This window comes from Azolla caroliniana, unplaced genomic scaffold (assembly GCF_043228905.1).
Source record: "Azolla caroliniana isolate FFs.n. ecotype wild unplaced genomic scaffold, voAzoCaro1.0.p SCAF_1, whole genome shotgun sequence".
In the NCBI taxonomy this organism is placed as follows: Eukaryota; Viridiplantae; Streptophyta; class Polypodiopsida; order Salviniales; family Salviniaceae; genus Azolla; species Azolla caroliniana.
Genome location: NW_028230436.1, coordinates 30909059 through 30967682, shown reverse-complemented (window position 1 = coordinate 30967682; position 58624 = coordinate 30909059). Strand labels below are relative to the sequence as shown.

General features: G+C 36.4%; 6 protein-coding genes across 9 annotated transcripts; 3 read left to right on the top strand and 3 right to left on the bottom strand.

Annotated features, from left to right (window-relative positions):
* Positions 1-3747: 3747 nt before the first annotated feature.
* Positions 3748-9934, bottom strand: LOC147869689 (Protein kinase superfamily protein). Its single transcript, XM_087331974.1, has 11 exons — positions 9855-9934; positions 8617-8776; positions 8365-8507; positions 8148-8261; positions 7835-8023; positions 7256-7411; positions 6889-7154; positions 5121-5218; positions 4862-5040; positions 4188-4298; positions 3748-4105 (listed from the first exon to the last, which is right to left on the bottom strand). Exons 1-11 carry the CDS (start codon positions 9906-9908, stop codon positions 3929-3931), a joined length of 1647 nt encoding a protein of 548 aa, XP_087188100.1. The 5' UTR covers positions 9909-9934; the 3' UTR covers positions 3748-3928.
* Positions 9935-15853: 5919 nt separating this feature from the next.
* On the top strand, positions 15854-21283 carry LOC147869688 (mechanosensitive ion channel protein 2, chloroplastic-like). 2 transcript variants are annotated; one of them, XM_087331970.1, is made up of 13 exons: positions 15854-15992; positions 16639-16681; positions 16859-17018; positions 17437-17560; positions 17644-17741; positions 17813-17926; positions 18016-18076; positions 18256-18405; positions 18798-18908; positions 19090-19257; positions 19338-19451; positions 19562-19618; positions 19843-21283. In XM_087331970.1, exons 1-13 carry the CDS (start codon positions 15942-15944, stop codon positions 20944-20946), a joined length of 2355 nt encoding a protein of 784 aa, XP_087188096.1. In that variant the 5' UTR covers positions 15854-15941; the 3' UTR covers positions 20947-21283. The 2 variants fall into 2 exon arrangements, with proteins under 2 accessions (XP_087188096.1, XP_087188091.1); XM_087331965.1 differs by having other exon boundaries at positions 16639-16719; positions 16861-17018.
* A 1208-nt stretch (positions 21284-22491) lies between these two features.
* On the top strand, positions 22492-24561 carry LOC147869687 (protein CURVATURE THYLAKOID 1C, chloroplastic-like). The gene is made up of 6 exons (XM_087331960.1): positions 22492-22851; positions 23446-23525; positions 23635-23721; positions 24024-24086; positions 24178-24215; positions 24331-24561. Exons 1-6 carry the CDS (start codon positions 22689-22691, stop codon positions 24389-24391), a joined length of 492 nt encoding a protein of 163 aa, XP_087188086.1. The 5' UTR covers positions 22492-22688; the 3' UTR covers positions 24392-24561.
* A 9167-nt stretch (positions 24562-33728) lies between these two features.
* LOC147869686 (sm-like protein LSM1A) lies at positions 33729-39904 on the bottom strand. Of its 2 annotated transcripts, none has more exons than XM_087331954.1 (5): positions 39384-39904; positions 36582-36650; positions 36375-36490; positions 34838-34941; positions 33729-34257 (listed from the first exon to the last, which is right to left on the bottom strand). In XM_087331954.1, the coding sequence occupies exons 1-5, from the start codon at positions 39433-39435 to the stop codon at positions 34212-34214; spliced, it is 387 nt and encodes a 128-aa protein (XP_087188080.1). In that variant the 5' UTR covers positions 39436-39904; the 3' UTR covers positions 33729-34211. The 2 variants fall into 2 exon arrangements, with proteins under 2 accessions (XP_087188080.1, XP_087188082.1); XM_087331956.1 differs by having other exon boundaries at positions 34838-34900.
* Positions 39905-45652: 5748 nt separating this feature from the next.
* LOC147869685 (uncharacterized) lies at positions 45653-47583 on the bottom strand. 2 transcript variants are annotated; one of them, XM_087331944.1, is made up of 2 exons: positions 47248-47583; positions 45653-45831 (listed from the first exon to the last, which is right to left on the bottom strand). In XM_087331944.1, the coding sequence occupies exons 1-2, from the start codon at positions 47445-47447 to the stop codon at positions 45681-45683; spliced, it is 351 nt and encodes a 116-aa protein (XP_087188070.1). In that variant the 5' UTR covers positions 47448-47583; the 3' UTR covers positions 45653-45680. The 2 variants fall into 2 exon arrangements, with proteins under 2 accessions (XP_087188070.1, XP_087188062.1); XM_087331936.1 differs by lacking the exon at positions 45653-45831 and adding an exon at positions 46046-46714 and having other exon boundaries at positions 47248-47551.
* Positions 47584-48956: 1373 nt separating this feature from the next.
* LOC147869684 (uncharacterized) lies at positions 48957-57134 on the top strand. Its single transcript, XM_087331979.1, has 8 exons — positions 48957-49332; positions 50364-50575; positions 53546-53827; positions 54134-54256; positions 55502-55655; positions 55746-56005; positions 56556-56592; positions 56680-57134. The coding sequence occupies exons 1-8, from the start codon at positions 48981-48983 to the stop codon at positions 56811-56813; spliced, it is 1554 nt and encodes a 517-aa protein (XP_087188105.1). The 5' UTR covers positions 48957-48980; the 3' UTR covers positions 56814-57134.
* Positions 57135-58624: the final 1490 nt, after the last annotated feature.

Below are 58624 nucleotides of genomic sequence, written 5' to 3'. Positions count from 1 at the left end.
GCTTGTTTATACCACCTAAAACCTCCTTTATGGTGAGAGATTGGTTCTTTTGCTTTGCCTCCACCTAAACATTTGCCTTTTTCTATGTAGTTGTGTTTGGGACTTTACATAGGAAGGGAGGGAAATGGGCTTTAACGATCTTGTTTGATTAGATTGTTTCAATTACGTTAATTTATCCCTATCTTTTCTACTACCTATTACAACTAGGTACAGTTAAAGCTAAGTGCTTTGTTTTGATCATTGCTTATGCATTTTGTCTATGTATGTGTTATCTTGAGCCTTCCATGGTTAGAAAGGGAAGGAGTCTTCTTTCTACGAGCTAGTATGTCCTCTGGCTAATAATACCTTTAAGAAAAATTTCGTTTGGACATGTGACATTGTTTAGTCAATTAATTGGAAGTAGCGATCAAGATTACCAATGGCTCTTGTTTACTTTTATTGGCCTTATGAAATGGGGTGTTGTACAAAACAAGGATTGCAAGTTTTTTTAGTTCACAATGAAAAAGAAACGCATGCATTGTGCAAATGTTTATCAAATTAGGGGGAGCAAACTACTACCCAAGTCATTGATAAAATGCCCAATCTACAATATAGTGGCTGATTTTTTACCCAGATTGTTCTACTTGTGTCCTAGTTGTTTCTCTTCATGTTGTTTCAACATATCTATTGGGTGGTTTTGGCAAGCAATGCCCAATCAACCACATCACAAATAGCACATAGCATTGCTTTGATATATGCCTATTTACAACTTAAACACAAATTTGTTGCTTTGAACATGTCGCACTCTGAACTATGTAATCCATATTAATAAGAAGTAAACAACTTGCTTGATCTGTCATGTTAAATTAAATAACCATAAATAATAGTTTAAACAATGCATTTGGCATCAATATACATTGATAGACATGTGGGTATCTAGTCACCAATTACACTACATCATCATTGTCAAATCAAACTACTTGCTAATATGAGAGAACATGGAAAAGTGAAAAAGAAGAAAATCGAAAAGCACTTTTTAAAAGAGAACTTGACTAACAAAAAACACATGAGAGAGAGAGAGAGAGGATATAATCTCACTCTGGTTGGAATCCAAGGGAGCAAGTCATTGTATTGATATTTTGGACTTGTCACGAAAAGGTAAAACCGTGAAACCAACAAAAGACCATTTGGAAAAGAACATGTGCCTAAATTTAAGGTGATTCTTCTAGGTTATCAACCCTCTTCTATGTAGTTGAAAAACTCTCCTCATAATTCGAGAATCCCTTCATAAGCTTGGACTTGTAATGTTATCAATTCAAATATATTAAGTTATTGTTTATATATTTATTATCATTATAGTATGCCAAACAATTTCCATTGGTCAATAAAGAGGTGGAAGCGGAAGACTTGGAGAGAACATATTAGAGAGATCTTATATTCTAGCTAAAGTTGTTCAACTTTATCACATGGAAAATTTAAAATTATGCCTAAGATTATTGGTTTGATTCATTGGCATCAAATAGACTCAAACAACAAAAATATAGGTCTTTTTACTCTCTATCCTCGTTCGATCTTAGTCTAGATCTCGATCTTGTTTGTGTTTCTAATTGTTTCTACATGGAGATCGGGTGCAAAGAAATGTTGCAAGGTTCTGATTTTTCTATGTCATTTATATTTAAGTGAAAAGGTACATCACTTCCATATAGTTTTGTTGGTTTTGTTCCATTTTTCATTGGAGCTTTTCAATTCAACAAAATATTCTAATATGTAGTTCATTGCTTCCAAAGTGTTTCCTAGTTTTTAACATGTGGGGTTATAAGTAAACCTTCTATACTAGATATTTTTGCTTAGGGACATGACGATGGAGAATGTCACATGCTTGACTCATTGCTTGGAAATATAGAAATGAGTAGGTTTTTACCATAGGAGTTTCAAGTTTACACAATAACTTCATTAGTTAAGATCTCCTCCTTATCTAGTATTGGCAATGTGTTTGTTTCTTGAATCCATCGATAACATGGTTTAAATTCTTCTTGGCTTTGCTTTAAGCATGAACATGAAACTTGGAATGAATTTATATGTACACATGTCTACTGACTATTGATAGCAAAAGTGAGTCCAACTAGATACATGTATGCGTGAACACACACGCATAAATAAACAAGATAAAATTGACAATAGATACTTAACTATAGGATTGGTATAACTTCCAATATATGAATGTCTACCCTCATAGCATGTTTTTTGTGTGGCTATAAGTGATTTATGAAACATCCAAAAGTAATGAAATATCTCATCCAAGTTGGGCCCATAAAAGTAATGAACTATATGGTCACAAAAGTGTTTGTAAATGTCTACAATGATAGCTCCATCGTTGAAGTAGTTTACACTACAGGTTCAACTTTGTTGAATGCTTGTATTGTGCCTTTTTGACACAATTAAACCAGTATACGACTAGCTCACGAGTGCATGAATTGGATGGTGGTTAGAACCATTTCAATGGTCATTAGGTAAATCAAACAAAAGGAATGTGTGTTAATACTGTTAATAAGATTTACCTAAAACATACTCCGTTATTAGTTATGCCACAATTGAATATATAATTGCTTTTGCACTTACTATCAACTAACCAAATAAAAGTAATTGCATTCAATATATATACAAGTTTTAGGAAAAAGCACCCCTAACATGTTGGGCAATGCCATAATATCTCCAAGTTTTAAAATTTTACATAGTCACCCTCCATAGTAATAACGCTGAGATTGCAAAGGGGTATTGTGAAGAATTTTGAAAACATAGGGATATTTATTTCAAACAACCAATAAATTAATTGTATTTTGGAAATTTCCTCTAGAATTAAAAAAAATTCTAAATCATTTCATCGGAGTTTGAAACTCTAATAAGCATTCATGCATAATCACAATCCATACGAAAATATTATCACAGTTTCAACCATTATACCACTAATTATCCATTCCAATTTATTCGCATGCCACTATACCACTAACCATAGAATATTTGTGTTCAAGAATGTGTCCATTTTTGAGAATGCTTCGATAATTTTTTAATGAGAAATCCTCGAAGAATAATTGGGATCTTTCTTTTGTAACTCATAAATCTGATATATTACAATAATTAAAATATGTAGATACGCTTTAAAAAAAGTAAGTCTAAAGGTACCAACTTAAAACCAAGGAGGTAGGTATAACATATGTAAAGAAAGTAATGTGTGTACAGCCTCAAGGTGATTCCTTAATACTATATACCAAAGTATCTTTTTTATGCAAAAGAAAACAAGGATTGGATGTTAAAACAACACATGCATGATTAGTGACAAATGTATGAGGAGAGATCTGATTGGTGTCTATGTAATTATGATTTCACAACATCAATTTTGTTCAAATTCTGATGATGGGTGATATCAATTGATGAATGGATGTATGTGTATATTTAGTTATTGATGGATTAATTGAGCAGTCAGCAGAGAATGGTTAGTAATTGAATATTGGGAGTCCCACAAAACAGATTGAGAAAGAGAGAGATTGGGGATCAAAATTTCATATGGGAGATCATTATCAAAAAACCACAATACAACTTTTAACGCCACAAAAGAAACAGCAAAACCGCTTTCTTTGTCTCTATGATATGTATGAATTGTTTTTAACCTCACCATTTATACAGATTTTAGAAGGAATAAATTTATTGGTTGTTCCCATCCTATATATCTATGAACTCATTAGTTTTAATTGTAGATTCTACACACTCATCTCGTGTGAGAATCAACTCATTCTCCATACTTCATGATAGATAAAATTACAATTTAGGAATGAGTTCAAAAATAGTACTTAACTATATGGTACATCCTTGATAAATTACACTGGAGTGATTTAGTTCCATAACCTTTCTTGATTATATGGTACATTCTCGTCTTGGTAGGATCGATCTGTAACTAAACTTTGTAGCGACGATAGTTATCTGTGCGAGTAGATATCATTATCCTCTCATCATCCAGAACATTCAAGTCAGGAGCGAGCAAGCGAGTGTAACGATCAAAATATAAGAGTTGTTTGACAAGGATACCAAACTCCCTAGGGAAACGCAGACCGTAGGCTTCACTCACACGAATCTATACATGCACAAAGACAAATAAAATAATAATTGATCGACTGTATAAATATCTCAATTTAAGAAAGAACGATAGAGCATACCACATCAAGGAAAAGAGCATTGACTTGTTGCTCATCAACAGCTAATGTTGCTGCCACTGTTGCACTCCGAGCTCCGCCTGTCGCAGTGACCATGATCTCCGAATCCAAGTTCTAAAGGTAACAAATAATAGGTGAAGAGGCATTGTGCTATAAACAGATTCATTGTTATCAAAGAAAAAAGAATAGGAAGAAAAGTTCATCACAAATCAATTTTCAAGGTTTTGTTTTGGCAATTGGATTTTTTAAACTTACCATAATGTACAAGAATTTTAAGAGATTACAAGTAATGTTCACCAAAAATAAGTTTAATGTCATAGAAACTTTTAAGGCTTCATAAGATATAAATCCATCCAATATTGTAAAGTATAAACTCAGCTTATCAACACAATATCCACCAGACATAGCATGCCAATACTTCTAAAACGTTGGGTTAGTGCTTAAACATTAATGGATGCTGATAAGATGCAAATAATAAATTTATTAACAGCATTTTTAAAAGATAAACTACTGTACTTCTACTTTTTGACCAAGGTTATGAATTAAACAATAACTTATACTTTTGATATTCCCCTAATATGAGGGGTATATTTGAGATTTTTCCTAACCTAAGCATTACTTTTGCTTATCTTGATTCTAACATTGAAATGTCAATTTCTATGTTTAAATATGATCACCTGAACAGCTGTAAAGACCTTAGCAAGGTCATCTGCAAATTTGGGAATGTCAACCTTGGTATCGGTGGCACCCATCTGTACTAATGCTATGGCCATTGCATTGTATTGTCCACTTCCAATAGATGTTAAAAATGTTTCCATAGCTGCCCATGTGGCTGGTGAAATACGGCCCACAATACCTATAGCATTATTTCACAAACACAATCATTACATAATGCTACCAAAGTCAGTTTTGGTGAAGATGGCAACTGAACCTTACCAAAATCAATGAATCCTACACGCCCATCTTGAAGCACCAAGAGGTTGCCAGAGTGAACATCAGCATGAAAGGATTCACAAGCTAGAAGGCTACCAAACCTAAAACATGAGAGAAAATTAGCACACTATAGAACTGATCTCAACTTGAAAACATTTTGTGTCATTGTTAGCATTTTTGGATGATCAAGGTAGGAAATAAATGTGAGCACACGGGTGGGAAATATGAGTAAATATGAACCCAAATAGGATAGAATATGAAACATTGTGGAAGACACCTTAACACTACAAATAGATAAAGCTCATGTTTATTAGAGAAGTGACATTTCTCATATCGGGAGCTTGTGTTTAAAAGAGAAGTGACATTTCTCATTTTATGTCTCTTCATCCTCTCACTCTCCTTTATAGTTTACTCAGTCATGGTTATCCTTCATTGTTTAACATCAGTCTTACTATGTCTAATAAGCCCAAATCATAATCAGTTCTTTCGTCCCATTCTTGCTCATGGGCAGTGATCATAATGTAACATGACAAGTGGAGTTTCACCAAGAATCAATCTCAGTCCCCTTTCTTATAGGTGAGCACAATATGAGAGATAAAGTTAATCGAAGAATCGATTATTTAGCCCCTTTCATGAGTAGTGGTCATAAAAAACTCTGAGAGGTGGAGCTGCATGGCTTGATCGTGAAAAGTTTCGTCAAGGCCTATGAATATCTAATGCCAATATTCAATATCACGCAGCATAATTCCTGGACAGACATGATCCAATGTCTCAAACTTGTGATTAGAGTCGTGGACGATTGCTTGGAGAACTCAATTCAATAAAAGCTTCATAGATCCATCTTTCTTTTCTTTTCATCTACCCATCCATTCTGGGTATCCCCATATATTAAACTAACGATTGCCTACTTCCATTTTGATCAAAAGAGAAGCTTGTTCACCATAAAACAAACCATTCTCCTCTTGCGTTAAGTATTACCTTCCATTTTGATCAAAAGAGAAGTTTGTTCACCATAAAATAAACCATTCTCCTCTTGCGTTAAGTATTACGCACACATTATATACAGAAGGTTCCATCTCTCTTATCTTTCTCCCACTCCCCCACCACTCCATTCCTATATTATCCTTGATAGCCCATATCTTCGCATTACCAAGTGGAGAAGAATAGAGTGATAGGAACTAACACCATCAAACTGGATACCGAGACAACACAGCACGAGTGGGAGCTGATTTCTATACTCATCCTTGTGTACTTGCCTATTTTTACCCTACATATAACGTCATTATCTCTATCATTGCACATACGTAGACAGAAAGATATATTTGGCACTCTAAAGAACAATTCCACTAAGCTTTGAAGCTATTGGGAAGGAGAAAGAGGGGCTGGTGCCCTTGGAATGATGATAAGACATGTAAGAGACTATAACCCGAAAGGCATTAAACAGTGACAAAAGATTAAGTAAAAGAGAAATAAATGGGGAGAAATTGTACCACACTCTCAAAAGTGAGAACGAAAAAACTTCAAACTGAATTTTTCTTTATTTCCCAAAATGCCCATGACTTTTCATTATTTCTATAAACGCCCTCGATCAACCCCAATAGAAAGAAAAGACTGGATGAATCAACCATATGAAGGGCACCAGAAAAATAATAAAAATTTGGAGTATTCTGGAACGACGAAAAACACAGGTATTTCATACTTTGGAGTTTTCCCTGATTAATTAATAATAAATAGATATATATAAAAGAGAAGAATATGGGGAGAAATGTACCACACATTCAGTGCCGTTATCAAAGTCGCTTCAGGACTAGGTACTAAGGATCTAATTGAATCCAAATCAGTAAGTGGCACACCATAAAACCTTTCCATGGTTAGGACCTTTTTTGTGCTGCAATGTCTGTAAACCTCAGGTACAGTAGCCTGATTCGTAAGCCCTGCATTTTGAAGATATTGTCTAAAAGCTTCAATGTTGATAGCTTCTTTTTGGAAGTCAACTTCTTCCAACATTGAAGATCGTATGTCACCAACAATTGCAACCTAGAATAATGCACCAAACTATAACAGTCATTAGGAAAATGGAGCATATACTAATTTCTAAACTAAAATGAGATCACTGCAGGGATATGCAGTACTATTACCAAGGAGGTTCGGCTAATTTGAGGATTCAGAAACTCCAATACCCTTGCAGCTACGTAAAGAAAGTTTAAATCAGCAGTTAATACATCACCAACACCGGGTTTTAAAACCTTGATAACCACTTCTTTCATGGTCCCTCTCAGCCTGGCCCCATGTACCTGTTACAAAAAGTAGGCTGAAAAATGATAGCTTATTGGAAAACTTATTTTGCAAGTATGTATAATCAATACATGCTACCAAAAAAAGGAGAACTGATAGAAATTACACAACCATAAAAATATTGTTCTAGATTTTGATGCAATATAATGGATAATACCCTCTCTCTAATCCCATTTGTTACTCACACATTCTGCCCAAGTTAATCCCATGATGCTAGTTCCCTTATCAATTTTACTTTTTTCATTATATGTTCCTAATGTAAGCTTCAATCGTGATCCTCACATATATTCTTATGCATGTGCAAACCTCACATATATACATGAAAAGATTTTGCTCAAGATATCACACAACCAATTGAACGCCATTTTAAACGAGTTCTCCAGTGGTTACACAAATATTAACCCTTCGAGATTTCTTTTCACCTGGGCAATAGAAGCTGAAGCAAGAGGTACAGGATCCACATATTCATAAACCTCCTCCAAAGGACGGCCCAAATCCTTTGTAATAATCTCTTTTATTTGATCAAATGGTACAGGTGGTGTCTTGTCCAAGCAGCTCTGGAACTCTTTCACATACTCTTCAGGAAACAATGATGGTGCCGATGCAATAAACTAATATCATTAAAAGAGTTATAATTTAACCTTACTTTTGAATATGAAAATTTACTTTTAATGCATGATTCAAACTTGATGATGGATAGGAATCTCCAAGGAAAGAATCAAGTATTACTCTTACCTGACCTAGTTTAATGTATGTAGCACCCAATCTCTCAAATAATTTACGCAGTTCACGAGGACCCAATACACCAATTTGTGCACCTGAACCTATAGTTCCAGCTGATTGCAGACTCTATGTATCATATAACATAAACAAAACTGAAAACGCCGTATAAACATAACTGAAAGCAACTTTCATTGACTGGCAAATATATTGCCTTCTAGTATGCACATACTCGCAATTGTTCAACTGCCCATTCTCCACCAACAGTAATGAATGCTTCAACTCCTTGGGCGAACCTAACAGCACCTCGTGGCCCAGTGTCAATTGTTGTGCGAAAGACATCCTCAACCAACTCAGAGAATTTTTTAAGCCTTTCTAGAGAAAGCAAAAATGTATATGAGCAAATAAAACATTCCTAATTGGGTGCCAATCGTTAAAATACAACAAATAATCATGTTGCATGTGAAAAACTCAAATGATTAACCTTCTCTATATTTGGCACTGAATTCCTCAGAGGATGAAGGTGGATTGGTGGCAGTTGATGTTGACCGCCCCCTCACATTAAGATATCTGAAAGTGGGTTTGACAGAAGGCATCCATCCAAGCTTGAAATTACATCGTCCCTTACCAAAACCATTGATATTCTGAAGAAGAACAATGCAAAAGTAATAAAGATCAGTATGCACTGCCTGCAATACATATCATTTCAAAACCTACAAATATAAAGGAGACCCATACAAGGTGGACACATGCATCCATGTTTGATGCATAGATAGATCAATATATATATATATATATATATATATATATATATATATATATATATATATATATATATATATGGATATAGATATAGAATTTAAAGAGAGATGGATCTAACATTCATACATATTCTTATATACATGGGCATGTATATGCAAATATTCATCAAAGTCACGGGTCCTATTGAGACCATGCCTATCCAGATATCCACTCATCAGTCTATTTCTGGTCTAATTTCAGATTTGAAACCAAATTTGGGTGTTTAAAGGAACCCTAAAATCGTATACAGAGCTCACAATGTACAAGTATGACACATACATCCACATACAAAAAATGCAATGTAGGATGACATAGATAAATAAAAATGTCAATCGAGGCAAAGACAGAATTCATCAAACATGAGTGTGATATATAAATGCATACATCCACACACATCCACACGTAGATGTATAAATTGAAAATGCAACCTCGGGCGACTTAGATAAGTACATTCATCCACATGTATGTACACAAAACTTATCCAAACGTGAGTAGTATACAGAATACTTATCCAAACATGAGCAGCATACACAAATACCAAAAATAATGCATTTGTACATCCACAGATAGATATATTACATGCATATGTACGCATATATGTATGATCGTTTGATTTATTGACATCTTATGTGTATATCCGCACATCAATATACATACATATGTATGTATGCACGCATGTATGATTATGCATACATATGTACACATACAAACATCCAGATACAAATATGTATGTTATGTGTGTACTATACATAGATGCATGCATTTGTACGTATGTATGATTGATATATACACATACACACATAGATATATGTGTATGCACACATATAAATATCCAATTTTTCAACATGTGCATGAATATATCCATGCCTAGACATGATTGAACAAATTCAAACGCTCAGAAGAAGTTAGGGGTGTGCTTACGCGGGGAAACCGGAGTCTGTGGAGGACGATTGAAGAACCAGAAGCTGCTGCCATGACCGCGAGAGAGAAGCAGGGGATTGGGCGGGGGGGGGGGACAACAGAAGGAAAATTGAAGGAGGAGATGAGACCACCACCGATTCTTTCAGTGGAATTAAAAGGGGGAGGCGGGGGGGTACACGTCAGTCACACACTTTGTGGAGGAATGGGTCTCTTCTCTTTTGGACCAAATGCATTTCCTTTGGTCTGCAGCATCTCGTCTCGTTGGGTCTGCACTCGCTTTTTGTGGGAGATATTGGGGACACTTGTGGTAGTACTCTACAAGGCCACCGGGACTTAACATCATCCTTGGTTTACCGTTTGGTCGCCCAATCAGAGACCGAATATCTCCCCGGATTCATCTGAATCCGTCGAGATTTTAGACCATCCCTTGTCCGAATAGCTCCTCGTCTTAATCAGCACATATGTATGTTATGCTTGTGTCTCAATTACCTCTTCTTCTGCTTTAATTGTCACTTTGGCATCTCGTTGGCATGCAGTAGATATAAGACTCTGGCTTACAAGGACTTTGGACATTGTCTTGCAAAGTGGGTTACAAACTCTTCCTTTACTCATGTGAAATTGTTAGACATTTTTAATGGAAGGTTTGAAACAAGCTCGGTCTTGGTCATCAATAATGAACATGAATACATGATACACAATATCTGTGAATTGGACTCTTAAGCCTAAGTTATTTATTTGAAGCTATATATGTGGTAGTACGCATCCCCATTATTCTAAAATTTGGCATTGATCTACTAAAACTGGGCATACTAAAATTTTGGCATTTAAATTTCTAGATGATGAAGGGTCTACGTTGGGATGAGACTTAGATTAAATTGGGCTCAAGTGGATTCATTTTTGCCTCATCTCTTAGTAAGTGGCAACACTTTGTTCGCAATCCTACTTACATTATTCGACAAGAGTATAGAGGAATAAGATGAGGAAATATGATAGTTGATGAGTTATGGAAGTTGTAGTTACCCTTGCAGGATAATATACATTCTAATTCTCATAAGTGGGTGGGATTATTTTCAAATTTTACTTGGGGTTCGTGCCCTTGGAGATAATGATACTTTCTTACTTAGTTATGATGTTCTATAGGATGGACGATTAGGGATGATCCCCCTAGAAGATGAATGTTTGGCTGAGGCTACAATAAAACCTATTAGAATTTTAGCTAAGATAGTTAACATTTGGATCCTTGATCCTGATCCTAATGCTATTCATCCATGGTGGCATCTATGGGTAGTGGGGAAAAAATCATTATGTGAATTGGAATGGGATTCGGGGGAATGGAAGCATGTCAAACTAATTCTGTTTTTTCAATATTCGGTTTGATTGGGAAGGGAGATGTTATGACGTAGGGTACCTCATTGGCCGACAACAGCTAAAAAAATGGTTGAGTTATAATGTTGATCATACTCGCATGACCACATTTTGGAAATGGCTATGGGCTATGCAAATTCCAAAGAAGATTATTCTATTTAGATGGTTGATTGTTCATTATGCGGTTTCTATTAGGGTTTGGATGTATTGTAAGGATATGGATGAGATGTATGATTTTTGTGGATTAGAGATGAAGTCTCTTCTTCACCTATTTTGGTCATGTATGGTTGCTAAACTGGCTTGGAAAAGGTTATTATGTCTCTTGCATGAGGTATATGGCTCTAGAGTATATAATTTGGGGGGGGGGGTGGGGGGTAGTGATGTGGGTTGATATTAAGGGCAAGGTACAATATTATGAAAAAGAAAATGTTAACTTTGCATTATATACAAAAGGTTGATATATTGAGGAAGTGTCGCCATGTATGCCTATTAATTTAGTAGATAATGGGGTGGTTTGGGAGACGATTAGTTCAATAATGTTACGAGTTTTGTGACCAGTAGATGTCAAAGGATATTTCAGCAAATTCAATGGAATGTTGTGGATGTAGTCAAGGAGATCTGGTTGACCTTGGTGCACACACTAAAAGGAGAATATGATGCTATCAAGGGTAATTTAGATGTAGTCTTTTGAAAGAAAGAGGTTGTTAAGAACCAATGGGAAAGGATGAATGTATTCTACATGGTTAATGGTTGTATATGTTGGCGGTATCAGCTACCTCTCTAGGTATTTCCTCCACCGATATGAGGCATGTGGCTATGTATAATTGTTCTTGGTACTGGTTTGGGAGTTATGTATGTCAATGGTAGTCTATGAGCAATTGAAAAGGTAAAAATCTATGCTGAATATCACGTAAATCACTTTAGACATAATATAAACCATTGTTGGAAAAAGAGAGGGTGTACTTGGTATTATCCTTACCAAGGTTTGGTATATTTTTGTATTGCATGTTCTTCGAACAAATAACTTCGGCTCACAAGCATATGAGCTATTTATTTGAAGTTGTACATGTAGTTCAAGTAGGTATCCCTCTTCTTCTAAATTTTGGTACTAACCTACTAAATTTGTCGTACTTGCTATTATCATTACCAAGGTGTGGTGATTTTTGTATTGCATGTTTCCTTCTCTAGACTGGGGAAACTAGAGTTTTGATGGGCTGAAGTTGTACTTGTAGTTCTCCCTTGGGAATTGGCATTCTTGAATTGATGGTTATGTGAAGTTGGTGCTCAAGGTTTGCTTAAGGTTTGAGCGTTATCATTTTTATTGTTAAGCTTTAAATGTTGACATGAGTGTAGGGTATTACCTAGTTTTTTTATAGCTTAGTTAAGTAGCATTCTAACAATGTAAACTTACTAATCAAACTTCTCCACACATTCGCATCCTCGGAAAATACTCTCTTCGTCTCCTAGGTCATCTTTCCTATTCTAGGAGCATTAAGTAATTTTTCCTTTTAGCTTTAAAAATGCAAGTTGTGGTGTGAAAATTTGTAAATCCGGAGGATATTTATGTGGATTGTATAGTCAATCCTAACATACTAACTCATTTACATTGAATCAAATAAAGTATTACATTAAAATTGTGAGTAGCTAGCCCATTGAGCATTAACCATTCATGCCCAATAAAGGGTAATTCCCTACATATTACAATATGACCATGCTTCTTGTATACATTTAGATTATGACGACTACTATGGATCGGAATTATTAAGCCTCGTAAGGTTGTTAAAACTAAAGAATATGAAATTATTTCCCTTAACAACTCTTCTATATTGCTTTGCCCTTGCCTATTACTTTGACTCGAGTTTGTGAGAATCCTTAGTGAGTCGATCACAAATATGTGCTTCTCAATAATGTGCACTCATCATCGTAGAGATATTAAGTCGACTTTTATATGAGTGTGAATAACTATGAACCGTTTTAACACCATTGAGAAATGCAAATGTGCCTCATTGAGTGTTATGTATAACGTGTCCCTTGAGCTTGACAATGTGTACATGAGCACCATGACTCACACCTCTAAGTTCAAACTCTTCAAAGCCCTTTCAACTACTGATTGTAGGTGGAGGTCATTCACTACAACATTTGTACAAAGACTAAGTGCATCTCTTTATCACAGATTTCCTAGCTGAAGGTTTGGTAAACACTTTTGGATATTTGGACAAATTCCATGCGCCCTATCCGACAATGCCTATTTTCTCCAATGGACACGATTTTGGGCACTTTGGACCATTTGGACAACCCGCAATAATAAGGTCTTTGATCAAAACCAACTACATGAAGTTAACTTCTTTAAGCAATCCCTCATGCAATCTCTATTTGATTGTCTACAACTTAGAGGCATCACACTCCAAATTTACAACATTTGCTTTTGAGTGCTTTTAAGCTCTTTAGTGTCTAAGTGACACTTGTATATTTTTCTTTATTCTTTGTGGGTTTTCACCTCACTTTGAGGTTTCCCACTAGTAATAAAAGTGTTACTAAAAAAAAAAATTGTAGGTGGAGGTCAAATTTGATTCTTTCATTTGAATCTCATGTTATCTCTACATCTATTACCACACATTGATTGATGTAGCATTTTTGTATGTGTCATACAACTTTTTTTGACTTCATTTATGTAGGTTGAGGTCAAATTCGATTCTTTCTTTTGAATCTCATGCAATATCCATCAATTAGTACACTTTGGCTGATGTAGTATTCCTTTTGCAGTAATCCATTACTGAGAAGTAGATGTTATATGACAAGTGGAATCATATATTTAACACAACAAGTTGATCACGATTCTCGCAATCTTCATTGGTCATGTTGGTGGGTCTCTGCAGTGCATCAATTACATTTTATCAACACATATGAATCAAGTTCTTCCATAGAGCATTGTTATGAAACTCTAGACAAATAGATATAGCACTAAGTGATGAGGGATATAGAGGGGAATGAAATGGGGTTCACTTGATATCGTACTTCCATCTACTATATCTATACATCTTGTAAGTTGTAATTAATAAAATTACTATTTACAAAACAAATAGAGTGAGAGAGAGGGTACGAAATCACTTTTGGTGAGAAACATTTATATTGCTTTGAAAAAGATAAAGCATGTGCTGAATCAAAATTGATACATTGGGATCCAAAAGCATATTCTTTATAAAAATCCATGGCAATTATTTAGTATATGTACGAATGAATGAAATTGTAGGAAAGAGGATTACTAGATTTATAAAACTTTATTTTTAGAATAATATACTAATTTCTAAATAACAACACCTAAAGAATAGTCAATTGTACGGGGGGAGAGAGAGAGAGAGAGAGAGAGAGAAAGAGAGAGGCGAGAAATAAGAGAGATATATACAGTGTAATAAAGAGGTGAGAAAATTGGGTTTTGAACCCAAGGTGTAATGCTAGTAGTGTAGACAACTTACCACTAGGCTAAGCTAATTAGAGAGAGAGAGAGAGAGAGAGAGAGAGAGAGAGAACATGCCTCAAATTGGTCGAGATAGTGGAATTCATGTCGATTTGGAAGGGAGGCTTAAGTGAATTCACCTGACAAGGAACCCCCACCCATAATCTAGTTTTCTCCTCTTGAACCTGATTACCAAAGCATAAAAGTGTAATTATTTCATCGATTAACGTTTGTTTAAAGTACTATACAAAGTATAGAATCATAACGCAGTTTTGTGGTGGGTTTCTCTTCTCTTGGCCTTTATTGACTGTCTCTCTCTCTCTTTTGCATTCATTCTGCGATGGGTGGGAGGGGAGGTAAGCGTTGTGAAGAGGGTAGCACGGTAATTATTGAGAAGTTCGGATAGAGCATCGTGCAAATGCAATGCGATTCGAGTAGAGGGAAGGGAAGCGAAGGGCATGGTCTTGTAAATATTTTGGCCTCCATAAAAAGAAGAAGAAGAAGTGGTGACTAACGAAACGAAAATATATAACAGTAACGACGACTTAAGAAAAACACACGTTCCCGAAGAAGAAGAAGAAGACAACAAAGCAGACAGTCAGAAAGAAAAAATCCATATCCATTCCCTTCCGTCACGCGTGGCTAGGGTTTCCTTCAGACGCCGCGATCCGACTGCGCGTTCTTCTTCTTCTTCTTCTTCTCCTCCTCCTCCTCGCAGACCGATTAAGCGGGCGCGATTCTGAAGGGAAAAACGCAGCAGAAGGATTCTATGAAAGAACGTAGACCAAAGAAAGAATCTGAAAAGTAGAAAGCATCGAATCTGAAATCAGAAAGGAAAGCAGGAAGCATCGCAAAAGAAAAAACAGGAAGTCTCATAAAGAAGCAGAAAGAAAGGCATTTGGCCAGGTATTCTATGACAGCCGAGTTCCTGTCGTTCTACAATTTCCTTTGAAGAACCAATCTCCTTCGAAAAATTGTTTCTTATTTATCCCGAGTATGTTTCTCTTTATTGACTGCAGTCTCTGTGTAGGATTTGTCACAAACAATGGGGATCGCTTCGTAAAAAATCATGGAAGAAAAAATTGTTTCTTTTCCATCCTGAGTACGTTCCTTTTTATTTTGATCAGAAACAATGGCATAATTGGTGAAGGATTGTAAATCCTGAAACGTGTAGAGTGTACAAATTGGCGTAACAGCAGAAGGAGCTAGAAATTCATATCATTGTATCCGAAAATAAAAGATGTACCGGAAGCCAAAGTGATATCACTATGTGCTCCTTACAGCTGCATCGTATTGTTCATGATGCATCCTTGCACCAGGTATGCAGTTTGAAGATTTAACTTTAATATGAAATTTAAGTTGTTTTGGATGGTTCATCTTTTTTCTTGACATGAAATGGCAGTATTGTAATGCATTGCTCAGTGTTATGATGTCAGCATGGATTTTGAATTATTTTTCTCTTCCGATATAATGGTGTTGTTGGTAATGCATTTTTCAAGGTTAGGATATCAACATAAATTTCTAGCTGCAAAATGCATGTCGCAGTGCACTTTTTAAGGTTGTATTGGGCTGATGACATTTTGCTTTGATCATAGCATGGAACGAATAGCTGTCTACTGATTTCCTGGTTGTAATGCACTGTTTGAGCACGTCATGAAATTCTGAATCCTTTTGAAAGTTCTATGCTTCTTCAAATGAAATGCTTTTGCTGTAATCAAGGCTATTCTTTTCTGACTACCTTTCCTAGGACCATACCATAGAATTGCTAGCTTCGCTGTTATGTTGATGCTGTAATGCACTGATCAAGATGATGCTTGGCTGATATATATTTATTGGATCACATCATGAACTAGCTATTTTCTCAGTAATTTCTGTGCTCTTATGTTTCAATCTGATGCTTGGCTGATACATATTTCTAGGATTATTTGAGGAAGCTGCTAAATAATGTTCTCCTTATTCTACTAGATACACTTTCAGCCACAATGCTGTGTGCAGGGATATCAAACTCGGCTTGCTGCAATTCACCCTAAAAAATCTCGCACTATGGTACATATGACTTCAGTTTGAATTGCAATAATATTCCTGCTGAACAAAGACCAAGAAAATTTAATGTGATTATATGCAATGGGCATTTTGTGGTCAAGTTTATTTCAGCTACTGAATATCATATGCTATTTCCAATTTCAGTACATGAAACAGTTTGGGCGGTGTATTCCAGTCTTGAAATCCAAACAAAGAACTCAAATTAAGGGTGGTTTCAACTTTGTCTATGCGTCAGCTACTCCGTTCCCATCCAAGGAGGTTGTAAACGCTGTGAAAACATTCACAGCAAGCTCTATTGCCAGGCATGTACCAAAAATATATTTATTGCGGCATAGTAGTTCTATGGAGAGTATTCGTAGCCTTTTGAAAGGGAGTTTGGATTCTTTGAGGAATTTTATCCTTTAATTTATATTATTATTTATTCATATCATTTTCTTTTGAGTAACTCATGAATTTCCAGACTTTATCTGCTCATCTGTTTAGTGATGACCGAGTTCTTATTACAAAATAATTTTTTTTAATACTGTCAAAAACCTCAGGATTTTTTGTAAGGCAACATTTTGTGCTATGTGCATGTCCCTTCTGTTGAAAGTTGGGCAGTACAACAGCCTCTTGGATTTAAAATGACATAATAAAATTATTTTACTTAGAAATAAATAATTATTGGCTTCTAGTTTATGATGTAAATAATGGAGATGGCTTATTATTTGGATTATGTAGTGTGCTCAAGGTTATTCATGAGAGTCAATTATTACAACAATGTGCTCCACCAATTGGGCTTATGGCATTTGCAACATGGGGTCTTGGACCCATACTACGGTTCATACACCGAACTGTACTGCATGTATGCATATTATTTGAAATTCTCTTCTTAAATTTATTGTAATTAGATTTAATTTAACGGGCAAGGAGCCGTATGTCGAATAGAAAGAGGACCGGAGTTGGAAGGAGAGTCAATTGAATCATATCATGAGAATGTATGTGCGACCTGTGCTCCTATGGATAGGAGTAATATTAATCTGCAGGTAAGGGCGGGGCATTGAGTTTGATCATTATGTTTATAGCCACTATGACATTACACTTTGCGTTTATTCAGGGCCTTTGATCCTGTTGTGTTATCAACTGAGACAAGTCAGGCAATCAAACAACGTTTTTTAAACTTTGTGCGGTCCTTATCCACAGTATTGGCTTTTGCATACTGCACGAACAGGTAAGACAAACTTACTGATGTAATAGGTTTTATATTAGTCTAATGAATCACAATTGGATCATCTTAGTACTTTTTCTTTTGAATCTCAGTGCGATTCAGCAGATGCACAAAATAATGTTGGATCGACAAGATGCCCAAGATTCTCGCAGTGTGAGTGATATGGGCATCTGGTTATTGATATTGTGCTGTCAATTAGGATTTTAGAAATATTTTCTCCTTGTATTTTTACAAACAAAAAGTGACGAGGCATATATTCACTCTTATAAATTGGATTCATCTTTTTCTCCCTCTCATGAAAGCAAAGCTTAATGAAACCATTACTTTTGCAGCTTGGTGCTCAGTTTGTTGGAAATGCTGTTTATACAGCTGTATGGATAGCTGCAATATGTTTGTTCATGGAGTTGCTGGGTTTCTCTACACAAAAAATGCTCACAGCAGGTGGTCTTGGTACAGTGCTACTTACACTTGCAGGCAGAGAGGTAAGAAACTTTACGACAAGCAGAGTTTTGAAGTTTGATGCACAACATAATCAAACTTGTCAACGAACTTAAAATTCATAATTGTTATTTGTAAAAACTTCAAAATACCTGCATTTTTCTTTATTTCACCAAATGCGACTTTTCATTTTGTCTCTAAACCAACTCTTGAGAGAGGAATTACATGTGCTATTTGAGCAATTATATGGGCAATTCATACCCTTTTTCTCTCTTTTGGTGGTTGACAAAAGCAGTTTGGAGAAATGACAAAAATCAGGAGCAATTGTTGACATAAAAAAATGCAGGAATATTTCGTAGTTTTTAGTATCTTTCTAACTTACTTCATAATATCATATTTTGTATTTTAACAAGTATGAACAATACGTCATTTACAGATCTTCACAAACTTCCTCTCAAGTATAATGATCCATGCAACACGCCCTTTTGTTCTTAATGAGTGGATTCAGACAAAAATTGATGGTTATGAAGTGTCTGGTACAGTTGAAGTATGTTCCTTTCTGTTCCTATTTTTCCTCATCAGAAGTTGGTAAACTAACTTAACTTACATGCAACCATATTCAGATAATTGAACTGTTTTCTTCTAAGATTTTCCCGTCAAAAGCATGATAGTAGGAAAGCTTTCTCATGCCATTCTTTTAGTTTGGTTAATGGTTTTTTGTATTTTAGCATGTTGGGTGGTGGTCACCAACAATAGTACGAGGAGATGATAGAGAAGCAGTTCATATTCCGAATCATAAGTTTACTGTGAGTGTTGTTCGAAATTTAACTCAAAAGTCACACTGGCGTATCAAGACATATTTCGGGATAAGCCATCTAGATGTTAGCAAGATTTCTGTAAGAAAGTTCTTCCCATTTTTATGTATGTTTTTTGGCTTTTTGCTGTTTATGCTTGTCTCACTGTTTCTTTTATGTAGAATATCGTGGCTGATATGAGAAAGGTTTTAGCCAAGCATCCTCAAGTTGAACAAAGAAGGCTGCACAGAAGAGTATTTTTTGAAAGTGTTGCTCCTGAAAATCAGGCTCTTATGGTGATGGTCCTTGCCATATACTTTGTTAATTTTAGGATAACTCAATAGAATTAGTTTTTAGATAGATAATCATAGTCCATGCCTTTGAATCATGTGATTCATTCATGCAGGTTCTAGTTTCATGTTTTGTGAAGACTCCTCATTTTGAAGAATACTTGCGAGTGAAGGTTAGTTGTCATACAGCAGTACATTATATGCTAATGTGAAAATCCAGAGAAAACTTTAAAATATCCAAGCATTTCTTTACTTACCCAAGTGCCCCTGAAATTTCTTTATTTTCTGAAATACCTTTGTTCAACCCCTTAAAGAGAGAAAACGGCAATGAGATGACCTTTAGAGTTTTTCCCTGAAGTGAATGAGTCATGACATCTTTTTGTGCCTTTTCATATAGGAAGTGATTCTATTGGACTTGATGAAAGTTATAAGTCATCATCATGCCCGGTTAGCTACCCCGATTCGATCAATGCAACGTGTACTTGATGATATAGAACCTAGGGGTACTCCATTCCGAGATACAAATCGCTCTGCAGAATCCCAAGGAAAGCCATATCTATTGATTGAGGCAACTGCTGTTGCAAATGCATACCGTGATGCTGACCAAATTACAAATTCTAAGAATGGAGCATCACAAGCAAGAGATGAAATGATTAATAGTAGCGATGGAGCTTCGGGGAATGAACAGACTTCTGGAGAGAATACAAATCCAAAGAAAGAAGTAAAAGGCGTGACAGTGAGCAATGATGAAAGTCATAAGAACAATAATTCTTCTGATGCTTCGGATTCTAAAGTTGTGAGCAAGCAAAAGTCCCAACTCGAAGGACTCGATTCCATGGGTCTTAATTCTAAAGATATAACATTACTGGGAGCTGCATTTGAGAAACCCCCAGTCAAAATTCCAGAAGATCCAGTAGATTCACAAGTGCATAGTGGTGGTGGTGATAAGGTCAAGCCTTTGGATGTAGGGTCAATGAAATCTGAGAAAAGCTCAAGCAAGACGTTAGAGCAGATTTCACAGCCTGTAGGAGGAACAAAGCCTCAGAAGCCTCATGCTAGAGTAATAGAATCCCCAATGGAGCAAAAATTGGAAAGAATAAGTAAATCAAATCTTGATCTGGAAGAGGATTCTTGGTCCTTGGGAGAAGAGGAGAGTAACACAAGGGAAGAAATCAATGAAACACACACAAAAGCGGATGTTATTGGTCAGAAGATTGATACAAAGAATGCATCTTCGTCCAAAGGGGACATTGATCGAGGAATAGGTTCTGGGATGACTAAGTCACAACTTGAAGAGAACCTTGTCTTGGGTGTGGCATTGAATGGTCCAAAACAAACACTTCCTATTGATAATGAAATTAGCTCAACGAGCGAACAAAAAGAGCTAGTAGGATCTGGCAATGGGAGCTTGTCCAGTGTGGTTAAGGATGGATTGCATGTAATTAAGGATGGAAGGTCTGCGTCTCAATCTTCTAATATTGGTCCTTCAGAATCTAGATGAACCAAACATGCGAATTCTGGTAACAAAACATGTCCCTTTGGTGGTTGTGTACATAGAGGCCATCAGTGAGGAAACACATTTTTTTAATGGTGTCATAATGATGTGCCACTAGATTTTATTATAATGGGCAAAAATGGATTGAAGATATTATACAAAGGAGAACCTGCCCATTCTTTACAAGTTTGGTCTATCTTGCCGAACTAATGTTATCAATACTGACATGTCAGCACTGTTTCTAGAGTCATGTTTAAAAACATGGAACTTCTAATGTATATCTCACCTGTAGTGTTTATATTCTTCCTCTTTTAAAAGTAATAAAGAAGACTGTAATTAATATTATAGTGATGATGTCAATTGAACACATTGCATGTATATTTCAATTGTGGATGGTCACAATTGGGTTAATGCTGTAAGTGCTGTGTTGATGTCTCTGTCAATGTGCTAACTTTTCAGCCTTCTATAAAACCAAGGAATTCCATAATACTTGATGTTATGGTAAGACAACACAAGTATTATGAAAAACACTAGTCTTTTTGAGTTGATAAAATTTTGCTAATTTACCTTGCATTTTCACACCCCTAATTATCAGTCTTAGGAACACATTTGCATCGAATAAAAACATGTGGAACTTGGAGTGGACTGTATTGTTCCGTGTGTATATACTCAAGTCTTCTGAAGTGTGCATGGTTGCGTTGACAGTCATAATGGATTATTGATAGATGGGCCATCATATTTTTGTATGATGGTCAAGTGAGAAGCTCAGAGGAGGTTCAATGTGGCTGAAATTCTGGAAATAATAGTAGTATCAGACCAACCTTTATGATAGGTGCATTGAAAGATTTCTAGCACAAATCAACCATAGATGTCAAAATGCATAATGCAGTGATGGATTGGTGATTTGGGGCTTGTGGATAGGCCTTTGAAGGTGCTCATGATTATATGGGTTTGGAAGGTAAATAGATCCCTTGGAAGAAAAGCATACTCGAAGGGATTGGATTAGGATGAAGTGTTCAATCCCTATAGATTGCTGTGTAAGTTGGTTTTCAACGTGAGCAAATAAATACCCTATTTGTAGCATCATATGATCCTAAACGTTTTGTGATCCACATTAGTCAAATTCCCATCCACAAACGAGGAGTTCGGCTGAACCTCTCAAATCTTTCTCGCTGCCTTCATGTGAACATTGTGGAACCAAAAAGCTTGGAGAGAGAACTAACTTTGGGATGGCCAAACACTTTATTTTCTTTCCTCAAAGTACGCCGAAATTTTTCCCTATTTCCTCAAATTCCCCTGGTTGGAGCACAAGAGATCAACTATATGGGTAATAAATCCCCTTTTGTCTCATTTATATGTTGTGATTTGAGAGACCAACATCCCACGTTTCCTCTCTTGTGGGGGATGATGAGTAAGGGCACTCAAGGCCAAATAACGAAAATGTGGGGGCATTTTGGGATATAAAGGAATATGAAAGTAGGGAGGGTATTCCAGTCAATTTCCTTATACATACATACATATATATAACAACTACAGATCCATGCTGAAAAAAGTGAAGTGGATAGGCTAATGGAGCACGGATAGATTTTAGTCCTTCAAGCAACCAATCATTCGTGTATTTTAGATAAGCCAAGCAAAGACAGACATCAAGCGTTACAGAGCTAACTCATACTCATATCGGTGAAGAAGGAAGAAGAATTAGGTTTTTTCTTAGGGGAGGCAGGGTTCTTTTCTGAACAAAAAATCTAATGGCTTCGTCCTCTGTTTCGAATTTAATTTTGGCTGGTACACCCACAAGTTCGAATCCTGCTTACAAGCACACTTTTGGGGCTGTTTCCTACTTCAAGAGGAATAATGCTTCTTTTGGCAACTTTTCCTTCTCCCCTGTTTCTTTGAGATCTCCTCCTCAAGGTATATAAATGAATTGAATTGAATTGAATTTGAATGCGATATTGTTATACATTCTATTGGAAGACGCCATATCTTTGAGGATCATAATGGGTTTTGTTTTTTCGACATTATGTGAATATGATTATAGAAAATGTCATAGAAATACATAACATCATGGGAAGCATTATTGGTTATAAATGAGCATAAAACAATTAGATCCAATACATAACATCATGAACATCATAATAGTTTTTATGTGAGCGTGTTAGATTTATCATAAGCAATTAGATCCAACAGATAACGTCATTAGGATTATCATAGTTTTGTATGTGAACATGGGTAAAAACACAGATCTATCATAGCACATACATCCGATATGTAGCATCGTAATTATAGATTCTTAACATGAAATCTAATGCATAACATCACAAGTATGAGACTTTTAATATAAAATCTCACATATTACATCATGTTGTGAATTTCTTAACTTTAAACCCAATGCGTAACACCATGACCAATGAGATTCTGAAAATGAAATCCAAGACTAGATTTATTGTAAAACAAATACACGACATAACATCCTTAGTATGAGGTTTTTTGATATTTGTATAAAAGGCCATGGTCAGAGTCGTAGAATCATCACCATGGCTTCTGGAGACACCTCGGGAGATATCGTCAAGTCTGTCCAGGAAGCGGTGGGTACACTGCACACACGTATGTGTGTGAGACATGTGTGTCTAAGAAATAATAAATAGAGATTCAACTCATCCTTTGTGATGATTGATTACAATGTTTGTCATACAGTGGGAAAAAACTGACGATAAGCTTGCAATTGTGGGCCTTGGCTTTGCGGGAGTAATCATTCTGTGGGCCTCTATTGGACTGATCGCCGTAAGTTTACACAAATTTGATCTACTAACTGCCGAAGGGTTTTTTCTAGTCAATGATCAGATATTTTACATAGTTCTTGCTATGCGCATACACATAAACATACATTAATGGGAGGCAAAAAGATAGGCCCATTAATTTTTGGTCAGCTATTTAATCTGGACTCTGTCATAGTCTATATAGCTGTAGGTTAATTACCTCCATTAATGTATGCTTATGCCCATGCTTGTGTTAGTTCCAAAGAGGATTATTTTCTTTTGTACTTAAGACTACATTATTTACGTTGTTTGTCACATGAGATGTAGGCAATCGATAAATTGCCCCTGCTTCCAAACGCCTTTGAGTTTGTTGGCATTGTTTTCAGTGGAGTAAGTAGGATCTCATTCATTATTTCAGGTTGTTGGTTTCTATCTAAAATACTGTATATTTCTTAACACTGAATATTTCTGATGCATACAGTGGTTCATATATCGATACCTACTCTTCAAGCCAGATAGGTCTGTTCCCCTTGGTTTTTTGGATTATGTTTTGTCCTTCTGATTATGTTTTGGATTATGTTTTGTCCTTCTGATTCTTAACTACTGGTGGTGGTTTTTGCATATAACTTTGTAGAGCGGAATTGGCAAAGAATATTGAGAATGCCTTGGCAAAAATAACTGGGAATGAGAGTTAGATGAATTAATCACAGGGGTAATTTGTTGCCGAACAATGAACTGCTTTTGTAACTCTCGGTCTTGTATATTTGGACATACTCTATGTAACATTTCTCAGATTGAGAAAAATTAACCCGAGCAATACAATCAAACTCATGAGATCTCATAAAGTTATGGTTGCTTGCTTTTACTTTGTGTCAAGAAGTGACCCAACCACACATACATACCCCAATCGTTAATGTAACTTTCACATAGACGACTGATGCCCAATCATTGTTTTTCTTGGAATGTTTTTCGGCATTTTGGCATAATTTCAAAGCTCTCATTTGAATATTTTCTGTTACGCATTTGCCAACAGCGAGGTTTGTGTATCACTCCCACATATAAAGAAGACGACTGATCAAACTGATAAAATCCAATTAAGGGAGAAGGTGTTGCAACTCCTTATGTTTTGGTTGTAAACTGCAGTCTGACAGCCCTATGGCTCGTTGGACTTTCAGCTACCTTGAAGTTCCTATAACCCCAAAGCACCTACCGAAAATTGATGCAACTCTTTTGTGGCTCATCACTAATGCATCTGATTTACCCCTCTTATTAGAAATGGATTCTGTGTTTGGTGTGCCATGCCGATGATGCTTAAGGCATGGGCATTAGTTTTATATTTGCCAATACCAATTACCAAGTGGACATCAATGAAATTCTTTGTTGCCTAATCAGTAACATTTGTCTTCTCAATACTTCTTAGCAAATACATACAAATACAATCCATAGCAAACCAATACTTCCTTATCAAGTTAACCTATTCATAAAATGTTAATAGAATCAGCATTATCATCATATGAGGATGTGTATGAGTTCAATCCCCAAAATTCCGTCCCCATTCATCCTACCTTTATTCTCATTATTGGTTTCAAGGGTCAAGAAGGAGCTTTTGAAGAAGTACAATGACAAGAATGAGATATTTAAGGAAACTTTCGTTTTGTTTTCTATGCATGGGTAACTCAGGAATGAAATATAAGCCTTAAACTTGTTCACACTAACGTGTTGGAAACAAGATTTTAGGTTGGGGTGGCTTGATGGTAAGCATTTAGGGTCTTTTGACAATTATATGATTAGATTGTTCATAGCGCCTCCTTGACTTCTAACACAACGTTCAAGAAAGCAAAATCCATTGTTGAGAGTCTAAGAGCATTCCTAAGGGCAAGTTACAAATGACCAGTCGAATTGTTTGTGAGGAAAACCACACATTTTTGTCATACATCAATATGGAAAGAAGTCTCAACAATTTTTGAAAGATCATCCAACGAATAATAGAAAGAGATGCATATAGATAGATTTGAAATAAAAGATTTTTCATATTTTTTTCTCTAGTGAAGGAACATATGACAATGTAGTATAATAATGATCGATATCTCTGTTTCTTTCTTTCTTTTTTTCCAAAATCAAACATTATATTTAACACATCATTGTGGGCCTCAACCAAGTCAATGTTTCGTCACATTATTGAATCTCAAAACATTCATTGTCTTTGTCATGTATAATTGATGTTAAGAGTTCAAGGAAGTTTTGTAGAGGTACTATATCGTAACTGGTCCGGAAAATTTCAGCAAAACTAATTCCATTATAAATGTGCAGAAAAGAAGGTTGGTTTATGATAAAAGTACACATTGAAAACACTATTTTCAAGACAAAATATCATCTAAGCAATGCTTAAACAACAAAGATTTTCAATTAGTCAAAAGACCCAACTTAAGTATAGGTAAGAAACACATTTTAAGGAAAGATACCATGCACATTCTGTCCTTTATGAATTGATATGAACTCTAAAACCAATCATTGTTTACAAAAAAGTGTAGTAAAGGCTAGTTTTATGAGTGAGCTCACATGCATTTGATAGAATTTCTCATAGAAAGCATTTTTGTCAATCACAAATATATTATGAGGACCTAAAGTAAACATGATTGATCGTTCCTTAGAGGAGTTCCAACACCGAGTCTCATTTGAGAAATAAGATTGGAAAGCACATCTAGTAAAGAGAGCATGTTAAGAAGTTGTTTTGTACAGATGCCACTAGTAACATAATGTCAATGTAGTATATAAAAGTCATTTAGGATTTGATTGAGAGTTAATGAAGCAACGTCACAAAGGAGAAATTACTTAGAGACAAATAATTAGGGCATTCGATCATTACTAGTAGATCAAGAGGCTAGTAGATTAACTTTTTAATACTTGAAGTCTGGAGATCCCAAAACAAGACTCGGAGCAACAACATACTTGGGAGTATGGAGATCTCAAAACAATAGTGGGAGCCCCAGGGGAAACTGTAATGATAAAGCGATGTAGAGCTCTACTTTTCACTAGATTCACGAAGAGATGGCCAATGCAAATTGTGAGGTAATGAAGCAAGACATCATATATATGCAAGGGTCAATGGGGAAAGCAAATAATATAGTGAATAGAGATCTTATGCAAGTGTGTGAAGAAAGTGAGGAAAGAAAGTAGGAGATCATATGGAGCAGAGTCACGATCACGGGGCGATCGCGAATTTCGACCACCGACATTTTCTTCGATATGCATTTCGAAAGGAACGACGCCCGTCTCATTATGTTATAATTATGGAAGTTTGAGCGTGGGATGATGGGTCTGATCAAGTGTGTTTTTCATTCATCAAAAGAGGAGCCACAAAGTGAGAAAAATGCGAAAATTTGTTCTAATAATATTGTGGTTTTCTCTCATCATCAATTAGGAGGGAGGGAGCCCATGCATGGCAAATGTCATCGTGTGTTTCTTTTCATGAGTGGATTAAATATGAGCTTCGGGTCAAAGTATGTATATAGTAGTAGACAGTAGACAGTAGACAGTAGTAGACTGTAGTGGGTGGGACAAGAGTTCCTGTGCATTTATTTTCCTGACTACTTAACTGGATATGGGCACTCAAGATGAGTGGTATTTTGTGAGGGTAAAAAAAGGAAATGTGGTCATCATCATGGCCATGGCCATGGCTATGGCGACAGTTAGTTAGTTAGTTAGATAGTTAGTTAGTTAGTTCGTGCAGGCGGGGGCGGGGATGGAGCGGGTGAGAGGAAGCATGGCGGGTCGACGGCAGACAGGGCAGGTGGGATGGGAAGGCAGCCACAGATCGATACAGACGGCATGGAAGCGGTGCAGGCAGAGCGGCAGGATCCGCCCTTTCTCCTCGCCTTGGATCTCGCACAGGCACACGGCGCAGCAAAAGTCAGGATCGCCGCCGGTTCCTCTGCCATTACTGCCTGCGAAGAAGGTAGGAAGCGTATCAATGGCGGCCCTGTCAAGACCCCTGCATAGTATGGCGTTAGGGCATGCGTAGTACCCTCCCTCCCTTGTGAGTGGGCCAGGGTTAGGGTTCGACTCCAAATCTAGCTGCCCCCCCCTGCTGCTCAGGCCATCATTCATGCTGCTTTCATTTTCATCCTCCCTCCTCCTCCTCCTCCTCCTCCTCTCCGCCTCGTTCATCAGCGTCTCCATCCTCATCCTCCTGAGGATTGGATTCGTGGTAAAACCTCCTTCTTGCCTCTGCGCACTAGGGTTAGGGCTCGTCCACCATTGCCATCTCTCGTTGAGGCGGAGAAGCGAAAGGAAGGTGAGGGCCAAGCACAGGGTTATTATGGCGCAGATCATGAGCTTAGTTCCGGTGAATTCAGGAGAGGACGCGTCGTGCAAGGCAGTATTAGCAGGGGGAGGAGGAAGGGGGGGTGGAACAAGGGAAGACATGTTTAGGGTTAGGGTTAGGGTTAGGGTTTACGGTTTAGGGTTAGGGATCGTTTTAAAACAATGAAAGCAGCGCAAAAGGTGAGCGCCTCATTAAATTATATATGAGAAGAAAAGTTATGGGGATGCCCGAAGCTTCTTTTTTTTTTTTTTGCGTTTTGCGTTTTTGCGTTTCCTATTCTTTGGCATGTTTGTGTTTTCAACACATTGCGCTCCTCTAAACCCATTAGAGATATATATGTGTGTGTGTGCTTCCTCCTCTCCCTTTTACATAGAATTAACATAAAAATGGGCAGGATTACTTCGTTGCCACTCTCTCATGAGAAGCAATTTATTGACTCCCAATTCTAGTTAAAAAACTGCATTCTGTAAATATACATACATACATACATACATATATATATATATATGATTGTGGAAATAAGGATGTAGAAGTAGGAATTGCGGACGTATTGTATGGTACAAACTGCACATACATATTTCCATCTTTATGGTTAAGTCTAGTGTAAGATATGTACCAATGCATGATATTATTTATTGGTGGGATATCCACAAACAAGTCTAAAACATGTCAAGATTAGGAGTACACCACACAATGAAAGCCTCACTATGTGTTGGTTCTAACATGTTGTAAGTCTTTGACTTCCTTCACGCAAGGAAAGCCTCAATGTGTGTTGGTTCTAACATCTTCAATCTTGACTTCCTTCACAAATGGCACCATTCTATTCTTCCTTGATGACACAACATTTTCATATATGTATTCGTTGTTAAAACCTTTTCTTCGTGTTCTATACTAGCACATGGCAACTTCGTTTCTTTCTCTCTATAAAAGCGCCTAACTTTAACCTTTATACTTTGATGGAAGTTATGAATTATTTTATAAATGAATTGATTCTTGTTCATATATAATGATTTATTCCTTGATTAACAATTAGTTTTTAAACTAGTCTCACAACTTGTATGATGCTTTTGTACTTGTATAAGTATTACTTGTCATAAGCGAAGTATAGAGTCCAACAAACACATGTGTGTGCACACACACAATATGAATATATAGGTATACAACTTTTAACCTTGGCTATATCCACTGGTAGCCTAGTGGCTTTGATCACACTTTTCGTCAAACATATGAATTGTTCCATTGGTTGTTAAAGACATTGGTATATCAATAAATTAATTATAATTAGGCTAAAATATGATTGACCTGATTTTTGTTACATTGTGGTTTTCATACATAGATTATGAAAATTCAATCTAATTGTTGATTGAAACAATCATTTGTAGCTATGGATAACACAATAAACATGCAATACATAGTTGAATGTTGTTGAATAATCAAATGGATTCACAATCTATAAATAGTTTTAAGAAGATAATCTGTAAGTTCCAAATGATATACATTCACAACATAATTTGTTAACAAATCAAACTACTATAGACAATTAGAATCAACATTCAAAAAGCTTTATTTAAATCATATACCTAAGTATAAGAAAACGAGATTCAAGCTAGCATAGGCCCATTTTAAGAATTCTTGATAAAATTCAAACCTTCCAAATATCTTACTGGTGTTATGAACTTACAGTGAAGATAGTCAGGCTCGAGGAATTTGTTGATGTTGATTTGCTTCCATCCAAACGAGTTGAAATGAGAGGATTGGTAATTATGGTTTTTAATTAAACTTAAAATATTGATTTTTCACCTATTCCAGATTTCCTTATAGCATGTACCAAAAGCACAACAATGTTCTCTAGTTTAGAATCAAGCATATGGATTCAAGCTTATGGTTTTTCGTGATTCATTCTGTAGAGTGGAGTTCACGATAAAGTTGTGAAAGAGTGGCTTAGTCATGTAATTGTTTTTTATTAGAATGAATCACTTTTTAGGAGAAAAGAGGTTTGTGTGAATTATCTCAATTTGAACTATACTTTTGCATGTACATTGTTAGAATGATCGGTGAGGAATGCTCCTTGAGCACCAACTTGAGGAAAACCCGAATTCTAGACCTTGACCTTGTTATACATGGGTTCATCTTCTTTATATGGTTGTCTAAGGCTACAAGACATGTTTGACTTAGACACATGATTGTATTTGTGGTCAAGCTTATAAATGTGAGAACATGGAGATAACCTTTCCTAGATTAGCCTATTCTTTAGCATGTTTTTACTTTACTTTGTTTCATTCCGTTGTTTCTAGTGATGTAAATTGTTATGAAGAGGCTTGGGAAAACAAAACCTTAACCTTTATTGGTATGTTTTGGAACTATGTGAGAAATTTAAACTTTTGTATAGGGCTCTCATTTGCAAGGAATGTAGTCACATTATAGAAATGTCACTATAATATATAAATTGTTCGAATAGAGAGAAAGGAAATGCGTAAATTATGTTGATGGCAAGATTAGAAAAAACCCATGGTAATGAAGTTGAGTACAAGCTATGTACCATTTCTCTCATAGTAGTAATCAGCATTACGATTTGAGTGGAAAAAAAAAGAACAAAAAAATACTTCCGATGGGCTATTGCTCATTTCCTAAAGGCCAATGATATTTGAGAACTACTCTTACAAACTACAAAACATTAGTGACTAATCTCCTCATTGACACTACCACCACAACTTCATCAAAGGTAATTGTGGGTTGGATTCATTAAGTCCACCTTCAAGCACCCATCTTTTCTCGACACTTTTAAGTACTCGTACGTCGGAGCTCTCGCTTCTCGTAACACCAACCGGCCCTCCATCCGGAATGAGCGGAGGCAATAAGCAGTCGCGGACGTGGTACGGCATCCATGGGAACCTCGAGTATTCTCCTCGTGTCTCGAGTATAGGGAATCTAGAGGTGGGGGGAACTTTCTCCTATGGGACCCCGTGAAGAAGGTCCAATTTTTGTCGGGTGATGGTACACTATCATTGTCCGACTCTTCGTCATCCGAGACCCAATTATCACTATCCATCTCATTCACATCTACCCAATCACCCTCGAGCTCGTTATAAATCCCGTTGATCCGACCATTTGGGCCATTGTCCTTGCTCGAGTTTCTCCGAAGGGCATGATGTGGCGATCGAGCACTCTTCTGATCAGTTCCCAGCTTTGTAATAGAGGGGCCATCGAGGCAATTGGGATCGAGAGATACCAAAGGTTCACACGGCACAATGCCTTGGATGTCATTGAGCTTATGAGACCCATATGCATTGGTGAGATGATGAATTCCAGAAGAATAACTATACTTGGTGGTGGTGTTGGTGCATTCATCATTGATTGATGATGATGATGATGGGTGTCCACCCTCCACTTGGTGCATCCTCCATGCAATGGACATGATGTGGCACTTGGAATACATGAGCTCATAGATAGCAAGACAAATTATGTCTTTCCAAGCCATGCTGGGTTTGGCAATGCATCTAATCAGATCAATATTTGCCATCTCCTCCTAGTGCTAGAAGTGATTTATAACTGAAGCTATTATATATTGATTATGAGAAGATGTTTGATTCTATGGAATTACACAGTAATTGGAAGAAGAAGAAGAAAAAGGCGATGATAAGGAGGAGGAATTGAGGAGTGGTATTCCAGTAATGGTGAGGAAAGGCAAGTTTTGTTTAGGGTTTTCATAACCATTCATCACAAAAAGAGGCCAAAAAAGTAAGGTTTTTGACAGCTATAGAGGCCCCAGAGCTTTCATGGTGCTCTGTTCAAGAGAGATGAGGGCTCACAACTCAAAGTCTATACACATTCACACATACACACTCACTCATTCACTCACACTCATATATATATTCATGAAGTTTTGCCACAACTTGCAATCCCCAAGTGTAGGTCCAAGTTGGCCTTTCAAAAGTTATACCTTTGATCCCACACCTTTGCCCCCCCACCTGATATTTTCAGGCTTCCGTAGATATGAAGTGGATCGATTGGGTATGTCCGAATATTATGACAGGTGAAATTTTTGTCTCATGGGAAATCAAACATTGTTCAGACAAGCCCGTTCACATTATGGAGAGCGACAGAACGATGTGACTAATGTGTTCTTATGTTTTATTAACTTTGGGCAGCCACTTTTTTTGCACCTAGTGGGTTACATATTGGATCTCCATGTAGATTAAGAAAAAAAAGAAGCGAGATGACTAATGTTGTACGCATTGAGGATCTAAGAGAAAGAAAAAGAGCTCGAAGAAAGAGAACACATTATCTTGTTTCGTACCGATGTGTATGGAATGTTATGGTTGAAGAAGACACCCATTTCATATTTTGTTTTAGATATTCACTTGGCATCTTTGGTAAATGAAAAGCAAAAAAGTTTATGGATATTGGTGAACATTTATTCAGCTCTTATAAGCCCCTCTTTGAAGTGGATACAAATTGGCAAGTTGCAACATTAAATCGACACTAAGAAGGTGGAACTACATTCAAAGTTATCGACCAACATTTGCATTAGAATATGCAGGTAAAAATTTACAATATTTACTTACATACAGAACAAGTAATTTCACATATACACACATCCACGGCTTTAAGGTGGCATCTATAAAAATTAATAGTTGTGGACAACCCTCTTAATGTCTGTTATTTACCTTACTCATACCATCATACATTGTATATATGCTTTGGGTAGATGGCACTAGTCAAGAATATAGCTACGAATTTACATAAGAAATTTATATAGGAGTGAATTTAGAACATGGTTGTAATAGTGAACTGAATGTAAATGGTAGGTGTTGTTTTGCACCTTATGCCTCTTTGTCTTTCCTACTCCATCACAACCATGTACATATTTCTTTCAATGAACATATCATGATCAATATTACTTTGAATGACCAAAGTAGATGGAACTCTATCAAGTTACACGTCTCTATAAGTTCTTTGGTAATGATGATTAGTCAAATTTCCTATAGGACTAGACAAGATGAAGTTGTAGCAAAGTGATCAACCAACACAAGATACTTAAGAAGCCATTTGTATGAACAATGTCATCATGCACAATAAGGACATCTCTGTGTTTTTGTCCCATCTTTCAAAAATATCATTCGACATTTTAGTTAACAAAGAAAGTCTAGATTCTTAATGCTATCTAGATGAAATTGATTGAGATACACAATATGGAAAAGTTGGAGATAGCCTCTCATTTTCCAAAAGAACCAAGATCACACATTCAAGGGAGCAGCACTTACATATTAATCCTACCAAATACTAGTGAAGCACAATAAATCAAGACAAAAAATAACTAGCATTCAATTCTAACATGCCATCATTGATGAGTTTTTACCACCTTTATGTGGTCTTTATATAATTATCAAACCTAGGATTTTTATCTCCTTAATCTTACATTCCATGAATGATACAAGAAATATGAATGGGCAAAACCCTGAAGTGTGAGTAAATCATCATCACATCAACATGTACTATTCTATGAATAGCTCAATTTATACACTAAACAACATAATATATAAGGCATGAACTAATCAATTAATGTAAAACAGCAAGCATACGTAGATCCATTCAGTATAGAGTCCAAAACTTTTTAAGATAATTAGTTGAATCTACATTAAAGCTAAATCCATTCAGGATAGGAGTTAAAAAGTACGAAAACATAAAAATTTCCCAAATGCACAAAATGCTAAAGGAAACATAACATTTGAAAGAATAATACAATATGTTTCCAAACGAAAAATCATGTTATCAAATGGGGAGACTTTCTATAAGTTAAAAATGAGATAAACTCATCATTGTAAGGGCATCTGAAAACTCGGAAAGCCTTATCCGCAAAAAAAGTGGGATTGCTCCGTATAAACATCACTTTGATCTACAAAGATACCCTTCACTACTGACATTATAAATAAAGTGAAAACAAACGCTAATGCACACTAATAATTTTGATTTGCAACACGCAAATGTGGATCGCACTCAGGCATAAGATCCCTATCCAAGATTAGATGAGCCATATGGCTCATATCTCTATATATTTGCCTGAGGGAATTTAATTAATTACCACAGACAAAAATGAGCCTCCTTGATCTCTTGCTCGGTTAGGTGTGTACATATATATGTCACATGAGCCAGTGAGAATCAATCCAAATCAAGAAACTCCATTCGTTTTCTCATTGAACCTTTGAGCTCGGTTGCTTCTCTCTCCGCCTTTTGAGCCTGTCATTGGTATACTTGAAATTTAGTAGGCATAGATAGACATTATTAGTGACTCCTCAATCCCTCTCTTAGTGGTCGAAACCATAGGATCATAGAGAACCCAAGTTATAAATTTGAGACATTAAATATATACATATGTATCTATTCTGCTGTTTAAAACCCATTATTGATAGGTTACACATGGTTTGTACAGTAATGAAAATGGAGAATTCATGTGGTGGAAAAAGAAGAGTTGGATGAAATAAAATGTTGCTATATAGAGAGTGTTGTCATTATTATATGGCTGGAAAAGAGTAGGAGGAAATATAATGCCCCTAACCAAGCTCTCTCTCATGGTTTAACAGTTAGGAAATTTCGTTAAATCACGAAATGCTTTTTTGTATATTAAAAAATTTCAGTACAACAAGGAAGCAATGTTAATGATAGTTAAGCCTCATAATACATTACGAAAATTTAACAAATGTTCTTAAGCATTTTGTTAAACTTGGTATCTCAAAATGCAATGATATACAAATTCATCATCACAGGGGTAAGTTTAATTTGGTTTTATTTTATAAGCAAGATTCATTCCTAAACAAACCTGCTGTATTTCTCTTGGGCTGACCCTCTGCATGTGAGGTGGTAAGTCATCTTTAATTGCATCCTGCCAAAACAAGTACAGTTAAGAAGGGCCATAGCTGGAAACTTCACATACAAAATAAATCATGCAAATTTTTTCAACATGCCACCCTTAAGTATATATGGCCAGCACTTGGTGCGATAAGTTATTTGGCATCGATTATGCACAATATTTCATCAGCGTGTTTTGTGGCATCTCATTAATCTATGGTATGTTTCTTGATCGATTCTGGATTAATAACTGGCACATATTTTTTAAATAGAGCATAATTAATTATTGCCCAGTTTGATTAATTGATATTGTTTAGTTGATGATCAAATCAGATCTTGCTTCTGCAGTATAGCACATAGCTTAGACATTTGGGTCTCATGTTTTCAAAATCATTTGAGCAAAAAGTGTGAATTTTGACAAATACAAGGGAAATTTACCTAAATAGCCTTATATGTATCAGAATTTCAAAAGGTATGATTCTAAGAATTTCCGAAAATTTCCCACGTACACTCAGTTAAATTCAAGGCTCTTAACCACATAGATGTCAAATTATGTTTCTAATAATCTCAAATAGGAGATGCTCACTTTCTAATTAGAGACCTAATTTGCTAATTTTGCTAGTAACTTGACTAATGAGGACATGTTAACTTTCTGCTTAAAAAATGATTAATGATTAAATCTTGTAATTTGTATCATGGAAACTTATTGCACATAATTCATGTTATTTTATGATACATGTGAGAGATGCTCCAATAGGGTTTTCATGATGTTTTGACCACTTGGACAATTTAAGGTTTTTGGTGCTTGTTTTATGTGTGATATGAATGACAGGCTCATAGATAATTGCATTACGATTAATTACTAATCTCTTTGATTCCATGTTCATAGAATGGCGTTATATGTTCATAGAATGGGATGAGACTCAAAGAGTGAGATGGTCACAACGATCAGAATCTTTAATAGAGGAGCATGCTTGTAATCAACATACATAAACATATCAAGCAAGACATCACTGTCTCTTGACTTGTTGAATAAGAGATATAGATTGAGAGGCATGTGACATAGTAGCAAAACTAATCTATTAAATATTGGAAAAAGACCTCACATCAATAATTATGTGCTTAATGTTAATTTCCAGGTGATTAAGAGCCTGAGCTTTGACCAAGCCAATGTGGGTAATTTCAGAAAATAAGCATGTCTAATTATGTGCTTAATGTTAATTTCCAGGTGATTACGAGCCTCCACTTTGACCAAGGCTATGTGGGTAATTTCAGAAAATAAGTAAGTATAATTATGTGCTTAATGTTAATTTCCAGGTGATCCCGAGCCTCAACTTTGACCGAGTCTATGTGGGTAATTTCAGAAAATACCTTCTGAAATTCCAAATAGAATGTTTAAATGTTAATTTTTTCTAATATAAAATGTATGAAATTGCCTCAAAGACCTTGGAACTCGTGACAATTTGACCCCAAAATAATCAATAAGAATAGATGAAGGACAGGCATACCAGTTCACCAATAAGCACTACATTCTCCCCGCGGATAATATAAAGTCCCAAAGGCAGATCACAGAATAAGTCTCCTACTATTATTCTCTCAAGGGCACCTTCAAGGACCACATTTGCTGGAAAAAGGAAAAACAGAAAAATTGCCAGTAAACACCTCAGAAATTACTACAGATACAATCACTGGAGTAAGAATAGAACTGGTAATACCAAATTGGTCAAATGATCGAAGAATGCCAATCAATTTCCGTCCATCCCGTAAAATTACAAGAAGCTTTTCTGTAAAAGGCATAATGAATGAGAAGATTTAACATATTTTTTACATATTCATCTGAAGAATCTAAAACTTAAAAGCAAGAAAGCATAAAAATTATGGTTGGTAAACACTAATGATCGTATTGGGATGTGTGAATAAGGCATACACATATGAGCTCAACCTTTTGGATGTTCTCTTTAGTATGACACTCCAGTCATCTACCCAACATGTCATCATAGCTTTCACGAATCACACAAAATGCTGAACATGTAAAAACCTCTACTAACGTAAGTCTCTTTTATTTTTCCAGTAAAAATCGTTACTTGCAGAGGGAGAGAGGCAACAAGAACTAGACACCTTTGTCCAATACTCTGTACAGACATTAATCTAGTATTCCAAAATGGATTGTGCAATTGCAGTTTCCTAACCCATTATTTAACATAATAATTATAATTATTGTCTAAGATGATTAATTCCTTCATGTGGATGGTCATACTTCTTGTTGGCACATGGACTCAGTGTATAGATCATGACCCTACTGTTGTAGGTGCACTTTGGGGCTAGCATAATCCCCCGAGTCTCGTTCAATCTGAAAATCATGCTTATATTTTCTTCTCAATGCTAAAACTAAATCCTGGAAATGTCACTGGGGGATAGTTTAATGGTTGGCTTGTGAGGAGGATACCCATAAGTGCAGCTTGTTCCAAGGTCTTTCAATATCCCATCATCTCTTGTATACCCAGCAACAATACTTTCTTCAAGATAAATAGAGGAAAATTTGGTTCCTTCGTTGCAATGGAGGCTTTATTGAGTCAATGGCTCATTACTTCACACTACTCATCACTCACTTCAATGTCTTGTATACAATGTTTCATTCATATCCATGGGGCAGATAGCCAAAGCTTCCGTAGATATCCTTAGAAATATGAAAATGAACTTATCTAGAATATAATCCCTTCTTTTCTCAACAGCACTATGAAAGAAAACCGTTAAAACAGTGTCCACATATTCCGAGGTGCTGTCTCCCTCCAACCATTAACCATTATTTTCCAGCCAGCCAGTGCTAAGTGAGGTTTTCATTTTTCCTGGTTTTCTGATTTCCAAATATCATTTTTACTCCAATCATTACCCATTATATTTCAGCCAGCCAGTGCTAGATGAGGTTTTCATTTTCCCCTGGTTTTCCACCTATCTAATTGTCAGGTGCAGGTGCATGACTCCTTCAAACCATTGACAACTATATGTCAGCCAACCAGTGCTAGGTGAGATTTTCATTTTTCCCTGGTTTTCTGATTTCATCAAGACTTGGGAATCTGATTCTGACAGTTTGCTTCAATGTCTGGACATTGGTTTGGGTTGAATTCAGGGTGTTAAGTCAGGATATGTAACACGAGTGAAGGCTCTCAAATTTGTCAGTGCAAATTTGGACTGATATATATTTTGAATGAGCTCATCCTGAAAGATATAGTATCAATGGGATGGACAGTTGAAACTCTAATGAGAAGTTCAGATATTGAGGTTCAAACACCGTGAAATAGGGATGCATACAAAATAAGCCACAAAATTCCCATTTCCAACAAAATTTTCATGCCCTAGTAATCCAACTCCTGCATTGCGGTATGGGAAACATTGGGAAGGGAGCATATGCAAAGCTAAACAGAGTGACTTTGAGAGAGTGCAGAAGAACTTTTTACAAGGATAGCTGCAGATCAAAACAACCAGCTCACACACGGTGATGCTCTTAGAGATGGGGATCAGAGCAACCTAAATCTAGTGCATCATGATTGCATACACTACATGAATAAGGTGACAGAAATGCAGCATATCAATTACCATTCTACAACCAACCATTGTAAATACTCTCATTCAGATTGGCACAAAACATCCATAAATGGTTTGAGAAATGGGATGCTTATGTGCGCAATCTGCTTCAGATAACTGCAATAAATATGCGTATTATAGACACTGAGCTCCTTCGTGAGCAACCTAAATTCCCTGTGAAAAAAGGGAAAAGAGTAACAACCTACAACTCTACCAATTTCTAATAAAGCCCAACCATGGTGAACGCCAACTTATCACTCTGATATCATCCCAGAAAGATGGGAAACCACAATCATTGGCACATGCAGCAACAACCTAGTCATTGGGAGCAAAATATGGCAACGCCTAGCCAAATGGGGCTGTTACGCAAAGCATGTCAGATCTGATAAGATTGAGGAGGATTGTGTTGCATATGTCAATATAAGGGCACGGTTTCCCTCGATGTAGAAATCTCCAGGAATATCTACCAATCAATAATGGAAACCTCCATTCTATTGGAATTACCTATGCTCCCTTTTTTAGAATAGATTATCAATCGCAAACACACAAGTGGCAGAGATCTGTCTCGTTGATATATCAGAAGAGAATTTTATCATGTGAGATTCATCTTCTTCAAGCTGAATAGAAACGTTTCTGGATTCTGGAGAAGAACAATCTCTCTCTCTCTCTCTCTGGCTGATGGCATAGTGGTCTAAATCGTAGCATCAAAATCATAAAATTAAGAAGATCAATGTTCAACCCTTGCTATGGGCCCACACGCACCTTAAAAAAATCTATCTATATCTGTAAAAAATAGAATGAAAGCGCAGGCCTTTAAAATAACCGTATCAACAGAATTGTGATGCGGTCTCATTTTGAGGACAATGATAAAACTCATCCGCACAATCTCCCTCTCCCTCTGTAAAATACAGAATTTTTATAAGGAAAAAACTTACTGTCAAGGTTTCCTGCCAGAGAAGTTCCAAAGAAAGGATCGAGAGCAGACATCACCTCCCAAATTAACACAGCAACAGATGCGAAAATTTCATTATTCGTTCTTTTCTGTCACAAAAGATTCTCTGCTCACAACTCCTAAAATTTTCAAGTCACTGCTTTAAAAACACTAATTTCCGATTCTATACTCAAAACCCCAAATTTGCAATTCTCAGCTCAAAACCCCAAATTTTGCAATAATTCGCAGTGCAGAAAACCTAAATTCACGAGGCTCCGCATTCTCTGTTTTAGAAACCCTAGTTTCCGATTCTAGGCAGAAACCCTGATTTTTGGGACACTCTGGTCAGAACACCCTAAAGAGTGTCGAACAAATAGAGAAAGAAGCTAGAGCTAAGCCTTCTGCCTGGTCTGCTTCTTCTTCTTCTTTTGATTTCTTTCATGTGGGAGAGATTTTGTCTCTCCTCTGCTGTTTCTGCTGCTTCTTCTTTTGCTTTTTCTTCTATCACACAAAAACATTTGCTACCTGGTGGTGTTTATGAATGAGCACAAAATCGTCTCTTATTGTATGTAATACATACTCTCTTCCTTCTTCCAATTGCTCCTTTCCTTCTCTCTCAACTCTGTGTGTGTGTGTGTGTCTCTTGGGCCCTCTTTCGGTCCCTCTCTCAATCCATCTTTGTGGCCACACGAATCGTGGGGGAAATCATAAAATGTTCCTTCACAGAATGGCCGACGACGTATCCTTGATGGGGTGCCTTTGCCGAATGCATGTTGGCAACATTTGCTTGTGCCAACACGACAAGGTTTTGGGTCCTGGTGGACCACTCTTCTCAAAATCCCATTTTCTTGCAGTGATCTAGTAAGAAATGACAAGAAAATAACTAGAAAATTAGCCAAAGTATGAACATAGAGTCCAAACTCATTCATACATGGGGGGCTTCACCATTTGGTCATCTTAGCAACATGAAGAATCACAAAGTGATTACTGATGGGATCTACACCATGAAGTGTTCTCTCATTATATTGAGGCAAATGGTGATGTTATTCTCATTATGTATTGTGGAGCAAACAATGAGACATTGGGCCAATGTTAGTTGCCTAACACAAAGTTGTAACATGAGTAGGAAATCAGCCACCAAGCATTATAATCCGTCTTCATTAATAATATATATCATTCTCGGTGGTTGATTTCCAACTCATGTTACAGCATCCCATTGGACAACCGACATTGGCCTAGTTTCATTGCTCGTGTCACAACACATAAATGGGGATAATGTCATCCTCGACCTATGTATGTATATATGTATGTATACACACATGTCACAAACACAATAGGACAAATGTCATATTTGATCTCATAAAGTAGAAAATAAACTAGAAGATATCGAGTAGCTAAAGGGTTGAACAAACTTCATTGAAGTACGGTCAAAGAAGGCAAGTGATGGAAACAAGATAATAAGCTAGAATATATTGAGTAGTTAAAGTGTTGAACAAACTTCATTGAAGTACTGTCAAAGAAGGTAAGTGATGGAAACAAGATCGCACCCCATCACACTCCCCTGTAAAAGCAACGATAATTGCCCAAATGTAGGAGACAATGAATAGTACAATACAACAATATCTCATAATCAAAGAGGAAGAGAGAGGCATTATCATTGTTTGTTACTTGTTTTATGTAATATAAAATATGTGAGCACTTCTCTTGTTTTATCACCTTGCCTATCCATTAGAAGTTCAATCTTTAAATGTGGATTGATAATTAGCACATGATTAAACTCGTAAGATAAGTGAAGGAAGATCAGTCTTGAGTGGATGAGTAGGCCCTCTTTTGTTCATATAAATTGAGAAGTTGATGTGCTTGTTAATGCTTAGCAACAGTCGGTGACCACCTTGATAGCCTACCACTACTACCCAAGAGGCAGGACTCCGAAACAACAAGATCGCGTATTCCTAATGCTCAAGCCCCAACGACCATCTTGGCATGCATGATTGGCCTTATGGTCCTCACACTAAGCACATTACACATCCAAGAGTAGTTGATTATCCATACAATCCATCGTGGTCAAATACCATTTTGTCATAGTCAAATGGCCTTGTGGTTCTCACACTAACCACATTGTATGACCCATAGTAGTCTATTACCCATACAACAACTTTGTACAACCATGACCAACAATCAAAGTGGAAGAAGACCTCCTTTTTTATTTCCAAGGGCACATATGACAAGTTAGTGCTTGACTAAACATAAGCATTGTAACAATAATTTTCAATAGACAAAGTTATGATCATACCAACACTTGATCACAAAAAAAAAAATCGGGAAAAAACGGCTTCCCATTAGTTAGGCGAATTGTATATATAAATCAATCTATGTACACTCAAAGTATCTTTATATACTCGCCTATTTACAGATCACTTTCATATATATTTGGCTATCGTTGAACACTTGATCATTATTAAATAAACACATCATGCCCATAGACCAATAAGATCAAGAGTTAATCACTTGCTGTTGACAAGCAGTCACTTTCCTATCGTGTGGTCAAGAACCTCAGGCCCCTAATTTCCTGGAAGAGAAGAAGGAGATTAGAATTAAATTTCTTTCAATGTTGGCATTAGAAGTAGGAGTCCATGTAGTCACATGAACTTAGAGGATAACTTAAAGTCTTAATCAACATGAGTAAGGGACATGGTGGTGTTGCTTTTGTTTCTCCATGCCCCATATGGTGTCACTTCATCGTTTCTCAAAGTTTCTCACTATATGTCAGAGGGTTGGGGGGATTAAGTGATGGCATCATCTTTTCATCCCTCTACTTCATCGTGATCATGAATAGTGTCTTGAGGTCATTCTAAGATGTTCTTGTGTGTGGACATGGACACACACCCTTAAAGTTGTGTGAGTGTGAGGGTAGACATGCATTGTAGCCCTTATGCATGATATGTCATATGGTTGCAAGGATAGACCTTAGCATACTCACACGGTGCCCTTGTTAATAGATTCGTATAGGCTCGCTCACTTTGTTTCTATTTCACCACTCTTTTAATTTAGTTGATTGAAGTAAATGAACCTAGAATCATATGCATTGTAGGTAATAAAATACATATATCATTATATGTATGTACATGCATACATGAAAATTAATAACTTATTGGCTCTGGGTACTTATATTTTTTTATGAAACAACACCATAAGCACATGTAATAAAAAAACATTTAACCATAAGCTCCTATTCACTTTTTTTCATTTGATTATAGTGAATTTAGGATAGCATATATGTGTATGTGAAATATAATAAATATTGTGTATCCACTTGCATGTCACACATTTCGACTATTGAGTGGGCAATTGTATGGGTAGATATATACATACATACATGTGTGTACAAATCACGTTTGTCATCATAAATTAATCACAAACCACTTATTCCATGCTTCTTAGCCTTTCACTAATGATTGATAGAATGGACCAACAAGAAATAGTTCATTTGCACAATGACTTGGCACCAAACATATATCTATGTGAAGAAGATTGTTTTATACTAATTTGTAAACCTTTCTTTTTTAAACCTATCAGATTTTGGATAGATTTACTAGCTAAGTCTATGGAGCCTTGTCAAGGTGAAAACCAATTTGTGTGAAAGCATAAGATTCAAAAAATTGTGCCAATTCCACTTGTGACTGTCATCATTGTGTCGTAGGATTGATACATTGAATCAATGCTAAATCCAAGTGTATGAAACAAATGTGCAACTTCTTGTATGATTACCTTGTTACTACTTCACTCTAGTCACTTGCCTTCCCTTGACCAATCTCCTTCTTGTAGTGCTCTACCTAATGAGCTCATAGCCTATCATGTGGCCTTCTTATCCATCAACTATGCATTTTGGCCCAATTTTAGGCCTTAACTCATCTCATTATATGAACCCTGGGAAGGAAACCTTAGTTTTTTGGGGCATTGGATTCTCACCAATGTTTGTGTTACTCAAGACACTCTCACTTCCACTCCATCCACACATGCTTCACTCTTGCTTTTACCTAGTATGAAACAAAAACAACCCACAACTTCAGCAAACTACTTTGTCATATTCCAATATATCCAATGCCCAAACATCTGATGTATTTCAACATTGCACAACTTCGGCAAAGTGCTTCGTCCTATTCAAATCTATCCAAATAATTAGTAGATTAATACGTTTAGTGAAGTTTGATTAAAATATATTTTAATGTCAAAACACATGAGTATTCTAAATATTCTTTAGAATCTAAGTTGGGAGTTAACGTCGTGATATGTTTAATAAACTCCACAATAATCTCTTTTAACATTAAATTTACCATTTAATCTTGTTTGTTACTTACCTCTTCCCATTTCTCTTAAGTCTTGTTGTAGAAACAATGTTTTTGTCTCATTTTAACATTATTCTAATATGAGTGGATGGAGAGAGAGGATGTGTGTTAGGTACACGCGTGTATGCACATGCTTTGGGAGTTTCCCACGTGGAGAAAGTAACTTATTATCTAATACATGCATAGTTGTACATGGCAATGTATCTTTAAATGTAAGCAATTCTTTATTGGTTCCTCCAACCATGCATTATCAATCATGGATTCAAGTGGAAGCAATTTCTCATTGATACTCCAACCATGTTATGTCGAATCGTGTAATTGAGTGGATGCATATTCAAATGTAAATGTTTCCTCAACTTTGTATATCCAATCAAAGATAAAGTGGATGCATACTCAAATCAAAATGTAAAAAATCCCTTATTTTGTGATTTTATTGACCGCTAGCTCATCGACAAGGAGTGTAGAATGGTGTGTTATCAGTGGATATGTGGCAAGGAGAGGTAAGAGTGTAGGTTAAGCGAGAGAGAAAGAGGGACGGGGGATTAAGCACTAATTATAAAATAATTAACAAATTTCAACACAATCCTACTACTATGAGAGAGAGAGAGAGTGATTAAAAACAAGTTTAATTATCATAAACGAAAACTACATTGGGATAGGTAACTAGGATAGGTAATGGTGATGAGCAAACTAGTTTCGCCCCTAAGGGGTTTTATCAATGCTAAATGACCATGTGGGGTGTAGGATAGTTTATATAAGGAGGGTAGGAGATATAGAATTAGAGAGAGAGAGGGGTTTCAATGGGAGTTGGGGGGATCATGGGTAGTGGTGGAGGTAAGGATTTCAAGGATGATTATGAAAGTAGGGGGAAAGATATTTTAGTAGGGAGATTTCAATCGTGGATTCAAGTGGAAGCAATTTTTCATTGATACTCCAACCATGTTATGTCCAATCGTCTAATTGAGTGGATGCATATTCAAATGTAAACGTTTACTCAACTTTGTATATCCAAAGAAAGATCAAGTGGATGCATACTCAAATCAAAATGTAAAAAATCCTTTATTGATATCTCCAATGGTGGATTCAAGTGGATGCACATGCTTCTCTATTTTTTTCAAATGAAAAGATATTTGTCACTTTGCAACCAACGATATTCATAATAACAAAGATTCAATTGTCTAGATCTAAAGACATTGATGTATCTTTACGTTTTCATTTTTAGATAGTGAAGAGTATAAACCATTTATTGTATACATTAGATTTAAATGGTATAGAATGGAGACATTAAATATATTGGTGTCAGAGGCTCCATGTGAATCCCTATATTTCATGTGTTTTTGCACCTTCAAACATGCAATGTCATGGATACCATTTTGTTAATTCTTGTATTAGTATTCCCATTAGAATTTATCCTTGTAAGTGTACAATTTTTTCCATTTATTTGACAAATGTAAATTTGTAATGCTAGCTATTAGGAGCAAGTTGTTAGCATGCATGATTTTAAACTTACCATGAAGCACCTCAATAATGAACAAACACTATCATGGTATTGACAAACCTTATTTAAATTTAAGTATTATGGAAACCTAAGCTCTTGAATTTGTCGACATCGTTTCTTAGATTCAATCAATCAATGAGGACATCTAAAGTCTCTTATCTATTGTCTTGTTTTTCATGATTTCATGCTACAACATTGGGGGGAACTTATGTCATGAACTCTATTGGTTTTTTCTATTTGTTTATCTTCAATGATTTTTTTTTCCTTGGAAAGGGTCTTCTTTTTGTTGTGCGCACCACAATGCCAAAAAGCAGGAACTAGGGTGGAAAAGAATTGCTTGAGCCATTTTATCAATGAAGGCCAGAGGATTTTCCTTTCTTTCAAACAACTCAAAAAAGCTCACTCAAAACTAGTCCAAGATACAAAACTACCAATTCGCCACCTCTCTCTATTGCAATTAACCATAAACCAAATAGGCTGGTCCAAGAATGTAGAAATGACTTGCTTTAGATCTCTTGCACATTAGGAGATCAAGATTCAAGCAAGGGAGCATGTTCATCCGTCCACCCTTTAATCTTCTTAGTGTCTTGCAAATGGCCAATTTGGGTCTACATAGGATTCAAACCTATGAGCCTCATGTTATTAGTAAGATGCTACAACTAATTGGGTAATCATGCTTATCCATCCCTTTTAATTCTGCAGAACCGTATGCCACATGCAACACAAGACAACAAGTTTGACACCACCAACTACACTTGTTCGATCATCTCTCTCATAGTTTTAGCTGAAGAGTCACAACAAACATGAACTTTACAAAGTAGATTACGAAACCATATTTTCCTTTCATCCAAAAGTGATCAAACAAAAGTGATCGGCATATCAAACAATCACTTGTTATGCAACATCGATGTTTGTGGAGACGGCACAAAAGAACCACAAACACATAACATCTGAGAAACTTATGTACTAAAGGCATAGAGGGATGAAAACAAGAATGTCACTAACCCACCACCAACCATGGTAACCACTGGAATGGTGGCCCACTTCGACCACACATTATCACAATGGAGCAGCCCTAGCCTTATTTGGATGAAGTACACGATCGAGAGGGTAAGAAAGACAGTGCCCACGGTGGTCCCAATGACTGTGAAAAGCATGCCAAACCTTAACACTTGCGGCTTGATTTGAGCCGAAAGTACTTCGGCCTGGTCTTTGGAATTCAAAATGACGATCAAAAGCTTGAGTCCTTGAGCTATAAGGCTAGAGAGGAGGTAACTACTAAAGGCAATGACCTCAAAAACGAGGAGATACTTGGTGAAGTCTGCACCTACAAAGCACTTTCCAACCAAACTGCCGTCAGCGGAGGGATTAGTTAAGGAGAAGCCTATGAAGACCGCCACGGTAAAAAACGAGTTCACTGATATAATTTCATCCAATGCTTGAACATGCACTTTAGTTAGGCCCCCGACGTTAGGTTCTAAGTCTGGAGGGCTGCATAGAAGAGAAAACCCACATGAGACACACTTCATAAGGGAACTCTTTTCATCTTATTGAATACATATTGGTGTTACTTAAGATCTGTGTTTACTTTGGCTTTCTTTCTATCTTATTCAAGAAGACATATTGGCCTAGTTAGTCTATAGCTTGAGACCTTCATTTGCTGCCATCATACGGATTTGTTCAACTCTGTGTGTACATATGCATACACACACACACACACACACACACACACACACACACACACACACACACACATACATACATACATAAATACATACATACATATATACATATATGAACAACAAAACATCAGCAAATAACTTGCACACACTATCTCCAGCTCATCTAATGCAAAGATCGCCAGCAAACACAACTCCTCAAATTTCCAAACAAGAATTAAGAGGCCCGGATTAAGAAATGAAAACAACAATGACATTGAAATATATATATATAACATATAAAAATGAATAATAAATAGCATATAAATAACAGAAATGCAAGAGAGAGAGAGAGAGAGAACTCACGTGGATGAAACGAATGGAGAGGGTTGGATTACAAAGAGAGGATTGGTAGAAACTGGTTGCTGATCCGAAGTAGAAGTGTTCTGGTTACTCGGAGGGTTGTTTGGGTTATCATTAGGAGTGGCAGGGCTAGAGGGTTCGTTTCTGTTATCATTAGAATTAGCATTAGCGAGAGAAGTAGGAGCTGGAGAGGCAGCCGCCATGGGGGAGCAAGGATCTGACCAATTCGTGGAGCAAAATGGTGCGTTCTATATGTTTGTGAGGCTCTAAAATCTCTGTTTGTGTGTGTATCTCTCCGCAGGGCTGTGTGTCTGTTGACTGCGAGGAAAGTTATTACTTTCAAGGTTCCATTTACACACGAGAAATGAGTCCTTCTTTTGTTGTTTGGGGGGGGGGGGGGGGGGTGGGGGTTAAGCATTATCATTATCATTATCCGTAAGACAATTTAGTCACGTCTCCCTTCTCACCCACCCAAATTTCCTTCATCCTCATCTTTGTGGCGGCATGCTCCCGTTTCAGTTTGAAAACCCCCAGTTTTTATCGTTCCGACAAACCATAAAAATTAGAATGATTTGTCCGCTCGACTTAGTTGTATATTGCCTTTTTTGAAGCTTCCGAAAATTGCATGTCTTTTTTCTTTCTCGTGTACTAATAATGTTCGGTCTTCTTCTTGCGCTTCAGTGAACACGTGACCCATGAGAAGAATGACAGTTGACGTTTTTCACTTGGAGTTCAGAACAACCAATTGTCCAAGCCAATGGATCTCATAATTTATGGCAAGACTAATCAAGCCATGTGTTGGCACATAATGAGTTTTGATCCAAGCCATGCAACATTTGAGCCATGGACAATGCTCCCTTAGATTGGACGCCCTTGACACCTTTTGTGGTGTCATTGGGATTTGAATTGTAGAAATGATCAAGAACCTTGCTATTAAGCACATGCGTTGCGTGCATAAGACAATAAATACCTTGATGAAGGACCTCATTGGAAGTTATCCTGTAATATCCACTCAATAAAATTCAAAACACAAGCCACAAACAAAAAAGTGGTCATGATTAAATGTAGGTTTGCTTAGATACAAAACACAAAGTGTTCACCAATCTAGGAAGTGAAATAACTTTATCAATTCTATATAAACTTTCCCCCCCAAGGGCAACCAAGTCAGAACAAAGCCAAAGCTAGCATTCTATACAAATATAGGATTCATAACTAGAATTAGAAACACTCAAGAGTTATGGTGAAAGTAGAAGTGAAGGCTCGAGGTTCGGAAAAGTCACATCCTTTACTTAGCATGTGGATCCGACCATATTCCTCTCTCAGATACATATTGACTAGGAAGCTAGTAACCATAGCGCCGACCTCCAAGGCTAGGTACAAAATAAAAGCCACAAAATAGTGACAATGACAGTGCCAAGTTCAAGGTTGTGGTCACAATATAAGAGGTGACAGGTAAGGAAGCAATGCATCTCATGATATGAAAGGCATTATTACGTAACATGCGAATCTAAACCATAGCCTTCCTTCTCATGCGTAGAGAACATAAACAGGGCGAGAGAGGCTAGAGTCATGCCGGAAGCTACAAGGACTAAGAGATCGATGGAAAAGCCAAGTTCACGGGAGGTTCATAAATCATCTATTATGTATTGTACGAGAGCCTTACCGTTCTATTTTACTCTCTTATAAAAACCAACCCTCTTGTTTCTCCCTTCCGACACCTGTCGTCTATTAACACGATGCTGCTGCTGCCGCCACCGGCGACCAGTTCCTTATTTCTGTGCAATCCTGCTCCTGCTCCTAACCCTAGCCGTGCAGCATTTCGACCTTCTCTCAGTCTTACTTCTGAAAGACGCTTCCATTATAAGAAGCGAAGAGATTCGTCCCTCATCGTCGTGAACGGTATCGGAAATAGCAGCAGAAGCGACGAGAATGAAGGAGGCTCATCATCATCATCATCATCCTTATCGTCCTCTTCTTCTTTAAGGAAAATCTTAGCGTCTCCTGGGATTCATCAAGGACCTGCTTGCTATGATGCTCTCAGTGCGAAGCTCGTCGAGAATGCAGGATTCTCCTTCACCTTCATGAGTGGTAAGGAATTGATCTTCTCTTTGAGATATATGCGGATGAATAAAGTTGAGAAGAAACATTGCTTTTGTTGATCCGGTTGGATTATGTGATGCCAACGAAACTGTGAAAAAATAGCTTCTTTGATCTCAAGAAACAGGTAGATTCGTAAAAGTATAAAATTTTGACAAAGAGGCAAGCTTTATGTGAAAATCCATGAATTTAGCTCATCTATATCTGGTTCTCATTAATTTTTGTGCTTTAAGGCATTTTTCATGTACCTGTTGCTGAGGATATTGTGAAGAACATAGCTTATTTTATCTATAGGAGGTGGTTGATCTATATGGAAAATGTAATCTGTGCACCTTTACTTCTATTTGTTTTCTTTTTAGTGTTTGAAGTACGCAGATTTCATGTATCTATGGAGGTTCAAAGCAAACTTCTCTTAAATACATTGTAAAGAAAATAGTTTTTTTGACTAAAAAAGAGGTAAACCTTTTGAAATGACTATTGTGTGGAAGTCTCTTCAAAATCGCTTGAATTTATGGAGATATTTTTTTGTTCAAAAAAATTATGAAGAAAGCTGTCTGACAATAGCTTATTGATAGAAACAAACAGGCCTATCTCTGTAAATAGCTTGTCATCTTTGCATATATCTGAAGTTAAGAAAAAAAACTGTAAAAAAGTACCTTCATTGATCTGTACAAAGAGGGCAATCTCTGTAAATTAGCTTGTTGAGCTTCTCTTTGAGGCATTTTTTAAACAAATGCCAAGAAAATAGCTTGTTGATTGAAGCAAACAGCTTGAACTCGGAGCATTTCCTCAGGTAGAACATTATGTACTAAGTTTCCTGTAAAAGTTCCCTCGAATTTTGTCAATCTTCTCTCTAAACATGCGGCGAAGTAAATTGTGGAGAAATTAGCTTGTTGTTTTCATAAATCTCTCCTTTTTGATGAAATAAAAGATCTCTTTGCAATAAGCTCTGATATATCTGCACTCATCGATTTAAATATGTTTGATTATCTTTCTTTTTGATCTATTTGTTGTCATTGCAGGCTTTGCAGTTTCTGCGGCTCGATTGGCTTTACCAGACACAGGTTTAATATCATTTGGAGAAATGGTTGATCAGGGTCGGCACATCACATCTGCTGTTTCTATTCCTGTAATCGGTGATGGAGATAATGGTTATGGAAATGCATTGAATGTTAAACGTACAGTAAAAAGTTATATAGCTGCAGGATTTGCAGGAATTCTTTTGGAAGATCAGGTAAAAGTTATGACATTAATCTCATGACATAATATGAAACTACCGGCTATATAATGTAGATAATGATTGCATAGATCTTGAGCTTGGATACAAAGATATAATCAGTTAAATATAGACCCTAAACAATATTATGTGGCTGAATGTAGAATAGTAAATTGGGAAAACTCTGCATGTATAATACAAATAATAATTTTGGACTTCAGGACCAAGTTTGAGATGACAGACTTGGTCATCATGGATTAAATCTGGGATGCTGTGTGTTTGGTATGAGGCAGTGAAATTCTTCATCGTTCAACAAAGATATACAAAGGAGATCTTGAACGCATTTAGCATATTCAGTCCAAGTGCAACGAGATTCCAACTCCGAGATTTTAACACCTATGGAGATTAATGATAGGTCAATGAAAGTACTGTTTTGTCATGGTAAGACACATGAGACTGCCTACTATATGCCAATACATCGTTGGATCCTCTAGCATTGCTCCACTATTTGTGCATATCTTTACGGCCTGTTCCAACAGGGCGAATATTTCTTTGCATTCCAGCATACCATATTTCCTTAAGACTTCAGTGCATACCAGTATTGTGAAAGTATTGCACTTTTGCTTGTTAGGTGACCACAGTCCCAGTTAACATACCTTGTCATTGTGAATGACACCATATCAGATTGAAACTGCTCCGTGCTCATTAATTCAAACATTTTTGCGAACTCAATGTTTCCGAAGACTATTTCTTTAGTTCCAAAGTTGTACCTATTCTCAGGTCTGTTGATATATTTGCTTCCTCTTGAACTAGTAGTGCTGCATGAACAATCTTGTTCCTCGTCACTGGTGTATGGAGAGCTAATGTCGTTGAAGGTTACATCTCTGCTTCTTTGGATTTTCTTTAAAGTGGATTATAGCCTTCGTACCTTTTTGCTCTTCTAAGTATCCATCTAGGATACGCTTATCTGCTTCTGTGTCCAGCTTTGATCTTTGTTATGTTAGTATATGTGCAAAGGGCATTGAGCCAAAAACTTTCAATTGTGAGAGATCTAGTTCTCTATGGTAGAAGCACTGTTCAAGTGCAACCTTGTGTACATCTATGGCAGTCCATCTGCTGAGGATACACTCAACAGTGTTAGCTGTTTCTGTCAAATAGTGCTTGTTCAACTTCTCCCCCAACATTGCCGATAGAGGCCTTACTAAGTGAAAATGTGGTTTTATCTTGCTTTCCTAGCTGGCATGTTTCAATACCCATTGCATCTTCGGACTTTCAAATTGTCATAATTTGCTCAGTATGTACTCTTTGAATGTAGTTTTTAGAGTTGATGGGCTGATATGGCCTAACTTGTTTGTGACACATGTCTATATCTATTACCAAAGATGGACATCCACACCTCTCACTTTCCTATTACAGCCATGGGTGGTTTATTCTCTATAAAGTGTCAGCTTGTATGGAATCTCATTGGCATGGGCCGCGCTACCACTTAGCCTACTGAGACCGAATTCTTTGCAATGCTAGGCACATGGAGCACATCCATTTTTCCTGTTGGAAGCCATTTTATATCTATATATCTATCTGTCTGTCTATATATATCCAACACCCCCATTACAACATTGGTCTCTCAATGAAAGAAACCTACAAATAGATTTGATTTAAAATACTGAGAAGGTTGGACAAGGATGTGAACATGTATGCATTTCGCTTCTTGCCGTTTTGATCATGTGCCCGGATTAAACAGCCATTAGTGGGGAGCGACACCCTTCAATATTGTGTATCAAGTAGAGGGCAAGAGGAGGATCTTTTACTGAGTGGTGAAATCTTTATGCTTTGTTAGACAAAAGATTTGATAACGTATCTGCTATCATATTGTCCATAGAACAACATTGCAATAGAATTTTCTTTTTATTAACGTCTAATTTTGATGTAATGATAATGAATTGCAACATGCTTGGACTTTGAATAGAAATTGTTGTTTTGCTAGAGCATCAATGGACTCAGCTTCCAGAGAGTCAGCATCAAAGCTATTTGTCGCTATCACCACTGGTTCTCCATTCTCTTAAGATAGTAGTAAGTAGTGGTGGTGCTCAAAGTTGTAAAGTCTTTACAAGGAGTGTAATTCATGTATGAGACCCATGGCTCTGAACTTGAAAGTTAGACAAGGTCTAATTCGTGACTAGATGAGATATTTGAAAAACGGAACTTTACGTAGATGAGATATATGAAAAACGGAAAATTAAGTGGACGACTAAGTTGTTTGCAACTAGAGGTATTAAATACACATCGGGAAGGAATTAACCAGTGTAAATGGATATTTCCCTTTGTCAAGCATATGAATTGGATCGTTTTCAGATTGGTATAAACTTCCTAAGCTATAAATGAAACTAATTTGGGTCTCATAAGTCCTCCAATAATTTTCTAGTTTAGGGATATTTTTCCGAGCATCTTTGTAGAGGATCATCTAATCACTATTTTGAGAATTCAGTGATGGTCAAATATGTTAGCTTTTATCTCTCCATAAGGAAATAAGTTTTTCTTCTTTCCCTATTTGTTTTGTAGTTTATTTTGCTATTAAATTTGTACCAGACTCAACACCAAAACTTCTAAGTAGCAATGGTCCTCCTATGGCTTATGCATGGCCTGAAGAGGGTTTTGTGGGTTTTGAAAGAGTGTCACTTATAGAAATGTTACAAAAGAGAAGAAAAAAGGAAATATTTACGCTTTCGTATTTTTGAAAGGTTAAAATAGATAAGGGTATGCACATTTTCCGAATAATAGGGAAAAACAAAAACTATATTGTAATTAGTTCACTTTTTATAAAGAGAAGAAAGAAGTAAAGGTTTATGTGTTAGGGCTTTTGAAATATAAATGGATAATGGTAGGAGCATTATCCAAATAATAGGGAAAGAAAAAAAATTGTACTTTAATTTGCTCAAGGTAAACTCAATTTGTGTGGAAAATGTTGATCCATCCTTAAAATATTTACAGGTTTCTCCCAAAGCTTGTGGGCATACTAAAGGAAGAAAAGTAGTATCTAGAAAAGAAGCAATAATGCGGATCAAAGCTGCAGTAGATGCACGAAATGAAAGCTCATCAGATATAGTTATTGTTGGCCGCACAGATGCTCGTCAAGCTGTTTCACTGCATGAAGCTTTGTGGAGAGCTGAAGCTTTTGCAGAGGCAGGGGCAGATGTGCTTTTTATAGATGCATTGAATTCAAAGGAAGAAATGCTAGCCTTTTGTAACGTCTCTCTTGGCATCCCTAAAATGGTACACTTTTTATACCAAAAATTTCTGTAGAAGAAACCTGTATAAATGTCCTTATGTACTATTTTAGGAATGGCTGATTCTTCAAAACATTTCTGTTTAAGAAGCTGGAGTAGAATGATGTTTTGTTTCTCACATTGATGAGTTAACATCAACAGTTCTAATCATTGCTAAGTCCAATAGGCCATTATGGTTTTATAGAGATGCTAATACATCTTTCTTTATCTTTGTGTGAACCATAAATTTCTAGCTTCCATATATGCGGTATAATTTTGGCAGGATTGATCTCATATATAAAGACGGTTTCAGGCAAACATGTTAGAAGGTGGCGGAAGAACACCTATATTAACTCCTCTTGAACTGGAGGCACTGGGATATAAGATTGTGTCATATCCACTTTCCTTGATTGGAGTGTCGATTTCTGCAATGCAGGTATGTTGCTCCTCATTATGCTCAGAGAGTTGTGAAAGCAGCACATTTGAGTTCATGATGAATTCTCAGATGTTTTATGATATGGGTTGATATTGATGGGTGTGATGTCAATTCTTAGTGAGAAGATATCTCAAGAATTATTTTGGCTTTTTGTCTTGCTTGATTTTGGTGAATTTTACAATTTAAAGTATCCTTGCCATTTACATCCTTCCCTATGGGTATTAGGCTACAGGCTGAATGAAATATCATTGGTTTAGTGTAGCTGCTACTTGTTGTGCTTGGAAATATCATCTGATTGATTTAGGCACTTTGTAATTTTTCATACTTCTCTTGGTGAAAATACCCTGTCTAATAGATAGTGATCATGAATGTATGATATAGTGAAAACATGTTTCTCGTTCAGCTCTGTGAGGAATTTATCACTGTAGATGTCATCCTGGTTTGCATATGGAATTTATTACCATGGAATCTGCCAAAAGTTTTAAACAAATCCAGATCGTCCCAGTTTATGATCTTCCTTGTATAAACATGTTAAAACTCTTCTTAGAAATCCAGTTTGATGCAGCTCTCTGATCTTCCTGGTATAGACATGCTACCTAGGTGCAAGGCAATCTTATTAGGAAGAATTTATATCATCAGGGGTGGTGTGTGTACATTCTCCTTGAGCTATTTTATGGGAAAAAAAAACCATTGTCTTGTCAAATCATGCAAATATTCCCATTTTCTGTTTGAGAATCTAAATTGTATCATGTTTAGTGCTGCTTTGTGGTGAAAAATGAAACTTGAGGAATTCTGCGTTTAAAAATCCCAAAGGTATCAACTTCAAAACTATGGTTCATTACAGATCATTGGGAAGAGCAATTTGTAACATCACTAAATGTGGGAGCCAAAATACTGTTGACTTTTATAATAAAAATGACTTCAATTAGTGGTATCATGACAACCACATAAAATCTGTTATTTATGATGACTTTAAAATAAGCAAGTATCTCATGCTGGTACATTATCTTGCAATAGAAATTAAAGACATTCTTCATTAATCGTAGGATTCTGATATTAAGCTGGCTCTTGTCCTCTGTTTTAGCATATTCGTTCATTTACTCCCTTCATTCTGATCAAATACAGCTCACTATTTTGCATAATTATTTTGATTGATTTATAGATTCTTCTAGGAAAGAACATCTTTTCTAAAGTTCTGTAGTTTACCACTTCTAGACCAAAGTTTTATGGTATTGATGATTCCAGGATGCTTTGGTTGCTCTAAAGAGTGGCCGGATGCCACCCCCTGCTGATCTCCCATCTTTTGAAGAGATCAAGAGAGTAGTTGGGTTTAATCAGTACTATCAGGAAGAGGAAAAGTACAAAATTTCAGCGAATTCTGAAGAGCTTACAGAATCAGGTGTGCTTGCATATAAAATCAGTCATCGATTTTCTCAAAACTTTGCAACATTGCATTTTTAAGCATTTGCAATTTTTTCATGTATGATAGATGATGGTTCGAAACAGAATTTGCTCCGGAATGGAGATGTGGTAGTGAGAAATGCTATCGAAGATTTATCCTCCAGGGAAGTCATTTCTTCAGAAATTGGGGATGAGGAAACCAGGAAAAATGATTATGTTATACCTGATGTGCTTGAAGATGATAAAGAAGAGAGTTCATCTGCGCCACTGCCAAGGATTTGGTCTCGTACACTTCGTGTCAAAGTCACGGCAAACAATGGAGTAGTGAAGCTTGATGTGGGAGTTCCGGTAACTCATATTCTTTTATGAACTATTTTTCAAGCAAAATGGAAGAAAATGAGCTCATTGGAATTACAAAAATAAGTTTTTTAGTTGATTATTACCATTCTGAAGTATGCATAGAATTTGCGTAGCTGCAATAAGCCTCCAAGTAGTTCATTGTTTATGTTATGCATTTTCCAATTGGATATTAGAGTTCCATGGATGAAAACTTACCTGTTCTTACACACGGCAGTGGGAATTTAAAAACTATTTCATGCACTGAATAATGCATTATTTGTTGCAGATTAGACACACATCTGAGAGTGTTTCTTGACGAGACCATCTTTGTTGTGGCTTTTCGTGATTTCCAATTCAATGCTCAATTTATTTACACACTGTCAACAGATCTCTTTAACTTTATTATGGGAGTTTATCTATCAGATATTATCAAAATTGCCATCACATCACATTTTTTATACATAGAACATGCAATTGGGATTTATTATATTTCATCAATATGCAGTTGTAACACATCAATACAGACCTACTCATGATGGATAATTTGTTGGCTGTGCAGGCGGGATTTCTGGATGGCTTAGCAAATATCATTCCAGGTATTTACATAATTTATTATCATTTTTGTGTTAGTTCTAAATTCCAGAGGTGGATATGATGTATAATTGATTCTCCTCATTTTACAGGAGTCGCCGGGATAAATCTAGCGGAATTGTTGGATGAGTCGGTATACAAATATGATGGAGAAATGAGAAGTGGACAACAATTACTGGACATAGATAATGGACGAGGTGATCGGATCCAAATATTCATCGAGTAGATCTCGAATTCTTTCTACTGATCATGTTCTTGAATGACTCACAACAATGGAAAATTTGATGTCTGGAAAAAGTAGGAACAGACAATTACTGGAAGATATTCATTTATGTCACATTATTCCGAACAAAGAGAGTTTAAAAAGAGATAATGTATATTGTTTTTGAAGATTCGTGCAGAATTTTTGAATTTCGTTAGAAAGATTTATGGAGGGGTTTTGAAAAGGGGATGTACTTGGACAGGAATATATACAATTTCTACTAAATTCTTGTAAATTAGAAGTTATTTCTCGTAATAGATTCTGAAAACTAAACATATTCTCCAATTTCTTCATAAGTTTGTTGTGCATTGTAGCGTGATAATTAGGCTAGCATTACTGGTATTTTTGGCATTATGTAATTATGGACATTTAATATTGAAACCTGACTATTCATGTACGGCTACTTTATTCATGTACAGCTACTTTTATAATGGGTAAACTGTAAAAAGCTAATCCACACAGTGATTGCTTGATCTTAAGTTAATGGCAGTAGAGATTGGCAATTGGAAGCCTTGTATCAACTTCAACATTGTGAGTGCTAGAAACTCGTTTGTGATCCCCCAAGATCTAATACAACTAGTTGTGGCATTCTTTGTTAGTCATAAAGCTTTACTTCCTATTCATATGTGAGATGATGTTCCGTCTAAAAAGATTAGTCAGGATGTCAGCTTATGTCATGCAATGCGAAGTTCCTATATGGAGTACAAATGAATGTGAAGAACAAAGGTGTCAAGGTTGATAAGGTTCATCTCCCTCAACATGTAAATGGGTTGTTATTCCATGAGGGAAAGCAATAATAAAAGGCATTCGTAAGCCTAAGCATAATTAAATTATTGAATCTAGGGACATGACTATAGAATTCTAAACCCACAAAAAATACTACACACGAAATTCTAAACCCACTTGAAAAATATTTGACATTTTTTGAGGGATATGTCACACAACTAACCATGATGATACAAGGATTGCTTAAAAGATTTGACATGAAGAATAATTCATGAACAATACGTTGATAGAAGACCTTGTGGTAAGTGGCATCCACATTGTCTAGAATCCCCAAAATCTCACCTAATTGAAAGATTAGATGTATTGTGTGGTAGCTTTGAACATGAGACTAAATATCTAAAAGCTCTTGAAATGACTAAAGAGGTGTTGCATCTTTGCTTCTATGGCAATACTAGAACAAGTGCTTAATTATTTGACTTATGGCTTCATCAAGATTCTACTAAAAGATTTAAAGACATACTTTTCTAGGTTTGCATGTGCCTAAGTTCATCTTCTCCCCCCACATTGCCTTGAATAATGTGGATTCTATACAATTGCATAAGCTTATCTCACCCATCCACATTGGATTGAATAAATAATTAGAGATAATTTCTGTGATGGATTGGACTTGTAACCTCTAAGTTCTTACCTGCATATTCCTGCTAAAAAGATTAAACATTCTCTAACTTTACAGGAGGCATGGGCATTTTGCTTTTGTCACGTAGCAATGCTATGGTCTCATGATCTCTATCCTTTATACCTGTACAATGTTGAATAATTCAAGCATAAAAATGTTATTGAGCTTTGTAGATTCCTAGTGGTCCATTGAGGATTTTTCGTAATGTCGGAGAATATCCCAAACTATTTGGCCTTACCCCCTTCAAAATTTCAACTTAACGTGAAATTTATGAAAACTTCCTTAAAAGTTAAAGATTAGACCTTATCACATCTATAAAAAACTAACAAGGAATGTCATTAACATACTTATCTACACTCTTTTAAGTGTACTT

Bases quoted from the DNA above. Each gene is read 5' to 3' on its own strand.
- LOC147869689 (XM_087331974.1), bottom strand. From the start codon at position 9,908: ATGGCAGCAGCTTCTGGTTCTTCAATCGTCCTCCACAGACTCCGGTTT. The intron at 5,219-6,888 runs GTACATTTCTCC...CTCATGTTTTAG, and splicing joins ATAACGGCACTGAATGTGTG to GTTTGGTAGCCTTCTAGCTT. The intron at 4,106-4,187 runs GTATGCTCTATC...GTGCATGTATAG, and splicing joins ATGCTCTTTTCCTTGATGTG to ATTCGTGTGAGTGAAGCCTA.
- LOC147869688 (XM_087331965.1), top strand. From the start codon at position 15,942: ATGTGCTCCTTACAGCTGCATCGTATTGTTCATGATGCATCCTTGCAC. The intron at 17,742-17,812 runs GTAAGGGCGGGG...GCGTTTATTCAG, and splicing joins GGAGTAATATTAATCTGCAG to GGCCTTTGATCCTGTTGTGT. The intron at 17,927-18,015 runs GTAAGACAAACT...TTTGAATCTCAG, and splicing joins TTTGCATACTGCACGAACAG to TGCGATTCAGCAGATGCACA.
- LOC147869687 (XM_087331960.1), top strand. From the start codon at position 22,689: ATGGCTTCGTCCTCTGTTTCGAATTTAATTTTGGCTGGTACACCCACA. The intron at 23,722-24,023 runs GTAAGTTTACAC...CATGAGATGTAG, and splicing joins CCTCTATTGGACTGATCGCC to GCAATCGATAAATTGCCCCT. The intron at 24,216-24,330 runs GTCTGTTCCCCT...ATAACTTTGTAG, and splicing joins CTACTCTTCAAGCCAGATAG to AGCGGAATTGGCAAAGAATA.
- LOC147869686 (XM_087331954.1), bottom strand. From the start codon at position 39,435: ATGTCTGCTCTCGATCCTTTCTTTGGAACTTCTCTGGCAGGAAACCTT. The intron at 36,651-39,383 runs GTAAGTTTTTTC...TGCCTTTTACAG, and splicing joins TCTGGCAGGAAACCTTGACA to AAAAGCTTCTTGTAATTTTA. The intron at 34,258-34,837 runs GTTTGTTTAGGA...TACCAATGACAG, and splicing joins GCCCAAGAGAAATACAGCAG to GCTCAAAAGGCGGAGAGAGA.
- LOC147869685 (XM_087331936.1), bottom strand. From the start codon at position 47,447: ATGGCGGCTGCCTCTCCAGCTCCTACTTCTCTCGCTAATGCTAATTCT. The intron at 46,715-47,247 runs GTGAGTTCTCTC...TCTTCTATGCAG, and splicing joins TCTCCATTCGTTTCATCCAC to CCCTCCAGACTTAGAACCTA.
- LOC147869684 (XM_087331979.1), top strand. From the start codon at position 48,981: ATGCTGCTGCTGCCGCCACCGGCGACCAGTTCCTTATTTCTGTGCAAT. The intron at 56,006-56,555 runs GTAACTCATATT...TTGGCTGTGCAG, and splicing joins AGCTTGATGTGGGAGTTCCG to GCGGGATTTCTGGATGGCTT. The intron at 56,593-56,679 runs GTATTTACATAA...CTCATTTTACAG, and splicing joins CTTAGCAAATATCATTCCAG to GAGTCGCCGGGATAAATCTA.